This window comes from Megascapheus bottae, chromosome 21, assembly GCF_031878675.1.
Source record: "Megascapheus bottae isolate mThoBot1 chromosome 21, mThoBot2.hap1, whole genome shotgun sequence".
Taxonomy (NCBI): domain Eukaryota; kingdom Metazoa; phylum Chordata; class Mammalia; order Rodentia; family Geomyidae; genus Megascapheus; species Megascapheus bottae.
This window is the reverse complement of record NC_143529.1, coordinates 15,102,425-15,174,513: the sequence shown is the minus strand read 5'-3', so window position 1 is coordinate 15,174,513 and position 72,089 is coordinate 15,102,425. Positions and strand designations below refer to the sequence as shown.

Here is a 72,089-nt window from a genome sequence, read left to right as displayed (position 1 = left end):
GCAGGTTGGTACTGGCACAAAAATAGGCCTGAGGGCCAATAAATCAGAATAAAAGACCCATAAATGAACTGACAGACCAATATTTTTCTAATATTTCATAACAGAGCCAAAAACAAAGGCCTGGGAAAAAGACAGCCTCTTTAACAAATGATGCTGGCAAACGTAGCTTTCCACATATAGAAAACTAAAAACTAGATCCTTAAATATCTCCTTGCACCAGAATCAGTTCAAAATGCATAAAGACCTCAATGTAAGACCAGAAATCCTGAAACTACTACAAGAAGGGGCAGGGAGGATTTCTTTGATGAATATTGATGCGAAACTTCTCAACAAAATACTGGCCAATCGTCTTCAGCAACTCATCAAAAAAAAATTATACACTATGATCAAACAGGATTCATCACAGGGATGTAAAGCTGGTTCAACATAAGCAAATCAATTAATATAATTCAACACATCAACAGGAGCAAGGACAAGAATCACATGATTGTCTCAATAAATGCAGAAAAGGCATTTGACAAGATCCAACATCCCTTTATGCTAAAAGCTCTGGAGAAATTAGGAATCCATGGAACATTCCTTAACATAATAAAGGTTGTATATAACAAACCCACAGCTATCATTTTACTTAATGGCAAAAAGCTGAAGCCATATCCTCTAAAATCAGGAACGAGACAAGGATGCCCACTCTCTCCACTCCTCTTTAACATAATATTAGAATTCCTAGCCAGAGCAATAAGGCAAGAAGCAAGCATAAAGGGGATCCAAATAGGGAAAGAGGAAGTGAAACTTTCCCTCTTTGCAAATGACATGATTCTGTATTTAAAGAACCCTATAGACTCCACTCCCAAGCTGCTTGAGCTGATTCAAAACTTTGGCAAGGTAGCAGGGTATAAAACCCTCAAAAATCAACTGCCTTCCTATATGCCAACAATGAGAGGGACGAGGCAACAATCAGGAAAGCAACTCCTTTTGCAATAGCCTCAAAGAAAATAAAGTACCTAGGAATTAACTCATCTAAGAACGTAAAGAATCTTTTTGATGAAAACCTTAAAACCCTGAAAAAGGAAATTAAAGCAGAATTGAGAAAATGGAAAAACCTCCAATGTTCCTGGATTGGAAGAATTAACATCGTGAAAATGACAATCTTGCCAAGGGCTATCTACAAATTCAGTGTAATACCCATCAATATCCCAATGTCATTCTTTAAAGAAATAGAAGAAGCAATCCAAAATTCCATATGGAATAATAAAAGACCCATATAGCAAAAACAATTCTTAGCAGAAAGAACAGTTCAGGAAGAATTTCAATACCAAACTTTAGACTCTATTACAGAGCTATAGTAACCAAAACAGCTTGGTACTGGCACAGTAACAGGCCTGAAGACCAATGGAATAGAACTGAGGACCCAGATATTAACCCACAGACCTATCGCCACCTAATCTTTGATAAGGGAGCCAAAAAAAATAGAATGGAAGAAAGACAGCCTCTTCAACAAGTTGTGGTGGCAGAACTGGTGAAGCACCTGCAAAAAACTAAAGTTGGCTCATTCTTTGTCACCCTGCACCAGAATTAGCTCCAAATGGATCAAAGACCTGGAGGTAAAAGCTGACACACTGAAAACTTTACAAGAAGGAATAAGAGATACACTAAGCCTTCTTGGCACGGGTCCAAACTTTCTTAATAAGGACCCAGAAACATAACAAATCAGAGAAAGGCTGGATAAGTGGGACTGCATTAAACTGCAAAGCTTCTGTATGGCAAAGGACATAGCTAGCAAACTAACTAGAAAGTCTACAGAGTGAGAGAAGATCTTCACCAGCCATACAACAAAGGCCTCATATGTAAAAAAAACTAAATCTAAAAAAATCTGAATCACTCCAAAACTAATCTCCAAAGAAACAACCATCCCATTAAAAGATGGGCCAAAGACTTAAAGAGAGTCTTCTCTGAAGAAGAAATAAGAATGGCCTATAGACATATGAAGAAATGCTCAACATCTCTGGCCATAAAAGAAATGCAAATCAAAACAACTCTAAGATTCTACCTCACTCCAGTTAGAATGCCCATGATCAAGAAATCTAATAACAACAGATGCTGGAGGGGATGTGGCCAGGAGGGATCACTACTACACTGTTGGTGGGAGTGCAAACTCATTCAACCACTATGGAAAGCAGTATGGCAGTTCCTCAAAAGACTAAACATAGAGCTTCCCTATGACCCAGCAATTCCACTACTTGGCATTTACCCAATCATCCAGAAACAAATTGCAGCACTATTTACCATAGCAAAGATATGGAACCAACCCAGATGCCCCTCAGTTAATGAGTGGATCAACAAGATGTGGTATTTGTACACAATGGAATTCTATGCTGCTGTCAGAAAGAATGACATCGCCCCATTTGTAAGAAAATGGAAAGACTTGGAAAAAATCATATTAAGTGAAGTAAGCCAGACTCAGAGGAATGTAGGCTCAATGGTTTCCCTCATTTGTCATAATCAGTAGAAACCTTGGGCTCTCCTAGCAGAGATTTACAATAGAACAAAACCTACATACATAAGGCCATATAGTATGACACTAAATGAAAGGACCTCCAGGATATAGAAACAAAAGCATATAATGAGTGATTATTGTCCTTAATGTACTATGTTATCTCTCTTTTGCTGTCCCTTGATTATCTCATATTGTTACAGTATTTTACCTGGTTATCTGATATATTGTGCGTATTTGGTTATTTGAAATAGGATAGGGAAGGGGGGAAACAAGATGAGAGGTCGGGGTGGAGGGAGAGAAATGGGGACCAAGACATGAGAAAGGGTATCAATGTTTGTGAAGTAATGCACCTTCTATCTGGTGAATGTAATCTAACCCTTCTATTAATTATTATTAAAAATATATGAAAAAAGAGGCAGGGAGGAACATTAGGACTCCTAAGCACAGCTCTGCAGGTCAAGGTCTGAGTGTTAAGGTCAAGGCATCAGCAGCATCCAGTAAAATGTCTGAGAGCTCTGAGGGCATGGACTGACACCTTCCAAACTGACAGATACTGTCTGGCTGTGGCTGTAGCACTGCTCCCTCTGCCTTGTCCATACATCCTATCTATGTCTCTCTGAGTCTCCTTTTCTCTGCCTCCATCTCTGTCTCCACCTCCCCATCCCCACTCCTCCACTTCCCCACCCCCACTCTGGGCTGTCTCTCTCAAACACTGTGGAGGCATTTTAATAATCTTACCCTGCTTTCTTTAATCATTTCTGAAAAAAAAGACCCATTTTCTAGATAATGCACAGGTTGTAGGAATTCACAGGTGATTATATCCTTGAGGGGATCCAATTACCACAGCCAGGTTTACATATAAATAACTGACATGGTATCTGTGTGCACTCAGCCGTCCCTTCAGAAAAGAACATGACACTCAACATGAAGACGTACAATTAGCTGACAGCTTCAAGCTACAAAACCTTCAGGATATGCTACATCATCGGTGCTGAAGCCACGTGGGCAACCACCAACCAACAGCTGACCATAGCAGGAATGCAAGGAGTTAGTCATTTGCCCAGCCTGGAACCACTCTACAAGCTCCCCAGTGGGGGGCTGAGATTTAGCTACTCCCCCTTCTCCTCCCTTTTTCTCTCTATTTTTCTTCCTTCTCCCTTCTATACAGAGTTACTCCTATGAATCTCTTGCATTACCAAGTTTAGTTTGACATCATTTTCCAGAGGACACAAACTCAATCTGTTGATACTGAGAGTAATTGATGGCAGTAGGTAGCAAGAGAGACTTTGCAAGTTAGGTTACTCACTGGCCAACTAGAAATGACCCAGCGCCCAGTGACATGGAGAGTTTCTGGCACAAGGTAGACGCATACCTGCTAAACTTTTGCAAGTGGTGAGTCGGGAGAGCACTAGGCTACAGACTGCTGCTCTGGCCAGGGGAGAAATTCACCATGGGTATATGAGTAATGGAACTGGCTGTGTATTATTAAACTATATTGCTGCCACACAACAGATTTGGGGGAAAATGAAAGCAGTTAAAGCAAGAGCTAAAGGACCTCTCGGAAAGCATCCCATGCCTTTATCTCTTCCAGTGAGATAACAGATGCTGGGTACTGAAGATCATGCCTATAATCCTAGCCATACAAGAGGCTCAGATCTGAAGATCATGGCTCGAAGCCAGCCCAGGCAGGGAAGTCATGAGACTCTTCTCTCCAAATAAGCACAAAAATTGCTGGAAGTGGAGCTGTGGCTCAAGTGGCAGAGTGCTAGCCCTGAGTAAAAGAAGGTTCAGGCCTGGAGTTCAAACCAGTGCAAAAACAAAGAGAAGAGATAGAGCTGTAGAACACATTCTGGATTGTCAAACTTCAGAAACTATTGGATAAATAGCTAAGACAAGTTTGGTACTTAAAGGACAAGGCACTAGTTAAAAATATAGTATAAAGTGTGGAACTAAGAGGGAACAAACACAACATGTTAAAAATGAACTATACAACTTGTGGGTGGGGAAGGGAGGGAAAAGCTGGGAGAGAGCGAAGGGAAGGATGACATTGTCCAAAAAGAAATGTACTCTACCTGACATATGTAACTGCAACTTCTTTGTACATCACCTTTATAATAACAATAAAAATTAAAAATATATAGATGGAGTCTCAAAGGCCCAGGCTCTCAGAAGCAGAGAGGGACCTTTGGTGATCTGTCGCTTTCAATTAACAGCCTATGAGGCCCTATTATGAGTTAGCACTTCCCCTAAGCAAAAGGATGGTTCAGAGATCTCTCCCCCACAATGATTTCCTCCCTCAGGAGCTATTCCTGCTTCTCATATGGCTCCCAGATCACCAGCAAGGGTTAAATCCCAGCCTGGCACAGCTATGCTTATATGAGGAGGAGCAGGAGATTACATCTAAAGTAGCAGCAAGGATCAACTAGGTTGTACTGGCAGAGGGCTCATAGGATTAGATTTCAAGTATGCTTGATCTACTGCGCAAGCACAAGTTAATGACTTAGAAACACTCTCTTAGACCATAGGATTTAACACCCTGTCAAAGATCCAAACAGATAGGATAAACTCGGTGGTAGGGGGCTTTAAAAACTTGGGGGTAAGTAATAGCCAGTGCTAAGCAAATCAGAAATGTGTGTGTGTGTGTGTGTGTGTGTGTGTGTGTGTGTGTGTGTGTGTGTGTGTTGCCATAGGAAGCAGTGGGGAAAATAACTAAGGATCAGCAGGAATTGGACAGGTAGGACATGGATGCATTTATGAGTCAGAAAGACTAGAGAATTATCATCCACAAGAGAACTTAAGGGGCATTTTACTTGTGAAGACCATCAGAGGTGAAATGGGAAGAGGGCCATCAACATCCCTAGAGGAATTCACTGGTGGGCCTCATCTGCAGGCCAGGTCTACATGAGGAGAGGTAGTCACCGAGAGTGACTCACAAGAGCAATACTGATAACAAGTCATGAAGTCATAGATGTCAGAGAGTGGTTCTTAAGTACCTAGCAGAAGTCCCTCCTACGATGGAGAAAGCACATCTGGACTCAAGTCCATGTGGTGCCAGAAAGCAGCTTTAAACTTCATAAGGAGATCACTCAAAGTTCTATTTCCGCAACCCTCCCCCCTTTAATTTCCCACCTCATGTTTGTACAACATCCTAGATGACCAGCTGAGACAAGTAGAGAAAACCTGACTTTCACTTACAAATTACTTGGCTCTGTATTTGGACAGGTTTGAAAGCTAGGGGAAAAAATGGAGGTGGTACTGTAGTCCCATTTAGAGATAACCTTGAAAGTCACAGATGAGAGAAAATAATTACAATGATAGGAGCTTCAACTGGTACCCTTGATCATTGCCTTTGTGTGGAAGGAGTGGTGCAAAGTGAGGTGTTCTAATAATGACACTATACTTACATAATCATCACAGGCAGTAGTACATGGGCCAGTAGGCTGGGCAAGGGCCTAAGAGGAAAAAATTGGGAGACTGGCATGAAGAATTCTAGAAGAGAGGCAAGTAGATGAATGCATGAGAATGGATACAAAATGTAAATGCTTATATCACATGATAATATGCACCAGAAAGCAGCTACTAAAGAATACACTGTAAACAACTGTGCAGATTAAAGAAAGCTCGCCCAGTGGAAATCAGCAGAGCTTCATAACCAATCATCAGTAAGAGAATCATACAAGTGGAGTACTCACCATGGTAACATATGGACCCACCAGCATGGATTTTTTTTTATTTAACCTGCCAACAGTGGAGGTCAAAGTTGAACCCATGATACGGCACTGTTCCTCAAGAGGACCCACTAGCCATTCAGTGGCAAGTTAACTACACTTGTCATGGAAGGGCCTATTCTCTCAGTAATCTACACTTCTTCTAAGGAAGAGGCTGTCTCTCTTTGCTTACATACTTCCTGCCAACACTACTATTGGGAGGCTAATTTGCAAACATGGCAGCACACAACATAACCTCCAATCCATTTCTCAGAGAAGGAAGTACAATAGTGATCCCAAGACCTGCAGACTCTCTGACCATAGTATAGATAATACCATCCAAAAAACAATCCACTTGGGATGGCTAGCGGGTTGACTGGTAAAAATGCACTGCCAAGCTTCAAGCATCTGAGAAACACTCTGCAATGAGCTCCTCCAAATGAGTTTGGAGATGTGAATGAATTGGCATGGCACAAGGAGAAGACTATGGTAACTATGGAGATGCACCTCTTGGATCTAGCTTCACCAATTTTGTGTTCAGCACCCAGGCGTGTGCTTCACTGACAGTCATCAACTGTGGCAACTTCAGGACTCACTAGTGAGTAAGCTGAGCCCATGATGCTTCCAAGTAGCCTCCATGCAAGGCCTGAGCCAGTGCTACCTATGTGGAACCTTGTATGGCCCCACAGTTCTTTCCCCTCCCCTTAAAGGAGTCAAGTTTGTTCCTGAAGATGTTCTCTGCCTAGTCTCACATTCCTTTTCTCTCTGGAGGTCACAGGCAGTTTTGACATATCTTTCACACTACATCTCCTTTATGTCTAACTCCATCCAGGGCCTGATTCCTACAGGAACTAAACTTATATCTTATACTTCTATATTGTCTTACCAATCCACATAACAAAAGTAACTTATATTTCCTAACAAACCTCCATCTTCGCTGGGTGCCAGTAGCTCATGCCTGTAATCCTAGCTACTCGGGAGGCTGAGATCTGAGGATCATGGTGCAAAGCCAGCTAAAAGACTCTTATCTCCAATTAACTACCAGAAAACCAGAAGTGGCATTGTGGCTCAAGTGGTAGAGCACTACTAGCCTTGAGCTGAAGAGTTCAGGGACAGCACCCAGGCCTGGAGTTCAAGCCCCATGACCGACAAAATGAAACAAAACAAACCTCCATCTTTAGTGTAGATTTTTGCCTATATCATGCAATTAAAGTCCTTAATGATGATCTCAGTAGATAGCAACTAACCCTAAGCAATGCAGAAATGCAAGAGGAATTTAACATGAAGAATGAGATTACAAGGTCTTAGAGAAAACGTTGGCCTTCCTAACTCATGCCTTTTAAGACTGGGCGTAGAGATAGAACTTTCATACAGGCAATCTCAATTTAAATATTTAAACTCCACTAATGCTATTGTTCTCACCATAAAGACAACCTATTTTCAGTGTATTGAAAGTGTATTTGTAACAGTTATTTAAACTCTTTACTGCCATGAATTAACTGAAAGCCTAGTGTCTGTGCCTTCATTTTGTGTTTGTCATTGTTCTCATCTGTTCTCACCACAGCCACTTTATAATCACCTTGGGGTCCAGGAAGACAGAGCTGAATGGTAACATCTTTATGACAAAGAACTAAAACCACCCCCTGAGGAACAGCAAAGCCTTGCAGGATAAATCACCCCCAAATGAGGACAATTACCTTTAATAATCAGGCTGTTTCCTGGAACTGGAGAAATCCTTTCATGGGAACCAGACTGCTCCCCTCCAGTGTGGACAGGAATAGCAAGTTCCCCGGAACCAGGAAGAACCAGAACTGAGATAATTAGTTGCAGGCTACACCTGCAACTAATAACCAGGACTCCTTATATATACACCTTTATCTCCTGCTCCTAATTCTTCCTCTCCTTAAGCCTCATGTCATGACTGCATCCTGAAGATGGCTAAAGATGAACTGAGGTATCTATGTCTTCCCATGATATCACAACACATAATTTCCTTTCTCTTCAATATTTCTTTCTCACTCAAGGCTCTGCACATAAGGACAAGCAAGTGCTGACTGACATGTTTGATCAGAAAGACACAGAGAAATATAAAGAGCTACGATAAGTTCCAGCACCCTGAGGTCTTAATTCATGCAAGCCAAAGGATAACTCAAAGCAAAAAGGGTCCAGTTGATTGCAACTTGATCCATGGGGCATCTCATTGCTGAAGAGTGAATTTATTTTATATTATATTATTTTATTTTACCATACTGTATATGTCAGTCCTGGGGCATGAACTCATGGCCTGAGTGCTCTTCTTTTTAGCTTTTTCCCTCAAAGCTGGTACTCTACCACTGCAGTCACATTTCCTCCACTTCCAGATTTTTACTGGATTGATTAGAGATAAGAGTCTCGAGGATAAGTCTTCCTATGCTGACTTTGAACCTCTGTTTTCAGGTCTCAGGCTCCTGACTAGCTATGATTATGGGCATGAGTCACCATGCCTGACTATATGCTTACTTTCAAAAGGTACAAGAACATTTATTCCACCAACCATATTCAGTAAAGGCAACCAGAGATATCAAGAATTCATGGCCTAATATTGTATATACATTTATTTGATTATTTGAAATAGGAAAGGGAAGGGGGGAAAACAAGATGATTGGGAGGGGGAGGAGGAGGGAAATGGGGACAAAAACATGAGAAGGGGTATCAATGTGTGAGAAGTAATGCACCTACTATCTAGTGAATATAACTGTAACCTCTTTATACATTACAACTAAAAAAATATGAAAAGTAGAAATAGAAAAAAAAGGAATTCATGGCCTAGGGCGGGGGATTTAGCCTAGTGGTAAAGTACTTGCCTAGCATGAATGAAGACCCAGGTTCAATTCCTCGGTACCACATACATAGAAAAGCCCAAAGTGGTGCTATGGCTCAAGTGGGAGAGCCCAAGCCTTGAGAAAGCCCACGGACAGTGATCAGGCCCTGAGTTCAAGCCCCAGGAGTGGCAAAAAAAAGGATTCAAGACCTAAATGATCAATCCATGAATTTCAACCCACAGATAACATGCTAGCCAAACAAATTTAATAGTTTTTCCTGAAAATTAATGTATGGATTATAGGAATAATGATAGCTAGTAGTGTTCTAGAATGAAGGAAGCCTCCCCTACTTTAAGGGGACATGGCAGAGAAATACAAAGGGATGAATAGAATGAAAATTATGAATCAGTTGCACAAAATGGACTGGATGGAATGCAGACATAAAAACTGAACTCAAGCTGGGCACGGTGGCTCACACTTGTATCCTAGCTACTCAGGAGGCTGAGATCTGAGGATCACAGCTCAGAGCCAGCCTGGGCAGGAAAGTCCATGAGACTCTTATCTTCAGTTAATTACCAGAAAACCAGAAGTGGCATTGTGGCTCAATGTGGTAGAGTGGTAGCCACGAGCAAAAGAACTCAGGGACAATGCTCAGGAACTGAGTTCAAGTCCCCCAACCAACAAAACAAAAACCAAAAACTGAACTCACGAAATATTCCCATGTGCACAAAATTCAAACTATGATCCAAGGAGGTAAGATTGAACCAATCAATTATGTTCACAAAAAGGAAGACACTATCAGGCACTGGTGGCTCACACCTACAATCCTTTCGACTTGGGAGTGTAAGATAGATCGATCATGACTTGTGAACTGAAAAGGTTCAAGCCCTCTCAATCAATAGCTGGATGCAGTGGTGTGCACCTGCCATGGGAAGCATAAGTAAATGGATCATGGTCCTGGGCAGGAAATAAGACCCTATCTCATATAAATAATATAAAAAGGGGGCTGGAGGCATGACAGAGTTCTTATCTAGCAAGCATGAGGTCCTGGATTCAAACTCCAGTACCACCAAAAAAGAAAATGGGAAGGGGAGGGAAGGGGAGTTCAACCCACAGTATCAAACCCACCCACAACCCTGTCTGTGCGGAATGCTACTTTGACTAGCTAACAACTGTGTCTCTCTTACAATGGTGTCATAATAAATCTTGGCTTTCTTTTACTTTCTTGTCTCAGTACATTCTTTTACCAACCTATGTTACTAATCCAGCTCCTCCCACCCCCCCCCAAAAAAAAACCCAACATTTTGATGACCTCCTCGTCACCTAAGGACATTAAACTTAATGTCATTGTTTTTGTATCAGAGCCTTTTGTAGGACTGCATGTCTCTAGCCAGGACAACATTCGGGTTGAGACCCAAAGGACCCCTTCTCTTAGATGCATGGAATTCATCTCCCTTGGCAATAAAAGATCCAAACCCAGACTTTTCTGTGGAATGACATACTTCGCCTAAAATTTGTGGTTCTCTGGCGAGGACAACTCTCTGGTGAAAGCAAAATAGAAGGACAGCAAAAATAACTCCTTGCCTATAGGCCATACACGTAAAGAGCCTGCCTGTACTCTCCATGTCAAATACCTGTTTTTTGTTTTGTTTTGTTTTGTTTCATGGGTCATGGCCTGAACGTTGTCCCTGAGCTCTTCAGCTCAATACTACCGCCCTACCCTTGAGTCAAGCCCCATTTCCCATTTTCTAGAGTTTAATTGGAGATAAGAGTGTCAGGTCCTTTTGTGCCCAGGCTGGCTTTGAACCTTGGTCCTCAGATCTCAGCCTCCTGAGTAGCTAGGATTACAGGCATGAGCCATAGCAATGACTGGATTTAAATCCCTGTTTTTTGTTTTGTTTTTTAATAAACTTTGCTACCAATGATGGAAGCTCATCAGAGGATCCCTGTGTGCTGTTGGGGTTTCCACCTCTCTCCTTACACTTTGATTTTCACCTCTCCTGTCAGCCCCTCAAATGACATCTTCTCTAGCCTATGAAAGGATTATTTCTGCCCAGTGTATGGCATCTTGGTGACACGGTTGAGATCCTCTCATCCTTGAGAGTTTCAGGGTCCATCTTATTAAAGGTGATGCCCCATCAGCAGTTGAACCCCAGTTCAGGTCTCCACTATGTGTGGGCCTTGTTTTACCTGATGGGATGCCAAGGAGATATAGGTACTGGAAATCTCCTCCATCCCCTCAGATTCAACCCTGAGCCACATTCTCCAACGCTGGGTGAAATGCGATTCTTAAATGGATAAAAAGAAACCTTTAATTTTTTTTGTGAGGTAGCATAGCTGGCTTACAAACTGCCAGATCAAGACATTTGATCTTAACAGGCCACTTACTTGGAGCGTCATTACACAACTTTATCTTCTCTGCTATAATTCCTCTACATAATCTGAGGTTGTCTAAATCCAGGCTTTCATGTGTGTCTCAGGATTGGGATCTCTGGGGGGAAGGGGGATGTCATGCTAGAGGATCATATTCTCAGAAATAGAAGATTTACATGATATTCTAGATGAGCCTCAGCTTTCCCACCTGCTGCATGACCCAAAACAATTTTGAGCCCTTCTCCTTCCTCCAGTCCCTCAGAGCCATCCAGCCATTCATTTCCTCATGCAGGTAACTACAGCTTCCACCCCTTTTATATACTATGTGGGTACGGACATTTACTACCACGAACAGGCCTAAAAAGGGCCTTTAGCTCTGTGAGATGACAAATGGTGAACTAGGGATGATCCAAGTGCACCTCACTTACTCAGATCTCACCAGAGCTCAGCCAGACTCTGGTCTTTTCAGCTAAGACCTGTCCATCTTTATTAAGGCAATCAAAACCCTGACCATTTCCTTTGATCTTACCTGACATGACAGTTGTTTTAGCATTTGTAGCACCCATGAAGAAAGGCCTAAAATTTGGTTGCCAGCCAAGGCTTGGTCTGATGAAGATTGTATCTCTAGGGCAAGTACCAAAATGGGATTAGCAAGGAAGGGCAGAGGCAAAAACCTAAAAAATCTTACCATCACTTGTCTCTTGGAGGGCCTGCACGAGGCTGTAAGTGAACTTACTAACCAATAAATTAAGAGAAATCACTCGAAGACCCATCTAACTTCTAGCCCTCACTCACTCTAGTCTAGAAGAGGCCAGGAAACACAGAAGGGACCAACTATTCTCATCATACATTTTATTTTATTATTGTAATGTATAAAGGGGTTACAATTATATTCACCAGATAGTAGGTGCGTTACTTCTCACACATTGATACCCTTTCTCATGTTTTTGTTCCCATTTCCCTCCCTCTACCTCCTCGCAATCATCTTGTTTTTCCCCCTTCCCTTTCCTATTTCAAATAAACAAATAAATGTATATCTAATATGACAGGTAACAAAGTCAGATACTGTAACAATATGAGATTAACCAAAGGGCAGCAAAAGAGTACATAGTACATTAAGAACAACAATCACACAAGATAAAGCCCCTGTTTCCGTATCCTGGAGGTCCTTTCATTAAGCCTCCATCCTATATGGCCTTACATATCTAGGCTTTGTGCTATTGTAATCCTCTACTAGGAGAGTCCTAGGTGTGTTCTAATTATTACAAATGAGGGAAACCATTGAGCCTATGTTCCTTTGAGTCTGGCTTACTTCACTTAATATGATTTTTTCCAAGTCTTTCCATTTCCTTACAAATGAGGCAATGTCATTCTTTCTGATGGCAGCATAGAATTCCATTGTGCATAAATACCACATCTTCCTGATCCAATCATCTACTGAAGGGCATCTAGGTTGGTTCCATATCACCATATATTTTATCACTCAATCCTTATGAAATGTTAGAGGAAAAACAAAAATCTAGAAAGGGCTTTCAAACTTTTTCTGTGCCTACTAGAAATGGCATTACAGGTCTTTAGTAATTGTGAAGGAGATGTGGAAGACTGAAAAGTGGTGACAGGTGAAAAGAGGTACAATTGTCCTCTCATTCCAGGCTGACCCCTGGCTTCTATGCCCATCATTCAGGCTAATTGTGGACCATCACAGGCTCTTCATGGTCCTCATCGGCAAGCTGTAATTGTGATCAGCTGGGACATTTCTATGGCAACTGTCAAAACCTACATCCCCCTCCCACCACACACACACACACACACACACACACACACACACACACACACACACATACACACACACTCTGCAGGCAGAAAGGTCACTGGAAAGAGGACTGTCCTTCTCTTGTCCACAGGAGAGGCTATTCCCAAGTCCAAGATTCACATGGACGGTCTATTCCTAATGACCAGGAGATGACACCGACTTGGTTTTTGAACTATGAGGAAGCAAGAGACAGGAGAGATCTCTACATCTCAACTGATAGAGCCCAGAGACTACACAGCTTCCTATATCCTCCACTGAAGAGCCCCAGATAACCCCTGCTTACTTTTCCGATGCCAGGGCTTCATATTCTGCCCTAATTACCTTCTCTGGCACCATATTTTCATATTCTGTTCGCTTCATAGGAATAGATGGACAAACCTAACTGGGTTAGTTGATTCCCCAACTCATCTACTCCACATGAACCCTGTCTTTACTCACCCTTTCAGGCACTGCTACTCCTAAGCTGAGAGATCCAAGCTACGACCCACCTTAGTGGTCAGAGTGAAACTAGTACAGGGTCCAAGCATTCCTTGGCTCTAAAGGCACTTCTAAGGATTGGCCATGCAGTCCCTGCATATTCACTCTCTGTTACTCTGGGGAATTTTTTTTCTAAAAGATCTCAACTTTCCCCCCCAGATTCTCTCAAACCAGAAGCCAAAAGAGGACTCTAAACCTCATTACTTTTATCAGCTGGCCTAATGTGCTCTTGCAATTTTGCCTCAAAAAAACAAACAACAAAAAAACCCTAAAACACTCTATTCTAGTGGAAAACAAAGATAGTCCTTATAAGATGTGCTGGTTCATTTCTAAGAGTAATTCCTATTTGCCCAATTGTTAAGTCAAATCTTTACTGGGGACAAAGATAACGCCTTCACCCCTCTCTCTGTTCCTGCAAGGCCTAGATTTCTCTAAAAGAATTCCAGTTGTTAAGGACAGGTTGATCTTAACTTCAGGGACCACATCTAACTGGGAAGCGCTGGGAATTTATTTTAAACATGGGTGCCCTTGTTTGCCAACAAGCAACACACTGGCTTTGGAGAATGGTGGGGTATTATTGCATCTGGATCCCCCAGTTTGGGCTGATAGTTAAAACCTTCTTTGGGGCTTTGAAGAGTGCCTAAAGAGGAGCCTCTAGAATTCACTCCTAAAATGAGCCTAAACCCCACTGGACTACCAGAAACCTCTTACTAACTGCCTTTGCTCTTGCCTTCCATGTCTTGAGAAAACTTTTCCCCTCTGTATTCTCTGTATTCATGAGAGAAGGGAGGTTGTGTAGTAGTCTTTACTGAACTACCAGAACCCATAAACTGCCAGTAGTATCTGTAGCCAAAAGACTAGACCACACAGTAGTTGTGTGATAGCCCCTATATCTCCAAATTGACCCAGAGGACAAGGTTGATGGCATTCACTCGCTAACAAGTGACAATGTGGAGCTCTCAATGTGGAGCCCTCACCTCCAACTTTGATCTGGTCAAACCCTAAGCCCTGCTACATTATCGTAGGACCCAAACTCTGACCTCCCAAACTCCAAGCACCTTTCTGGTAATTATCTATCTGATCTGCACTGCCAGGGCGCTGTACTCCAAGACATCCCCTACCTTGACCCAGTGCCACCTGGCTCATGGATGGCAACAGGAGTATGACTTTGCCCTTATCGAAATTCTCAGAAGTCACTGGGACTGGCCCCCTTTGTACTAGCTCAAAAGGCTGAGATTATTACAACTCAAACTCTTTAGTGAGGGGCAAATAAAAGCCAGCATATACATTGTCTCTGTCTCTTTCATGCAGTGTGCGCATACAAGGCCATTTAGAAGATAAGGGACAGCCTCAAACACCCCTTACTAGTGACCATCAAACTCCCAGGAAAGAGAGCCAGAATTCATTGTAGAGGCCACCAAAAGGCTACAGACGAGATAGTAATGGCTAAACCAAGCCGACAAGGCAAGGAGTTAACTCAGCTACCCCTTCAGGCAGCCCTACTCCTCACCCCTGATATCCTTTATCCCTGATATACTTCTAAGGAAATTAAGGAGGCTGTGGCTAAAGTTCTCACCTCCGAGGGTGAGTTACAGGGACCAGACCACTGTATCCTTCATTCTTCTGCCTTCTTATCAATCTACCCTATATTGGAGCCAATACCCCACTATGACCACTTTAACCATGCTTTCAAAGGAGAGATGTTCCACACTGTGGTCCAATTGTCAAACCTGTCCCATCTGCTGATACACTAACCCTGGAAGGACACAAAGCCCTCACCCTTCCTCCCACCTATTCAGGGGTGAGCACCCTTACTAGGGGAACACTTAGAACTTCAAATACTTGCTCATTTTTGTGGATACTTTCACAGAGTGGAGCTTTCTCCTATTCACACAGGCAATTCTTGCTCTCATATAACACCTCATTCTGAACTCCACGTATCTCTAAATCTTCATTACTAATGAAGAGGACTTCATTGTGGTAACTCCACACAGTGTACTTTGAACAAGTTCACCCCTTCCATTAAATTACCTGTGTTTTCATCTCATCTTAAATATTCCTTATGGTGAGGATATTTAAAAATAGTCTTAGCTGATTTGTGTGTGTGGTGTGTGTTCATGCATGCATGAATTCTGGCATTGGGATTTCAACTCAGGACCACATCTCCTTCGTTGGCTTCTTCAACTCAACTCAAAGCTGGAACTCTGCTACCTGAGCTACAGCTCCACTTCCAGCATTTTGCTGGTTAATTAGAAGTTCTCACACTTTTCTGCCTGGTTTTGCTTCCAACTTTTGATCCTCAGATCTCAGCTTTCCAGTTATCTAGAGTTCTTGGTATAAGCCAGGCTTAGCTATTTTTACATCTATGCTAACTGCATGACCTTTGGTATAAGACAAGAATTTACCCCTCCTGATTGCACTTTGTACTTGTGGGCCAGTGCCCCCCCCTCCTATTTCCATTCTTCCCAACCAAGCCCCGGTAACCAATTCCACCCTCTGATGAGTTTTAGATTTCTCTTGCAAGTATTTGTCTTCTATGTGCTTGTCTTCTTTCACATCCTCTAAGTTGATCCATGTTGTCACAATGTCTCAAGGTGAGTATTCCATTGTGTAGCTAATGCCATGCTTTTAAAATTCCATTCATCTGATGGACATGTTTCAGTGCTAGAGAATGTTAAATATTTAGTGCAACGTTTTATGTTTTGTTTGTTTTGAGGCTAGGGCAGAAGGGACTCTTAAGGGATTTAGTAGTCTCCCTTTACTAAAGAGTTGTCTCCACTTACCAACATGCACCCACATCTCAAACAAGTGTTTCCTCATTAATTTCCATACAAATTTACTGTGGTTCAGGAGGAAAGGCAATTACTATAACACAAAATGTTAGGCTGAAAATATTAGAGCAAATCTCAGTGAAAGGTTCCATTATTTAAGACTACACCTGAGAAACTTTCCCACTAGACAGGAGTTAGTCATTGTGTAGAGTGAACTCACAGGATCTGTAGTAAAGATATTTTAAGCAGCTGCTGCCATACCAAAACTACATTTATATGTATTTTACTTTATATACTTGTATATATAAACAAAAGAAAATTTAGCTCAGTTTTTCACCTATGGCAAACAAAATTAGCTAATTCATGACTGAAATAGATATAAAAAAAGTACCAATTCCAGCACTGGAAACCCTGAGTTGCATGTCTGTGTGTATCCACCTTCAAAGGCTTCCAAGCCACCAGAACCAGGAATGTGGTTAAGGATGAACTACGACTTGTTAAATGTGAACATACCATTGTGTTATATATTAGAGCTTTCTGTCATTGTTATGAATACATAGTTTGCTTTTGGAGATAGGATCTCACTATGTAGCCTAGGCTGGCCTTGAATTTGAGGTCTTGTTTCTGCGCATGAATGCTGGGATTATGTGTCACTACTTTCAATTTGTGTATAATTAGTTGGGTGATAAATACAAGCTTAAAAAGAAAAACTCACAGGGCCAGGAGTTTGGCCTAGTGCTTGCCTAGCATGCATGAAGACCCAGGATCAATTCCTTGGTACCAAATACAGATAAAAAGCCAGAAGTGGTGCTATGGCTCAAGTGGTAGAGCTCTAGCCTTGAGAAAGCCCAAGGACAGTGCTCAATCCCTGAGTTCAAGACCTAGGACTGGTAATAACAAACAAAACAACAAAAAACAAAACTCAGTTAAAACTGCCGTAAGGGGGCCAGGAGTTTGGCCTAGTGGTAGAGTGCTTGCCTAGCATGCACGAAGACCTGGGTATGATTCCTCGGTACCACATACATAGAAAAAAGCTGGAAGTGATGCTGAGGCTCAAGTGGTAGAGTGCTAAGCCTTGAGAAAGTCCAAAGACAGTGCTCAGGCCCTGAGCCCAAGCCCAGGACTGGCAAAAAAAAAAAAAAAAAAACCTGCCGTAAGGATGTGCCATTGTAGCTCAAGTAGTAGAGGGCTCAGGGACAGCACCCAGGCCCAGAGTTCAAGCCCCATGATGGACAAAAAAAAAAAAAAAAAAAAAAAAAAAAAAAAAAAAAAAAAGCTGCTCTAACTCAATTGTTAAAAAAAAAATGTGCAAAGTACTTGTTGGTGACTTAACTTCTGTAAGCCTCCACCCCCCCCCAAATAAGGACTGACACTAAGTATTTGCTATCACCACATTTATTCAAACTGACATCACATGGCTTCTGTTAATATACACTGAGAAAAACACAGAATTCCCAAAAATGCATAGATTACAAAGAAACATCAGACAAACTCAAACTGAGGAATATTCCACAAAGAAACCAGTTTATCTTCAAAATGCCATGCTATTAAACACAGAGAAGCTGAAGAACTGCTGCTGCTCCACGCTGAAGGAAATAAAACCATCATGAAGTCTATCTTCAATCAAATCCAGGACCCACAGACGACGTTCTGGGACCATCTGTAAAATCTGAGTATGGTCTGTAAATAGTTATCACTGCTGGTTTCCTAATTTTGAGGGTACATATTATGAGCATATAGAAGGGGACTTTTAAAAAAGAGTGACAGAGTGTACACCAAAATCAGAACACCATCAACACTTCCTGGTTCTGAGGGACTTGTGGATTAGAACGGGCAACTTAGTCATAATTCAGTTACCTGTATGTAATTCATCATGAAAGGATTGGGGACAGAGAATAATGTCTTGTGCTACAATGAAATTCTCCGAGCAAAGAAAAAAGACCAAGATGAGCAGTAAATAAAGAGTCAAAGATATAGGCAATATAGAGCCTTCAATAATCAGAAAAAGCACTCAAAAAGGACAATTATCTTGTCTGGGATAAGTTTGGGGCAGTAACCAAGGATAACATAAATGAGGGAAATAAAAGGAAGTGCTATCTTCTAAATGGCCTTTTCATTTCATTTGCCACTTGTTTCACTAAAAAAAAGAACGATAGGGCTGTGGGTGTAGCTCTGTGGGAGAATGCTTGCCTAGCAAGCTCAAGATCTTAGGCTCAATCTCTAACATGACAGAAAGAAAAAAATTAAAAAACAAACCAAAACTAACTCCAAATGCTATCCAGTAAGAAAAAAATGAACAAAATACATACATGCTACAACACAGGTGACCCTCAAAAAACATCCTGGTAGATAAAGTAAGACTTTATAAGACTTCATACTTTATGACTCTGTAAAAATGAAGCCATAAATATAAAATGTCCAGGAAGCCTAAACTACAGACAGAATAGTGACGGTCTATTACTGAGGGCTAAGAAGGGGGTTTAGAACTGTTCTCATCTGAGTTATTAACTAAGTTAACCTTCTCGGACATTTGGAATCTATTTAAATAAATAGGGAAATGAAGAGATTTTTCTCTAGTCTCCTACCTTGTTTCCATTTCTTTACTGAAAAGGAACCTCAGTTTTCTAACCTTTACTGCATTATTTTTATTATTATAAAGAGTAGGATGATATTCTTGACAATATCCAAGACCCAAAGCACCTATCTCACTGATAGCCTCCATTTTCCCACATCATTTTGGCTTTTGTAACATATGCTATGGTAGTGGAAGATATGGAGTGATAGGAATTCACTCTTCCCAGTAGGTGTCAAATAATGATAAAGACATTATCTTCTGAACTCAATCCTTTCAATACAGGTATACAGAGTGAAAAGTTGCTAATCCACCACTCTATCAGACAAATAAATGTTTTTTAATTTTAATTTTTTGAAATAACTACTTCTTTGAATATAACCTGTATATCTTTGGTCAAACTATTTTCTCACCAGCATCACATTTATATTCTTTTACTTATTTTCTCTCAGACCATTTATAAAAAGTACTTCTGTTTTCATCATTCTCTGATTCTTTAAGTATTTCCAGAAAAAGTTTTCACATGAGGAGAGAGTAAACACAAATTCCAATACTTAATAAATTTATCTTGATAACATCAAAAACAAGTTTACACTTTAAATTGCATTATAAAAAATACATCAGTCTTCACATTAGTTTTACATGGAAATATATAATTATTTGAATATTTAAATATAGCTTTTTTAAGCAAAACAAAAAGTGTTACTCAGAGCCCTAGTTACATAAATAATTTAAATGCACAATGCCAAACACACACACACATTTTACACAATATTGTCCACATACTGCATTTAACTCAGGACAATTACAATAAAAATCTATGCAAAATACTCAAAAGGACAAGATCAACAAAATATTCATTATGGTTGTAATTTGACTTTTTACTATTGAAAGAATGCACTCTTGACTACACAAAATCACCAATTGTTTATCTAATCTGCAAAATAAGCCAACATTTATATAGACAAAGGGGCACATTGTGTATCCTACCAAAGTCTGAAAGTAATTCCAATTTAGTTTTAAATTATGTTTGTACAATTTCAAGTTTTCAAGCTTGCCTAAAATAAATGGGTTAAGAATGTGTAAGCCAGTCCAAAATGTCAATTTGGTAATGTAAATTGTAAATTACAACTTCTAATGTGTAAAAGATAATGTGTAAAAGATAATGACTTTTTTAATTTTAAATTTGACCACTTAAACTTTAAATGCTATCCTCTATACATGATATAGTCGTGGGAGATACGATTCCTCACATTTATGTTGTGTTTTACTTTTTCCATGAACCGAAAGAACACAGAATGTACCTTAGATGATGTCATGTCCATGCCAGACATCAGTATCTGTAAACAGAATGTATATATTGACTGCTTGGTTAATTCCTAATCAGTAGGACAGAGCTTTCTTCCTAAATTAAAATCAGAAGATAGTTTGAAACTAGTGGCCCGCAATGGTGTTTTTTAAGAAATGAAATTGAAATAGGTTGGCATATAATGAGGCAAGGTTGAAGGAATGCTATACATGTCGCCTTTGTAACTAAGAACTACACATCTGCCCACTTTTTTTTCCAATATGATCACTGTTTAAATTTAGAAGAAATTACAACATTATCACCATCATAACGTACCCACAAGTTAAATAATGGCCCCTGAAACAAAACCACAATTAAATTTCACTAATTCTAAGGTAACACATTTTTACCTCTGGAAACAAGACACATCTTAACACTGACTCTAATTTCAATAAAATATATAGTACTTACGCAATATTGAGGAAATTCAAGTTTCCCCTTAACATCAATGACAGAAAAAGATCAGGGATCTTGGCTGAACAGGATAACGGGATGTACCTGTACCAGCTCAACTGACATCCCTAAATAAAGAGTTTGAATATGCTCAAGTTCCGTAGGCTTACACTGAATATCTTGCTGCTTTTTATCTGAATGACTGAAATCAATTAGTTTAAGGTAAATTTTCAAATTATTTACTTTAAACTAGTCTCGGATGATCAATCAGATCAAGGTAAATTAACGTACAAGTACTGTTTTTCACTTGTAAGATGGACCTCCACTTAGGTTAGTAGTTTTATTCAATTGTTTGAAATGTTAGGCCATTTACTAATGACCATAACTAATGGCCTGTCCAAATGACATACTACCAAGCCAATAATTTCAGTTCCAGCTATTAACATAATATGATAATGTGTAAGGTATCGAGATAAGGCCATAAAACTACCTGGATTCTCTTAATAAACCTTTACCCTTTCAGTAAAAGGTAAAGATGTTTAAAAAAAAAAGTCTAATCAGATCAGCAAAATTGTTTTCATCTTAAGATCTACTAATGCTAAAGGACGGGGTTTATTAGAAAAGACAAAAAAAGGGGGCGGGGGTGGGGCTTATGTATGCCTATAGCCAAATAAGAAAAAATTCCAGTCTTACAGATCCAATTTCAATGAAGTAGAAAGAATTTTGGTATGTCTATAAAATCACCAGGCACTTTTACAGAACTAGATTAAAGACTGTAGTTTTTCATTCTCTGAAATGATTTTAAAAGAAAAATTACATTTTTCTTCTGATCACGTAAGTCAATTATGCTAAAAAGTCAAGAATTATTTAAGTTCCTTTTTACTACTCATCCAGTTCAAATACTACATTGACAATTCCAACTGGAACTTGTAGATTCTGAAGTATATATGTATTTGTCACAATTCTTAAAGAGATGGCATCAGTGAGTTTGTTATTGTCGTTCTTCCAATGGTATAGCTTGCTGGCAGAAGATTACTAAAAAAAAAGAACAAAACATGATGTAAGGGACAAATTTCAATATACTGAGCTAAATTACAATATGACAAATTAAGATGAAGATCTACAAAAAATGAACATAAGTTGCTTCGTGAATCTAAAAAAAGGACTCTAAACACTAATTTTAAATGAATATAAAATTTCTAATCTATAGAGAAATAGTTTAAGTTCAGTTTTCCCAGTCATGTTAGGAAAACTATGTGCACTAATGTTCAAAATGTGTTTCAATTAAAGTGTTCAATTCTCAACTAGCTGAGACACACACACAAAAATCCTACTTTACCTCATTGCTTCTCAGTTTGCTCGTGAGCCGTGTTACCATTCTCACTCCATTTGGTACAGAACATGAACTTCTCAAAGCATATTCTCTAATAGGGGCAGACTTCTTCTTTCGATGGTATTTTTTCCTATACTTCTTTCTTGCTGGAACACCAGAAGGATGGTGGATGGATTTCTTTGGAGAAAGACGTGAAATAGCTCTTAAGCGTTTTCCAACACCAACTGGTAGAAGTGAGGCGCTCAAAAACAGTTCAGTTGCTTTCTTCATCTCCTTTACCCTGTTAGCAACAAACATTTTCTTCTTAAGATAGGTTCCAAGAACATTGCCCCTTCGTTGGAAACGACGGCGAATGAAAACAGGGTATTTTAAAAAATACTTTCTAATAAGATAATTGGCTTTCATCTGAACTCGCACCGACAGTCTTGCCGAAGCTAGTCTAAACTTTTGTCGGAGAATAACTGCTTCAGAAGCACTCTTGAAAAAGTGTGGCTTATCATCTGTTGTCATCTTTGCTTTTGGAACCTTCTTTTTACTTTTGCTGTCAAAAAGTTCATTTCTCATTGGTTTGGAAGCCATTTTTGCAACATCAGGCCTTAAAGGAGTTGGCTGGCAATTACTATCATTTAGAACTGTGCTAGTGCTGGCAGCTTCTGAATCTTCTACAAGTGTTGAAGATTTAGTGGTCCGATAACGTGACCTTAATTCATATCTTGCTGGTACTGTGGATGAAGCAAGATTTCGTTTACCACCATTCTTTCTTATACTGGCGTTCCAGTTATGCCCATTACGTCCAGCCTTAACCCTCTTACGCCTGCCAGAGTTTGGTACTTTTAGGTTCTGTGGAGAATTAGTTGCAGTTTTCTTAGGCAATGGGTCCTTGGGGCTATTCTGTTTACACCCAGTATTGTAACTATACGGCTTCGTTTTAGGTGAGTTGAAGGATTCATCTTCCATCCGTTTAGTACTTGCAGAAGAGACACAGATTAAGGAATTCGGCTCTACAACTTTAAATTCTAGTGTAGGAAATACAAAAGCTCTGCTTTTGGGCTTTTGTTCTTCAGCACTGTCACTCTGTAAATTCATTCTTTTCGGTGGTTCTTCCTCTGGTCTGTTTATTTTTCTTTTCTTCAGTGGGTAGTTTTTATAATTGATTTCCACTCCACAGCTCACTTTCGCCATTTGGCTCTGAGAAGCCACATTCTCACTTTGCTTAGGAAGTTCCTCTGCTAGAGAATGTTGCTGTGCTTTATTTGAAGCCTCTGAAATGCCATCATTCCCTGCAATCCTACCTTCAATATTTTCACGATCCGACTGAGCCGGAACTGATACAGTGTCTTGATTAAACTCGGGCCAGGTACCATTTTCCTCTTCATTTAAAAAAGCTTCATCAGTCTTAGAATTATCATCAAAATAGCAGCGGAAACGACCTTCCTTAAATTCCTTCACAAGCGTATTAATTTTCATGTCATCTTCCTTCATTATCTGAGACCATGTCTTACCCACAAATGAAGGTGGGACATGAGGCGAGGCTTCAAGAACTGGTTCATTTGGATTTTCTTTTACATTCCTTCCCAGGTCCCTTCCAGAATCAACTCCGGAAGTAGAGCAAGATTGGGTATCATGGATTCTTTCTCTCCGGTAGAAAGCTATTTTCTTCCGCTTCTTTCCAGCATCAATCTGAGGAACATAGCTTGGTTGGCAAGCTATAGGAGCAGAGCCTGGACGGAAATAACGAGTATTTTCTCTCAGGTCAAAAGTTACTTTCTTCCGGCCCCTTCCAGAATCAACCTCACAAGCATAGCTTGGTTGGCAATCAATAGGAATAGAGCCTGGATGGAAATAATGAGTATTTTCTCTCAGGTCAAAAGGTATGTTCTTCTGGCTCTTTCCAGAATCAACCCAAGGAACACAGTGTGACTGGCAATCAATGGGGGCAGAGTTTGCCTGGGAATCACGGTCTCTCGGGTTAAGAGTTATCTTCTTCCGCCTCTTTCCAGAACCAACCTGAGGAACATAGTTTGATTGGTAATCATAAGAGGCAGAGCTTGATTGAGTGTCATGGGTATTTTCTCTCGGGCCAAAAGTTGCCCTTTTCCGTTTCTTTACAGAACTAAGCTTGGGAGCACAGCTTGACTGGGAATCATTATCTTCTTTCTGATCAGAAGTTACTCTCTTGCGACGGCGTGTTTTCTTAACAGATTCTTGATGCTTGCCAGGATTAGACTGAAGAGAGACATCACCTTGAAAATCTTTCTGAGAATCACTCATACTTCCCAGGTCAGCATGTTCTGACGTTGAAGGATCATTACTAGACATAGGTTGACTAGCTGACACAGTAGAGACAGCCCCATCTGGTACAGGATCACTATCTTTCAGGTCAGTTTTCTGCAGTTGATTACTTACTGCCTGAGAAGTATCTTCCGAATTAAAATCTCCTTTAGGATCATCACGGCTCTTGTCTTCTGAGTCAACACGGTTTTGATCAGGTCCTTGTGGCTGGACAGTCACAGACTTGGGGGTAGCAACATTAAAATTTAGTTCATAACCACAAGACTGACATGTAGAGTCTCCCAGAATAATATAGTCATTGTTCCGGTTAATTATTCTGAAACTCTTTTTGGATGGGTTTGTCATTGACTGAAGAAAGGTAGTAGGATCATATTTTATTTCAAAACCACAAAAGTCACACTTCAGACTTCCTACAATAGGAGAATCTGTACTGCTAGTTTCTGTAGAAGTCACCTGAGGTGGTTCATTTACTACCTCAAGAGGGGCATTAGAATCAGAAATTACTTCACGATCATAATCACTGTCACTGGCCGCTACATCTACAATCACCACTTGTGGAGAATCTGTTTCACTATCTGATGTTTGACCTTGATTAACTACTATTTGAAAAGATACATCAGAGTCATATATAATTTCAGAGTCACTAGATTCACTGGACTTTTCTTCCATGCCAAGAAGCTCTTTCTTCTGAAGGCCTGTTTCTTGGCAAACCACTTGAGGTGGGTCAATTTCTGACTCCTGGTGAAGATCAGAATCATACCTTATTTCAGAACAACCAGGATCATAGTTCTCATTTTCTGGATCATTACGATCCTCCCTTTCCAAGCTTATTTCTTTCACAGATTCATCCTCCACAGACTGTTCCACCACAATCTCAACAGGTATATCAGAATCAGAACTTGCCTCAACATCCACTAGTCTATAGCTCTTATCTTCCAGGTAAATATGGTCTTCCTTCAGATTCATTTCATTGGCAGTACTGTGAAACTGTCCACCTTCTGAATGACAAGGATCACTGGAATCAAAACTTATTTCAGGATCACTGCTCTTATCTTCCAAACTGGAATGCTCCACTTGCACAACTGGTGGTGGTTGAACCACTGAGTGAAGAGGGCTATTTGAAACATGAAATACTTCAGAACCATCTGGTTCATAGCCCACATTATCACTCAGGATATTTACTTCTTCAATCGGCTCTTGGATTTCGTTAGTCACAGACAGAAGTTCATCAGAATCAGTATTCATTATGGGGTTACCAGGTTGGACAGTCTTGTCTTCAAAGTCAACATGCTCTTCCCAATGGCTGTCCTCCTGAAATTCTTCAATTTGTTCAGCCACTGAAGGATGAGCATCACTGGAATCATAGCTTACTTCAGGACCACAAGAATCACTGCTCCCAACTTCCAAACTGGAATGGTCCTCTGGCAGTATTTGTGGTGGCTGAATTACTGAGTGAAGCGGGGTATCTAAAGCAAAAATTGCTCCAGAAGTAGAGGGTCTACATTCCTCATCATCCAGATAATTATGTCTCTTTCTTAGGAGCTTTAGATCTTGAATCGGTGCTTGAATCTCACCAGTTACAGAGTGAAGATGTTCATCAGAATCAGAATTTATTTTGGAGTCATTAGGTTTGTCAGTCTTATCTTCTTGGCTTGTCTTCTGAGCTACATCAGTTTCTTCAGCCACTGAATAACAAGGATCATTGGAATCAGAACTTTCTTCAGGACCATAAGGATCACTGCTTCCAACTTCCAAACTGGAATGTTCTTCTTGCAAAATCTGTGGAGGTTGAATAACTGAGCAAAAAGGGATATGTGAAACATGAGTCATTCCAGAACCACCTGGTTCACAGACACTATCATCCAGGGAAGCATATCCCTCTGTGAGATGATCTACTTCTTCAGTAGAAGAAAATTCTTCTGGAACTTTATTAGTCACAGATTGAAGAGGTTTATCAGAATCATTATTTATATCTGAGCCAGCTGGTTCAAGAACCTTATCTTTCAAGTCAATGTGTTCTTGCCAATGACTGGCCTCTGGAACTACTTCGATTTGGCCAGTCACTGAATGACAAGGACGACTGGAATCAAAACTTATTTCAGGACCACGAGGTTCACTGCTCTTATCTTCCAAACTGGAATGCTCCACTTGCACAACTGGTGGTGGTTGAATCACTGAGTGAAGAGAGCTACTTGAAACATGAAACACTTTAGAACCATCTGGTTCATAGCCCATATTATCACTCAGGATATTTACTTCTTCAATCGGCTCTTGGATTTCGTTAGTCACAGACAGAAGTTCATCAGAATCAGTATTCATTATGGGGTCACCAGGTTGGACAGTCTTGTCTTCAAAGTCAACACGGTCTTCCCAGTGGCTGTCCTCCTGAGATTCTTCAATTTGTTCAGCCACTGAAGGACAAGCATCACTGGAATCAGAGCTTACTTCAGGACCACAAGAATCACTGCTCCCAACTTCCAAACTGGAATGGTCTTCTTGCAAAATTCGTGATGGTCGAATCACTGAGCAAAAAGGGGTGCCTGAAACGTAAGTTATTCCAGAAACATGTTGTTTATAGTTCTTATCATCCAAACAAACAGATCTCGCCTTCACAATTCTTTCTTGAATAGGCTCTTGAGTTGAATTAGCTGTAGGCAGAAGAGGTTCATCAGAGTCAGGATTTGCTTTGGAGTCACTGGTTTGGACAGTCTTATCTTTCAAGCCATTACGTTCTTTCCAGTGACTGGTCTCCTCATGTACTTCAGTTTGGCCAGCCATTGAATGACAAGGATCACGGGAACCAGAACTTATTTCAGGACCACAAGGATCACTGCTCTTAACTTCCAAACTGGAATGCTCCTTTTGCAAAATCTGTAGTGGCTGAATCACGGAGCAATAAAGGATTTTTGAGGCATAAATTGCTCCAGAACCATGCGGTTCATAGTCCTTATCATCCAGGCGAGTAGCAGGTCCCTTCTTCAGAAGATTTACTTCTTTAATGGGCTCTTGGATTTGATTAGTCACAGACTGAAGTTCATCAGAATCAGAATTTATTTTGGAGTCACTAGGTTGGACAGTCTTATTTTCCAAGTCAATGCGTTCTTCACAATGGTTGTTGTCCTGAACTACTTCAGCTTGGCTGGTCATTGGATGACAAAGATCACTGGAATCAGAACGTACTTCAGGATTACAAGGATCACTATTTCCCAAACTGGAAGGCTCCTCCCGTAAAATTTGTGGTGGTCGAATCACTGACCAAAAAGGGATGTGTGAAAGATTAATTGCTCCAGAACTACCCGGGTCAAAGCTCTGATCACCCAGGCGAATATGTGTCTCTCTCAGAAGATTTGCTTCTTTAATAGTCTCTTCAATTTTATCTGTCACAGACTGAAGAATTCCATTAGGATCAAAATTTATTTTGCAGTCATTAGGCTGGACAACCTTATCTTCTTCAGCATGCTCTTTACAACAGTTAGTCTCTTGAACTACATCAGTTTGGGAAGCCACTGAACGAAGGACATTAGAATCATACATAATTTTGAAATTCTTAGGTTCATCCTTTTTACCTTCCAAATCAACATCTTCATCCGTCCAAAAATCTGAATCTCTACTCTCTTCACTGTACTGGACAACCATTGACTGAAAAGAGTCATCTGACTCAAAACTTACTTCTGAACCACCAAAAGACTGACTGTCCTCATCTTGTGGCTCAATGTGCTCTGGTACCAAAATAGCTACTTCAGGCTGACCAACTACTGACTGGTTTGGGAAGTCAGAAGCCAAACTAGCTTCTAAGTACATCTGGCCTTTGTTCTCAAAGTTGATTTGTCTAATAGTTATATCAGGTTGACCAGCTACAGGTTGAAAAGAAGCATCAGAATCATGTATTACTTCTGAACCTTCAGGTTCATCAGTCTTATTTTCCAGTCCAATGTCTTCCTTCCACAGTTCTATTTCGGGAGCCATCTTGTGATGTGTTCTGTTTTTGCTTTGCATTTCAACATGGTTTTCCTTTGAAAAGGTATGCTGAGTTTGGTCTAGAACTGAATCAAGACAGGTATCAATATTTGAATGAGCTTCAAAACCTCTGAGTTGAATACTTTCATCTTCTGGATCAACATGACCCTCCTTCAAAACAGCTAGTTGAGGCTTTTTAGTCATTAACTGAGGAAGGACATTAGAATTCAAGGTTAGTTCAGAAGCACCAAGGTTATCACTATCTTCTAGAATATGCTTCGTCTTTTTCTTAGCTTTTTTCCCAGCACCTTGAGATTCTGTCAGTGGATAATGAGGAACATCAGAATCTAAATTTAACTCAGCACTTTTATTTTGTAATTCGGCATGCTGTTGTTTTGGAAAGCAAGTATTTTCAACAATTACTTGAGGTTTGCGAATAACTGATGGTTTAGCGATCTCAGAACCAAATCTTGTTTCAGAAACAAAATCATTACTCTTAGTTCCTAAGTATATGTGTTCGGTCTTCTTCTGAAAGTTTATATCTTTGATAGGATTTCCAGAATGTCCAGGCTTAGAATTTAAAAAATCATAATTCAAATTTAATGCAGAGTCAGCAGACTCATTTTTCTCACGGACTTGTTCTTCTTTAAGAGAATTTAATTTTTTAACATATAATTCTGGAGAATTAATCACTGAATGAAGAGGGGCATGAGAATCTAAATTTATTTCACAATCAATGGATGTATCATTCTTCCTTTCCAAGTATATACATTCTTCATCCTGAATGACTACTTCAACAGCTACTTCAGGTAGATCATTTCCTGAATGAAGAGGAATATCAGAATCAAAAATTATTGCAGAAACACAAGATTCATCGTTTATTTTCTAGATTAATAGGTTCCTCCTCCTCTTCAAATCCGTCAATTACTGAGCAATTAGGGATATCAGAATCAAAAGTTATGCCAGAACTACTTGGCTCACAGCTCTCATCTTCCAGGCTAAAGCCATCTTCTTTTAGTCTTTCAAAATCCAGCTGACTGCTCAATAACTGACAGAAGAGGGGAATCGGAATCAAATGTCAACTCAGAACTGGAGCACCCATAGCTCTTCATTTCCACGTCGACATTTAACTCTAAGATTTGCTTCACCCAAAGCCCCTTCAGGTCGATCATTAGCTGACTGATAAAATCATCAGACTCAGTACTTAGATTAGCAATTCTATATTGAATACGCTTACTCTTTAGGCCAATATTTACATTCTGAGGGTTTACTTCTTTAACTGCTACTTGAGATTGATCAGCCACTAATTGAGCATCAGCATGAAAACCCATTTCAGGACCATGAGACTCACAGTTCATATCCACAAGGCCAGCCTTCTTCTTTTTCAGAAGATTTATCTCTTCATCTCTCTGGGGTTCATCATCCACTGTCTCAAGATGTGCTTTAGCACTAGTGGGTTTGCATTTCTTATTTTTTAATTGGACAGATCTGGCTTTCAGATTTCTTCCTCTGACAGTCATTTGGAGATGGTCCTGAGAAGTATCACTATCAGAACTTTCAGAATTACTAGAACCATAGCTCTCATCAACTAAACTAATTCGAACCTTCTTCTTACGTTTTATTTCTGTGACAACTACCGGGGGTTCTTCAAGTGAGGGATCATTGTTTTCATCAGAGCTGGTAGATCCATAGCTCGGATCAACCAACTGAACTCGTGCCTTATTTACTACTTGTACAGAATTTGGGGAGTGCTCATTAATTGTCTGAAGGGAGTTGCCCCTACAATAAAAATTCATTTCAGAGCCACTGGAATCATAGCTTTCATCAACTAAGCTAATACGCTTTTTATTCTGAGGATTTACTTCTTTAACAGTCACTTGAGACTGACTGGTAACTACCTTAACAGAATTAGTGCAATCATCAACTGAAGCTGTTTTAGGAATGCCGGATTTATTACTCTTATCCTGTAAATTAGCAGTTATTTCCTTTGAAACATTTATGTCTTTAGTAGCCAGATTAGATAGAGTGGTCAGTGAATGACCAGAGGAACCACAATCATTTATTTGAAAACCTCTAGATTCAGAGTTCTCATCTTCTTGGCCAACTACTACTACTACTACTTCTTTTTCTTCCTCTTTTCCTTCTTGTTTTACTTCTTCTTCTTCTTTTTCTTCATCTTCTTCTTCTTCCTCGTTTTCTTCTTCTCCTGCTGCTGCTTCATCATTTTCTTCTTTGCAAGGCTCTAAGCCTTTTTCAGCATCTTGGGATTTGTCAGAAGTTGATTGAAGAAAGACATGATCCAAGTTGTCTTCAGAACTCACAGAGCTCTCTTCTTCCAAAGCATCTGGCTTGTTAAAAGCCAACTGCCTTTCTTCTTGATAATAACTCATCCATTGTGAGGAAAAGGACTCCTCCCAATGCTTTGGAATGACATATTCAGATATTTCTTCATCTAAAGGCATGTTAGGTTTATTCGGCCTTATCACTGAGCTACCTACAAATTCAGCTTCTGTAAAACTCTCATTGTTAGTAGGTTGACGGAATTCATAAACAGGTGTTGAAGTTTCCCCCCTAGCTCTTACACTCATCTGAGAAAGCAATTTATCTATATCTATACACACAGTTTGCTTATTTGTTTCTTTAGGTTTCTCCTGTGTATCTGAAGACAAGGGGCTGCTAGAAGCCCCACCGAGCTCTCTAAAGTATTGGTCAAATTGATGTGTGTCATCATTTTGGCCAAATGACTCTGAAGAGACTTCTAGTGCTAACCTAGTAGTTTTAGCTGAAAGTGGTCTTTCGTAAGAACTGTTAGGTAAATAACTAGCAGACACATTACAAATCACTGGGGGGCGAATTAACTTTTTTTCATTATTTGTAGGTTGACCAATTTCTACTGGATTAATTTTTCTCATACCACTCTCAATTTTATGATCAAACGCCAAGGACTGCTGCTGTCCCATCTCCAGTTTTTGAATAACTGACGGACGAGTCGAAAAGCCGTATGCACATTCCTGTGGCTGACTAGGCCCGCACTGTAGGTCTTCAGCAGGGTCAGACTCATCGGAGTATATCTCTTCACTCTCAGTCTCCTCATCCCTTTCTTCAGGATGAAACTCATCCACAACCACCACATCAGGCGACCCAGGATTTGGGGGGGCCTCATATTGTGCTGGTCTAAAAAGGAAGGGAAGGGGGAATCATAAAAAAAGGTCTAGAATCTATTTTAAATGTTTATTTTTTCCTATCCTATCCCTATTAGAAGGCAAAGAATCAAAGGGATCACATTAAATCATATCCTCTATACTTCAGTATAGAATACACTGCTAGTTCCATCAACTAATAAATGCAATAAACACAAATGCTCCTAAATGTAATAAATTAAAAATTAAACATCTACCACTTTTCAATATATCGTAACAGCAAAAGTTTGTCACAAATTATGTAACTTTGTATACCTCAGATTAATTTCTGAAACAAGACTATTTTCAGTCATAAGATCATTTTGTGGAATAAATTAACCATTGTACATAAAGAACATTTTTTTAAAAAAAGGAAAGCATGGGGCTGGGAGTTTGGCCTAGTAGTAGAGTGCTTGCCTAGCATGTACCAAGACCAAGGTTCGATTCCTTGGTACCACATACATAGAAAAGGCTGGATGGAGGTGGTGCTGTGGCTCAAGTGGTAGAGCTCTAGCCTTGAGAAAGCCCAAGGACAGTTTTGCTCAGGCCCTGAGTTCAGTCCTAGGACTGGCCAAAAAAAAAAAAAAAAAAAAAAAAACAAAGGAAGCATGATGATGATACATTACAAATGTAATCTGGCAAGGCTGATAAGGGCAAAATCACTTTAGTATATCCTTAGTAGGTATACAGATTACTCAACTTCAGATTAATTTTTTGTTGTTGTTGTTAGTCACAGGGCTTGGACTCAGGGCCTGGGTGCTTTACACCTCAAGGGTACCGTTCTTACTCCTCGAGCCACAGCACCACTTCTGGCTTTCTAGTGGTTAATTGGAGATAAGAGTCTCACAGACCTAATGGCTCGGATGGCTTTGAACTTCGATCCTCAGATCTCAGCCTCCATATAGCTAGGATTACAGGCGTGAGCCATTGTGCCTGGCTCAGATTAATCTTTCTTTTCTCCTCTTCTCTTCTCTCTCTCTCTTTCTCCCTCTCTCCTTCTCTCCTTCCCTCCCTCCCTCCCCCCTCTCTTTCCTCCCTCCCTCTCCTTCTCTCCCTCTCTTTCTCTCCCTCCCCCCTTCTCTGTCTCTGTCTCTTTGGTGCCAGGGACTGATTGAACCCAAGACCTAATAAGTTCTCAGCTTTTTTACTCCCAGATGGCATTTCACCACTTATGCCATATTACCAGCCAGCATTTTGCTAGTTACCTGGAGTTAAGAGTTTTGTATCTTTCTGCCTGGGCTACCATGGAACTGTGATTCTTAGGTCTCAGCCTCTTAAGTGGTTATGATTATAAAGGTATGAGCCATCAAATATTTGTGAAATTATTAAACTTCATATAAACTGTCATTTTCTATGAAGAATAATTTGACAATGTCAATTAAAACTTACAATTTATATTCTCTCCAACTTAATAATTCAAATCTTGGTTTCCTGTGTTTAGTAATGAATAAGAATATTCACTCTTGTTTTATTAAACAATTTGCTACTGGTTAAATAATTAAAGGTACTTAGTGAACAGAATGGACTGGAGCAGAAAGACAAAAGTGATCTCTTTTTTCCTGAGTGTGTGGGGGATTAGGGGGAATAGGGATGTGCTGTGTTGCCCAGATTGGCCTTTATTGTCTGGGCTCAAGCCATTGCTTTTGCTTCCTCCTTTCAAATACTTTTAACTACAGGCATTAAGACTCATTTTTAAATGTGCTTTCTAAATTATGCCAATGTATGTTTCCCATTTAAAATTTTAAATGTCATTTTTTTTTTGCCAGTCCTGGGCTTGAGCTCAGGGCCTGAGCACTGTCCTTGGACTTTCTCAAGGCTAGAGCTCTACCTCGTGAGCCTCAGCACCACTTCCAGTTTGTTTTTTATTTCCTATGTATGTGGTATTGAGGAACCGAATCCAGGTCTTCGTGCATGCTAGGCAAGCACTCTACCACTAGGCTAAACTCCTGGTCCTTAAATATCATTTTTTGAATTACTCAAAAGTTCCTATTTAAAAATAGGTAATGTATCTATAATATTGCACTCAAGAAAACATTCTTCACTATATCTTGTAAACAGCTGACCAACAAATCTCATTGTATATTAGGGGAAGAGAAACTTTATAGAAAAGGCTTGGATTTAAACCCCAACATGAGTTGCATCTTCAGTTCTTTTTGCTTTTTTTCACATAAGGTCTCATGTTTTTTGCCTATACTGATCTAGACTCCTTCTATTATGCCTCCAGTATACTGGGGTTACAGACATAAACCATCATGCCTATCTTACTGTATAAGTTGAAATGGGTTCTCATCTTTTCTCTACCTGGCCTCAAACCATGATACTCCTAACCTCTACTTCTTGAGTTGCTGGAATTACAAGTATGAGTCATCACACTGAGTTCTGTGCTCTCAATTCATTAAGAGAGGAAAAAATTCAGCCATATAGAAACTATCTACTAAGAACTTTCTACTATGCAATAGGTCCTATGGTAGGATCGAAGGATGATAATATTCTCAAGAAGTAATCAAGTAGCAGCAGAAGGTAGTACAGAAAATAATTACAATTAAGTTGCTAAGTATTATATCTAAAACTTTAAAAGATTTGAGTGTACCAGCAAAGAATAACCTAAGAAAAGATGACAAGTTAATGTAGGGTAGTATCCAGATAAGATCCTAAAACTTAGAAGATCCACAAAGAAGTCTCTGAATTAAATGACACCATAACCTAAATGGACTTAGCAGACACCTGCAAAGCATTTCACTCAATGACTATAAAATTCACCTCCTTTCCAATAGTCCACATAACATTCTCCAAAACTGATCATACCCTATGACACTCAACGAGCCTGAGCAAATACAAAAGGATAAAGATAAATCCTTGCATCCAATTTCATCACAAGGTGATTAAACTAGGTCTCAAGTACAAAAGATACTATAGGAAACTCTCAAACACAAGTGGCTGTGGGTCATTGAAGAAATAAAAGAAGAAATCAGAAAGTTCTCATCATTTAATGAAAACGAAAATACATCATACCAGAACCTCTGGGATACAGCAAAAACAGTGGTGATAGGTAAGTTCATAGCTCTAAGCACACACATAAAGAAAACAGAAACAGCTCAAGTAAATAACCTCATGATGCAACTAAAGCTGCTAGGAAAACAGGAACAAACCAAACCTAAAGCTACCAGATAGAGATAGAAAAGACGAGAGCAGAAAGCAATAAACTAGACTAAAACAACTATACATAAAATCAAACAGATGGCTGGGTGTGAGAAGTAATGCAAGTACTATCTGGCAAATGTAACTGTAACCCCTCTATACATTACCTCAATAATAAAAAATAAAATAAAAAAAGAAAACAACAACAAAAAGAACAGAAGGCTGGTTCTTTGAGGGGAAAAAAAAAAAACACGTGAATACAATTGGCAGATCACTAGCTAAAGTGATGAAGAAGATTCAAATCAACAAAATTAGAGATGCCAAAGGAAACATTACAACAAACATTCAAGAAATCCAAAAGATCATGAAGGCCTACTTTCAAAGCCTTACTAAGATAGAAAATGTAGTAGACAGAAATGGGTAAATTCCTAGAGATATAAAAACTATCTTAAGCAGAACCAAGAAGATATTAACCACTTGACCAGGCATATAAAACCTTAAATTAAAACTAAGGAAATCTTAATAAACTACAGAGAATTTAATGCACTAACACGAGTTTATTCATTGTAATTAAGGATGAGATGTTAACATTAGAAAAAACAGTGATAAAATACTAAATGAATTCCCTACACAACATCTCAATTTCTCTGTATATGTAAAGATGTTTTTATAAAAAGTCTAAGAGAGACCCTGTCTCAAAAATAACCCAATGATGGAACACATATATAATTCCAGCTACTTGGAAGGCAAAAATAGGAGGAATACAGTCCAAGACTAGCCCCAACAAACCCAGGAGAAACTAAACAAACAAACAAAAAACCAACACTAAAAGCAAAAAGGACTGGGACATGGATAAAAGTGGTAGAATACTGCTCTTACAAAAGTTTGAGCTGGAAAGCAAACCGAAATATCACCCAAAACAATTATTAATGGCCAGGAGCTAGTTTATCACACCTGTAATGCTAACTACTCAGGGGGCTGAGATCTGAGGATCATGGTTAGAAGCCAGTCTGGGCAAGAAACTTCCATCTCTAACTAACCACCAAAATATCTGGAGGTGGAGTTATGGCTCAAGTAGTAACATGCTAGCCTTGAGCAGAAAAGCTCAGGGACAATGTCCAGGCCCTGAGTGCTTTGATGTTTGTAGGACAAACACCAAAAAATAAAGTACTATTGTTATTCCCATTTCCACAGAAAGCTACTATATATACTAGAATTAAGTTAACCTTAACATAAAACACCATGGAAGAGCCAAAAAAATCACAGGCATGGAAGAGCCAAAAAAAAAAAATCACAGGTTTTCATATTTTTGAACCTAACCAATGAGATTCCACTGTAGTAATCATTCTTCAAATTTTTCAGAACCAACTACCTTCATTTGACCTAGGAACTATTATAGGATACCCAAAACAAAAATAATCTTGTAATGAGACAAAACAACAAGTGAAGAAAAAAAAGAAAAGAAAAGAAAGGGGAGATGAAAAGGTGAAACTATATAATTACACCAGTTGATAAAATCCCCTAAAGTGAAAAACTGTCACTTGCTTTTGCTTTTGTGTTTGTGTTTAATATTGAAAATAACTCATAATTCCTATTTTTTGATGTTTAATTTTATTTTATTGTAAAAGTGCTGTACAGAGGTGTTAAGTTATATAAATAAGATAATAAGTATATTTGAGCATATTTCTTTTTTTCTCTTTCTTTCATATATTTTTATTGTAATTAATAGAAGGGTTACATGATATTTGCCAGACAGATGGTGCATTAATTCCCATACATTGATACCCTTTCACATGCCTTGGTCCCCATTTCCCTCCCCCCTCCCCCCACTCCTCATCTTGTTTTCCCCCCTTCCCTATCCAATTTCAAATAACCAAATACAAATATATCCGATATATCAGGTAACAAAGTGAGATCACTGTAACAATATGAGATAACCAAGGGACAGCAAGAGATGAGAGAGAACGTAGTACCTTAAGAACAATAATCATTCATTATATTATGTTTCTATATCCTAGAGATCCTTTCATTTAGCGTCCTACTATATGGCCTTTTGTATCAAGGTTTTGCTCTATTGCAAATCTCTAATAATTTGTAACCTAACTTTACAACTACAAGAAAAACTTTCAAAAATATAACCATTAAAGCTGGGCCAGGAGTTTGGCCTACTGGTAGAGTGCTTGTGAAGCATGTGCGAAGACCCAGATTCGATTCCTCGGTACCACATACATAGAAAAAGCTGGAAGTGGTGCTGTGGCTCAAGAGGTGGAGCGCTAGCCTTGAGGAAAGCCCAAGGACAATGTTCAGGCACTGTGTGCAAGCCCCAGGACTGGCCAAAAATAAATAAATAAATAAAAATGTTGCCATTAAAAGAAGGAAAAAAATTCTTGTTTTACTCCAGAGGCTAGTTCTCAGAAAGTTCTGGGGCTAGTTCTCAGTGAGCCACTGCTCCACTTCCAGCTTTTTTGTTATTATTTTTTGATGATTAATTGGAAATAAGTCTCTTGGGTTTTCTCACTCAGGCTGGCTTGGAACTACAATCCTCAAATCACAGCCTCGTGAGTAGCAAGAATGATAGGCATGAGCCACCTAGACCTGGCTTTAAAAGGGCTTTTAAAGATACACTGTATGTAAATAGGGCATGGGTATATCAAAATCTATGAGATGGTGTCAGGAGCATAGCCTAGTGGTAAAGTGCTCTAATAGCATGTAAGAAACCCTGGGTTCGATTCCTTGGGACAGAAAAAGTCAGTAGTAGTGCTGTGGCTCAAGTGGCAGAGGGCTAGCCTTGAGCAAAAAGTGTCCACAGACAGTACCTATGCTCCAGGACAGGCAAAAAAAAAAAAAAAAAAAAGAAAGAAAAGAAATCCACTAGGTATAGACAAAACTTTCATACTTTTAAATGCTTCCATTAAAAAAGAAGAATTAGGCCAGGTATGAAGCTACATACCTGTAGTACAAACTATTTAGGAAGCAGACATCTGAAAGATTGCAGTTCAAGGATAGCACAAGCAGAAAGTTAGCAAGACTCCTTTTCTCAACAAACAAGCAGGAATAGTGGTATACTCTGTAATATCAACTACGTAGGAGGCATAGGTAAGAAAGATGTAGTCCAAGGCTGACTCTGGACAAAAACATAAGACTCTATCTGAAAAACCACTGAATAAGAGCTATGTAGGCAATGGAGTTCTATGCTACCATGAGAAAGAATAATATTGCCCCATTGGGGAAATGGAAAGACTTGGAAAAAAATCATATTAAGTGAAGTAAGCCAGACCCAAATTAGCATAGTCTCCAGGGCTTCCTTCATCTGTAATAATTTTTAGTACACATCTAGAATTCTCTTAACAGAGGATCACAATACTTCAAAAGCTGTGTACATATGGTCATAAAGGATAAAACTAAATGAAATAATTCTAGGTTATGGAAACAAGAGGTTTACCTTTGTTATTCTTACTTTTAAATGTACTATGTAAAGTTATTTCTTTTCTCTTTTTTTTCCACTTAATCTCATGTGACTTTGTTACCTGGTATATTGTATATATGCTTATTTGTTCATTTGAAGTAGGGAAGGGAAGGGGGGAAAGGGGGATAGAAAAGGTGTGGGGTGAGGGAAAGGGGGACAAAAACATGAGCAGGTGTATCAATGTTGGAGAAGTAATGTACCCATTACCTGAGGAATGTAACTGTAACCCCTCTATACATTATTCCAACAATAAAGTACAATAAAAAAAAGTGTTACAATGTATTTTTTAAAAAAAGAGCTGTGTAGGGTGGGAATGTGGCCCAGCATGCATGAAGCCCTGGGTTCATTTCCTTGGTACTATATAACAGAAGCCGGAAACGGTGCTATGGCTCAAGTGGTAGAGTTCTAGCTTTGAGAAAGACCAATAGCAGTGCCCAGGCTCTGAGTTCAGCTCCAGAACTGACAAAAAAATAAAAAATAAATAAGAGCTTGGGTAGCTCAAGTGATAGAGTACTTGTCTAACAAGTACAAGGTTCAGAACTGAAACCTCAGGACTGGCAAAGAAAAAAAGAAAAAGTTATGGAAAACTCACTGGTTATACAATCAAAGATGTAAAAGTAACCACCAAAAAGTGCCCCAGCTAAAAGGTATAAGAGCTGGAATGTGACTCGAATGACAGTAGCATCTGCCTAGTTCAAACCCTAGTACTGCCAAAAAAAAAAAAAAAAAACCCCACAGGTAATTAAAATAAATAATAAGAAGAAATAAAAATAAGAAGCAAAAACAAGGCAAAACTGATATACAGGAATACAAAAATGCAATGTATAAAAAAGGAGGGCAAAAAAGGTTCTTTTAAAATCATAAAAGCTATAAATTTTAAAACTCTTAAATATGAACTTTTCTTTTTGGTCAGTTGTGGGGCTTGAACTCTGGGCATGGGCACAGTCCCTGAGCAGTTCAGCTCAAAGCTAGTGTTCTATCACTTGAGCCACAGTGTCACTTCCAGTTCTCTGGTGGTTTAATTGGATCTAAGAGTCTCACAGCCTTTTCCTGCTCAGGCTGCCTTTGAACCATGACCCTCACATCTCAGCCTTTTGAGTAGCTAGGATTATAGGCATGAGCCACAGGAGCCTTGGCCCTAGTATGAACTTTTAAAAAATTGAATGAATGGGTCTGGGAGTTTTGCCTAGCGGTAGAGTGCTTGCCTAGCATGCATAAAGCCCTGGGTTCAATTCCACAGTTATTGCATACACAAAAAGGTAGAAATGGCATTGTGGCTCAAGTGGTAGCTCAGGGACAGTTGCCCATGCCCTGAGTTCAAGCTTCAGGACTGGAAAAAAGAAAAAAAAAACCACAAAACCTACTTTGACAACAAAGTTTGTTCAGCAAACATCCTATTAAAATAGGGAAAAACTAAAATCCTTGCCCTAAAATCAAGAACAAAATAAGGATTTCTACTCTCCCCATTCTTATTCAATATAGTACTTGAATTCCTTGCCTGAACAATAAGGCAGAAGAAGAAAACAAAAGGTAGGCAAATAGAGTAAGAAATCAAAATATTCCTACTTGGTAACATTATGGTCCTGTACTAAAAATCAACAATCAAAAATCACAAGTTTGGGCCAGGAGCATGGGCCTAGAGGTAGAGTGCTAGCCAAACATGCACAAAGCCCTGGGTTCCATTCCTTGGTACCACTTGCACAGAAAAGGCCAGAAGTGGTGCTGTGGCTCAAGTGGTAGAGTGCTAGCCTTGAGAAAGTCCAAGGACAATGCCCAGGCCCTGAGTTCAAGCCCTGTACTGCCAAAAAAAAAATATCACTAGTTTTTCAATATACCAAGGAAGTACAGGCTAAGAAACAGGAAAACAATTCCATTCACTATAGTCTCTAAACCAATAAAGTATCTAGGTATTAACCAATGAAGTAAAAGACCTCTACAATGGAAACTATAAAACCTTAAAAGAAAAACTGAAAAGCCAGATGATGCTAGTAGCTCATATCTTACAATCCTAGGTCCTCAGGAGGCTGTGATCTGAGAATCATAGTTTGAAACCACCCTGATCAAGAAAATCCAATTAACTGAGTGCTCAGAAGCAAATTGATAGGTGACTCACACCTATAATCCTAGCTACCCAGGAGGCTGAGATCTGAGGATCAAGATTCAAAGCCAGCCCCACAATACAAGACCAGCCAGCCTAGAGACTCCTATCTCTAATTAATCACTAGAAAATGGGAAGTGGGGCTGTGGCTCAAGGGCAGGGCCTTGAGCTGAAGGGCTCCGGGAAAGTGCTCAGGCAGTTCAAGCCCTATGATCTCTTCCACCGCCCCACCCCAAAAAAAGAAATGGTAGAGCACCAGCCTTGAGGGGAAACACTAAGGTGCCACACCTAAGCTCTGAGTCCAAGCCCTAACACATATACAAACAATTTTTAGAGAGAGAGAGAGAGAGAGAGAGAGAGAGAGAGAGAGAGAGAGAGAGAGAAAGAAAGAAAGAAATCTAAGAAACCAGAAAATAGAATGACTGCTCATGTCCATATATTTGCAGAATTAGTATTGTGAAAATAGCCATACTGTTAAAAGCAGTTTACATATTCAATTCAATCCCCCATTAAAATTTCAATGTTTCACTTCATAGAAATAAATCATTATTTCATATAAAAGCATAAAAGACCCTGAATAGCAAAAGCAATTCTAAATAAAGAGTACAACTCGAGGTATCACCATCCCAGACTTTAATTTTTATTGTACAGAGTCATAGTAATACAAATAGCTTAGTACTGCCACAAAAATAGATCTGAAAGACCAACGAGACAGAACAGAAGACCCAGGAATAAAACTATATGACTACAGCCAACTAATTTTTCACAAAGGAGCCAAAATATATAATGGAAAAATGGTGCAGAAAAGAAAAAGAAACTGGGTAAGCACCATGCAGACTGAAATTCTTTCAGTCTATGCAAAAATCAACTCCACTCAATTTTTTAAAAAGCTCAAAGTAAGAGGCTGGGAGTTTACCCTAGTGGTAGAGTGATTGCTTGCCTTCCCGGGGTTCAGTTCCTCAGTACCACATATATAGAAAAAGCCAGAAATGGCTGTAGAGCTCTAGCCTTGAGAAAGCCTAAGGACAGCCCCCAGGACTGGCAAAAAAGGAAAAAAAAAAAAAAAGAACAAAAGCTCAAAATGAAATCTGAAACTCTACAAGAAAACATACTACAAGAAAAACTCTGGAAGTTATAGGCACAGATACATTTTTTTCTGAATGATTTCCAGAATGCCATTCAATGGGAATAAGAATTGACAAATGGGACTATATAAAATTATAGAGATAAAAGAATATACAAAGAGCTCAGAATAATTAGACAGCAAAAGCACAAACAATTCTCACTTAATAATTGAGCAAGTGAACCTAATAATTCTCAGAAAAAAATACAAATATCTAATAGATACATGAAAAAAGATACATAAAGAAAATGGTAATCAAAACTATTCCATAGCTGAGTGCATGGCTCACGCCTGTAATCCCAGCTACTCAGGAGGCTGAGATGTGAGGATCAAGGTTCAAAGCCAGCCCTGGCACTAAAGAACGTGAGACACCTATCTCCAATTAATCACTAGAAAATGGGAAGTGGGGCTATGGCTCAAGGAGTAGGACCGTAGCCTTGAGCTTCAGAGCTCAGGGACAGCCCCCAAGCCCAGAGTTCAACCCCCATGACCCACAAAAAAAGAAAAAGAAAAAAGAAAACTATTCCATAGCTAGGAGCTGATGGCTCACATCTTTAATCCCAGCCACTAAGGAGGCAGAAATCTTGAACTGCTATTCAAAGGCAGTCTAGGCAGGAAAACACCAAAAACCCAGAAATGGAAATTGGGCTCAAGAGGTAGAGTGCTAGCCTTGAACAAAAATGTTCAAATCCTAGGACAGGAACACAAAAAAGATAATACACGAAAGAAAGAAAAGTAAAGAAAAGAAAGAAAGAAAAGAAGGGAGGGAGGGAGGGGGGAAGGGAGAGGGAGAGGGAGAGAGAAGGGGGGAGGAAGGAAGGAGGGAGGGAGGGAAGGGAAGGGAAGGGAAGGGAGGGAGGGGGGAGAGAGGGAGGGAGGGAGGGAGGGGAAGGAAGGGAGAGAGGAAGGGAGAAAGGGAAGGAGGGAGGAGTAGAGAGAGGGGGGAAGGGAGAGAGGGAGGGAGGGGGAGAGAGGCGGGGAAGGGAGAGAGGGGGAGAGAGGGGGAGAGAGGGAGAGAGAGGGGGAGAGAGGGGGAGAGAGGGGGAGAGAGGGAGAGAGAGGGGGAGAGAGGGGGAGAGAGGGGGAGAGAGGGAGAGAGAGGGGGAGAGAGGGGGAGAGAGGGAGAGAGAGGGGGAGAGAGGGAGAGAGAGGGAGAGAGAGGGAGAGAGAGGGGAAGAGAGGGGGAGAGAGGGGGAGAGAGGGGGAGAGAGGGGGAGAGAGGGGGAGAGAGGGGGAGAGAGGGGGAGAGAGGGGGAGAGAGGGGGAGAGAGGGGGAGAGGGAGGGAGAAAACTTGTATGAAGACTTTTGGCAGGGAAGGAGGATAGGGTTTAAACTCAGAGGTTTACACTTGGCAGGCACTCTATCACTCCATTGCTTAAGTCATGTCTCTAGCCCCTACTAAACATACTTAAATATTGCTCACAGATTTAAAATATACAAATACATCAATGGAAAAGGATAAAATATGAACTATAAATATACAGAAGAACCTCTTCTTTCCCAAAGAAAGGGTAATGAGGAGAGATGCAGACTTTTTGGTCTATCATGCTGAAAGAGGGGAATCTTAGTATTGGCAAGAATGACATGAAATGACAGTCTACAAACACTACTGGTGTCCTCAGAAATTGCTAAAACCTACTAAAAGGTCTGATCCTCTATCAAGGATTTATAAATTTGGGTCACCAAATAAAAAGCAACAGATTAAAACCCAAATTTTTAAAAATCTGTTCTTCAATGATACAAATTATTGACAAAAAAAGAGAACAGTAATATTTTGCTTTATCTTGCACTGGCTGAGGCTGCAAACTCATTGTACTATGAAATCTGATTTTCTAATAGCGTTTTTCTTTACCATAGGATACTAACCCTTAAATGTAACCAAAGTATTCTTTGGGTAGGCTTTGAACAACAACCTTCAGATCTCAGCCTCCTAAGTGCTAGGATTACAGGCGTGAGCCACTGCATGCAGGAACCAAAGTATTCTTATCAAAACAAATTGATTCTTTAAAAATCTGTCCTGACATTCACATATGATAGACATCTGTTTCTGTTTGGCACCTTTTCTACTCAGAGTTCATAAGCAAGCAATTCCATTCATAGGAATTGATTTAGCTTTTTACTTTTTTTGTTGTTTTTTGAAGTCCTGGGGCTTGAAGTGAGGGCCTGGACACTGTCCTTGGCTTTCTCAAGGCTAGTGTTCTACCACTTGAGCCACAGCACCATCTCTGGCTTTTTCTTTGTATGTAGTACTGAGGAATGGAACCCAGGGTTTCGTGCATTCTAGGCAAGCCCTCTACCACTAGTCCACACTCCAGTCCTTTTGACTGCTCTTATTCTGCTACTATCACCTAGATTTCATGTTATGTATCATCTAGATATAGTTTCCCTCCCACCTTTCCACCCCCAACCCCTACTTAGTTCTGTGACACATTTAAGGTGTGTCCTAAAGATACATGACTAGTTAATGGTCTACTTCTTTTTGTCTCTGTGTGCTAGGCCTGGGTCTGGGTGCTATCCTTGAGCTTTCCTGCACAAGCTCAGCATTCTACCACTTGAGCCAGAGTTGCACTTCCAGCCTTTTGACAAACAATTGCAGATAAGAGTCTCAAGGACTTTCTTCATCCAGGCTCGCTCTTGAACTGTGATCCATAGACCTCGGCCTCTTTAGTAGCTAGGATTATAGATGTAAGTCTCCAGCATCAGTGGCCTATAACTTTTATTTGGAAATAAGCATAGCACTTATATCTTCTAATAAAACTTATGATTTGGAGGATAGAAACCAAGCAAGTGTACATATTAGATTACCATTCTACCACTGTATGTATATATGTTCTTATCCTGTAATGAAATGTCTTATTTAAGCTAGAAAAATTAAATGAAATTAGTAGGTAATAGTTCACTTCAGGGAGGGAAGTGCAGCTCAGTGAGAGAGCACTTGCCTAGTAATAAATTTCTATCGTGTGTGTGTGTGTGTGTGTGTGTGTGTGTGTGTGTGTCTCCTAGGGCTTAGAACTCAAAGACCTGATCCTTGAGCTGTTTTGCTCAAGGCCAGCACTCTTATCACTTGAATCACAGCTCTATTTCTGAATTTTCTGGTGGTTAATTGGGAAAAAAAATTCTCAGACTTTTTCTGCTCCAGCTGGCTTCAAACGACAATCCTCAGATCTCAGCCTCCAGAGTAGCTAGGATTACAGGCATAAGCCATCAGCACCCAGCTCTTTTCTCTCTCTCTTTCTCTTTCTTTCTCTCTCTCTCTCTCTCTCTCTCTCTCTCTCTCTCTCTCTCTCTCTCTATATATATATATATATATATATATATATATATATATATATATATATCTGAGACCAGAACTCAAACTTGGTACATGACACTTTCACTCATTGGCTAGCACTTTACCAAATAACCCTGCCTCTAGCCCCTACTTTATATTTCTTAACTCAAAGTCACACTTAGAAAGTCTTTGAAAACATTAATACAAGCACAAATAGTAATTAAGAATTATGTAGTATAATTCCTCTGAGCTATCTTACCTGGTGTCTTGGTAATTGTACGGGTGGTGTCGCAGTACATCCTGCAAGAAACGTTCCATCAAACCACTGGAACATACACGATTTCTACTCTGTCGGGTCGCGTTTCGGTGCTGAGCACTGAACAAATGCTATAAAGGAAAAAGAAAGTGAATATTTTTAAATCAATAATAGTCATTGCTAGTGAGAATTTTGTAAGATGGATTAACTTATATATTCTTGGTAGAAGTATAAATTGGTATCCTTGCCAAACAACAGTTTTAAAATATGTATCTCAAAAAAATTAAAGTACCTTTTTCTTTATGCTACAGTAATTATATTTTCCTAATGGAAGAAAATTACTAATTGATAAACAGATTGCTTATATTAAAAAAACTGAAACTCCCTGTCCAACAATCCTTGGACTATACTATGCCCTAAGATGTTTAATGCTATATAGCTATCTAAGATATACAAGGAAAACTTAGTAACTGGGAAGACATAGTATATATACCAAAAAGAAAAATGGGGGATGAAAAAGAAAAATAACAAAAACCACATGTATGGCTTTATCTCAAACTATAGTTTAAACTGTAAATACAAGTAAAGGAAGAAAATACATCAAAATCCTAAAAACATCTATATGTGTGGTATGGTTATGGATTTTTCTTATAAACTCTTGTATTTTCAATGACTAAATATTTTAATACTAAAAATCTGTGAAAAGAGAGAACAGGGTTGGATCCTTACACTAAAAAAAAAAGCAAACAAACAACAAAAAAAAAACCAATTTACAAACTATTTTCCTTCAAAGAATTCTGCCTTAAGCAGACCATCAGAATGAATACAGTGAATATGTCAGTCTTGCAGCAATTAGAAAAATTCTGCCTTTACTAATTATTTAGTAACTGGCAAAATGGATGGGAAAGAAGCCTAACAGACTGAGACATACAATGTACTAAACAAACACAGTGCAGGTAGTCCATGTGCATAGTGATCTAGTCAAGCATAGAGCCCTTTTCAACAGGAAGCAATTGGGGCACAAAAAATTAAAGAGTCAATTCCCCAAAGTTATATACACCCAGCAAGCAGCGAAGAAGCCAGGATATGAATCTTGAGTCTCATCCTAATGCTCATACTCTTTTCTTTATATTACATTAGCATTAATGACATGTTTCTAACATGTTAATGGTCACTTATTACATGATTTAAGTTTAACAATAACTTGAAACAATTAGCATTTTATGTAGCTCATAGTAAAGGTGATAAAAAAAAAATCAGCTCCTCAGCACTATTACAACTCTTGGAATCATTTCCATCCATGTTTACTTCAAAGGGTTTCTCTATAAGGCTAAATTTGAAGTTCTCAAAACTCCTTTTCTGCAGAACTCCCCACCGCCAGTTCCATCAACAGAGCTAGACTACCAGTAGCTGAAGAGAGGAGTTCACACAGGGGAATCATCAATGAAAATCCAACCTTGTCCTCTCTCTAGGAAGGCCAAAAAGAAAACACTAGCAATGTGAATGGAAAACTGCAATTATGTAAACTGCAGTAACCACCACTCTATATAGCCCTATATATTCCTTTAGAATTTAATTTTTTTTTTGGCAGTACTGGGGTTTGAACTCAGGGTCTTGCATTAGATAAGCAGGTGCTCCATCACTGAGCCATGCCCCAGCTAAAATTTTGAATTGATATGTAATACAAATAAAATCACGAATTATATGCATATAGCTCCAATTATCACCACGTAAACACATCCATAACCATCTGTCCATAAAAATTAGTAAGTACCAAGAAATCCAATGCCCCATTCTAATATTCCTTCCCTCTTCATCAAAGTATAATCCAAATGTTTAACACTGCAGGTCTGAAAGGTTCTGAGAGTCATATAAATGGAATCTTACAACATACATTCTTTTGTATACACTTTCTCATTCAACATTTTATTTGTGATTTTTTTCCATATTAGCTCACTCTAATTCTTGATGGATGTGGGGTTGTTTCCAGCATTTGGTCATTACAAATGATGCTCAAAGAACCTTTTTTAATACATGTCCGCTGATGCAAATACATACATATTCTGGATATATTACTAGGAGTAAAAGCTTCTGGAGTATAAACTGTATCTGCAGCTTTAGTACTCATCAGAGACCAGTCTTCCAAGTGGATGTTTCAATTTTACCTCTATTATAGTCTGTATCGTAGTACTGCTCTTTGGAAGTAGAGCAACACCTAGTATTGTCAAGTCTTTCATTTTAGCTATTATGAATGGTCAATGGTGTATCCATGTTCCCTTAAACTGAAATTTTTGGATAGTTTTCCATACTTATTAGCCAATGGGACAGCCTTTTTATGATTGATCTTTTCACATCCTGGTTTTTGTGTTTCGTTGTTGCTGCTGCTACTGCTGCTGTTACTTTAGACCAGGTCTTGCAGTTGTCTAGGTTGGCCTTGAACTTGATATACTTTTGTGATTATAAGCATGCACTACCAAACCCTGGTGTCTCTTCCTGCTTTTCAAATGGTCTTCTTGTCTATCCACTTGTAGAAATTCCATATTTATTTTGGACATAAACTTTATGTTCAGTTGTATACATTTCAAGGCTCATCTTCCTCTCTTCAGCTTGTCCTTTTATTTTCCACTTTTTCTTAACTGTGATGCCCCCTAGCATATATTTTTCTTCCTGTACTTTTTTTTTGGCAATGCTGAGACTGACCTGAGGACCTTGTACTTGCTACATAGCAATTTTTGAGGCCAGATAACATTCTTCCTTATGTAAGTCATGAAGAGTTTCACCTATTTGCTTCTTTATTATGTCAGTTGAGATTGATTCTTCTCTACAGGGCCATTCAGCAATAAAAGTTTCGTTTTTCCACAAATGAGTATCCAACTGAATTGTCTTCACTGCTCTACAGGGCCACTTTTAAATCCAACCACCACATTGCACTTGAAACTGCTTTGTCTCAGTTGACCACAGGTTAGTAGGTCTGATACCTGGCAGCATATACCCTCTCACACTGATCTTGAAGACTATATTGGTTATCTTTAGGATTTTCATTTTATTTTTGCTTTTTACTGTTCCTGAGGGTTGAACTCTGAGCCTGAGCACTATCTCCGAGCTCCTTTTGGCTCTAGGCTAGCTCTCTACCACTTGAGCCACAGCATCACTGACAGATTTTTCTGTGATTAACTGGAGATAAGTCTTGTGGACTTTCCTTCCCTGGGCTGGCTTCAAATGCTGATCCTCAGATTTCAGCCTCCTGAGTAGCTAGAATTACAAGCATAGGCATGTAGCCCATTGTTTTTTTGATTGACTTTTCATTAAAAAAAAAAAACCTCTTCTGAAATCAATTTCAGTGGATAAAAATAACGTTTGAGGAGGTATTTACAATTCTCCTTCCTCCAATGGAAGTACATGAGAATTTCCTTCAAGGTTCACAGGCCTCCCACTCCCTTGGTGCTGGTGATCAACCCAGGGCCTGGACGATGCTAAGGCAGAACTCTGCCACAGAACTAAATTCCCCAACCCGATGCTTACAGATTGTTTTAATAAAGATTTTAGGCACATTCTGTTATAACTATTCCTTAGGATTCGATAGTCTGGGATATTACTGTAAAAACATTCTTTAACTCTTATTTTCTACATGGCATTTACATATCAAAATCCAATTGCTTTTTCTGTTGGTTCAACAGTTTTGTTAGTTGTGTGTACATATGGTTTGTTGGGTGTTTGTCTTTATAAGCCAAAGTGTCCCATATGTTGCTCAGGCCATCTCAAAATTCCTTTTCTCATGAAATCAGGAATCCTTCTGTTTCAAGTCTCGAAAGTAAGTAGAACTACCAACACACATCACTACATCCAGCTTCAACAGCCTTTTCAATGCCCTTATTTTAATACTTTAATCTATATATCTTTTTGGTTCTCTATGTCCATAATATTATGTATAAACCATAGCCTTTTGCTTATCTAATTTTTATTTTTGTCATTTTATCTTTATTTCTATATACAGAACTTCTGATAAAAATACTAATATTTCAATTTCTTTTTCTGGTACTAGAGATTGCCCCTGTTAGGCAAGCATTCTGCCACTGAGTTATCAGACCCTCCCTGGCCTCAGCACTGAAACTGTCTTTTAATTCAAGCATTAAATCTATTTTTACTTAATGCTTGGATATACATGGATTTAAGCTTTTTGTCGTTTTTTAATCTATTTTCAGTTGCTTTCGCCTACATAATATATAATATATGGCTATATATTATATATTATATTATATTATATAATTGTATATTAATTATATTATATAATATATTAGCTATTTCTAGAATATTATAGTAACAAAATTATAATAACCAACTCTGAACTACTGAAGTCTAAAATTAACTTTTATCTTAATGAACAATGTAAGATCCTTAGACATTAACTCCATTTACTGCCCTCCCAATCTATAATGGTATTGCTATGAATCCCATAAACATAATTTATTTAGATTGCCTACATATTTACCTTTCCATTGTTCTTCATTACTTCCTGTTATCTCTGAGCTTCCATCTGGAATCATTTTCCTTCTGCCTGAAGAACTCCTTTAAGTTTTTCCTTTAGTGAGGGTCTGCTGGTGACAAATTCCCTTAATTTTTGTTTCCTGAAAATATTTTTATTTTACCTTACTTTTACAAGATATACTTAGTGAGTAGAGAATTCTAGGTTGGCAGTTGTTTTCTTTCTTTTGGCTTCCATTGCTTCTACTGGATATTCCCCTAGATCTAAACCCCATACTACTTCACTGCCTTAATAGTTTTCCAAAGCCGTGAAATATGTATTTTTCCCAAGCTTTTACAGTTAATATAGATCATTCTATCTGTCATCAACAGAATATTTTAAATGTCAATTTAGTGCAAGAGTATCCAAATGAATAAAAATTATTTTAAATGTGAGGCAAAAAATGCACTAAATGCTCATTGAGTAGAACCTGAAGTTAAAGAATTAATGTTGTACCACTGTCCGAGGTTCAACAAGTAATCTTCAATTCAGGTAATTAAACAATTTTCCAATCATGAGTGAAATACTAAAGTGAGCCTTGAGATTTATTATCTGCCATGAATAAAAAGTATTTCTTTTAAAAAGAGTAAATGAGGGGAAAAATCACAATAATGAAAACTTTTTCTTAATATGAACTTAAGTGATTACTATTAAATAAAACAAATGCCACCACACAGCAGAATTTTTACATACTATATACTTATTTTAACTATTTAAGATGTAATAGCTTAGCATAGTAGAACTGCAACATCATTTAACTACTTAATCTGAGACATAATTCTACAGTATGGACCATAAAGAAAAACTCTGAGTTAACCACACCTTGGTCAGAAAACTATACCTACAATTACCATAAAAATTTCTGTCCAAATCTCCACGAACAATGTTTAATAAACTCTTAACAGAAAGAGAACAGAACACTACTCTCTTTGTTCTATGAAACTGATAATACCTAATACCAAAATCACACACAGACATCACAGGAAAAGGAAGCTACAGACCAACATTCCTTGTAATACCATAAATAAAATCCTTGACAGAATATTAGCAAACCAAATTCAACAACATATAAAAAAGGATTATACACCATGAACAAGTAGGAGCTAGCCGAATAACAGACGGACCATGTCCCTCCCCAGAGGTCACAGACTGAAATTCTAACAACTAATGACTACATTTAGAGACAAGGTTTTTAGTATAGAGGGTAATTAAGTTAAGGAAATTTTAGGGTAGAGTCCTAACTTGACATGACGAGTGGCTTTATAAGAAGAGGAAGATAAAGCATGTTCTCCCCTGATAAGTGAAGATCCGGTAAGAAGGTTACCATCTATAAGCTAAGAAAGAGGCTTCACCAAAAACTAAATCAGCTAGCACTTGATCTTGGACTTCTTATCTTAGCCTTCAAAACTATTAAGAAATAAATTTAATGTGGTTAAGCCACCAGTCCATTATATTATTATTATGGTAACCTAAGCTACCTAATATGGTAATCCACTATATAAAAACACTAAAGGAAAGACACATACTGATGAAATGCATTTGATAAAGCATAATAAAACTCTAAAATGAGGCATAGAAGGCTACTTTCTCAACCTAATAAACATCATTCTTAATGTGAAAGAAAAAAAAGCTTTCTCCATAAAATTAATAGAGACAAGGTTGTCCATCCTCACTATTTCTACTCAATATTGATTATACTAGAGATCCTAGCAAGGGAAATTAGGCAAGAAAAAGAAATAAAGGTACTTAGATTAGAAAAGAAATAGGAAAATATAACAGGATGTGGTGGCTCACACCTGTAATCCTAGCTACTCAGGAAGCTGAGATCTGAGGATCAAGGTTCAAAGCCAGTCCAGGCACAAAAGGACCTGAGACTCTTATCTCCAACTAACCTCTAGAAAATGGGAAGTGGAGCTTGGCCCAAGGGTAGGGCAGCAGCCTTCAGCTGAAGAGCTCAGGGAAAGCACCCAGACTGAGTTCAAGCCTCATGACTGCCCGCCCCCACACACACAAAAAGGAAAATTTGCAGAGGGCAAGGAATCAAAATTGTAAGGGATCAGCAAAAAATTACTATGCTAGCTCAGCAAGGTTGCATAATATAAAATTATTTTTAAAGTATACTGTAGTTCTGTATATTAGCAATGGACAAGTAAAAACAAATCTAATAAGTCAATTTATTTTTACAATAGAATAAAATTTACAAAAGAATAAAAATACAAATAAGCTTAATGTATATATGCAACTTGTACTCCAAAAACTGTAATACTGTTCCAAGATTTTAAGGACGCTCTATCAAATTAATCTAAGATGGATACTCTCCAATTCATCTGCAGATTCAACACAATCCTGTCAAAATACAGCTGGGCTTCCTGCAGAAATTAGTAAGATGATCTAAAATGCACATGGAAGTACAAGGGACCAAGAGTATCCAACACAATCCTGAAAAAGATTAGAGAACTCAAACAAAATTAGAGGATTCAAACTTTTAGACTGTAAAAATTAATACAAAGATGCAGTGCTCAACAATGTGAGTGGTGGAAAAAGACAGCACAGCAGACGTATACAACAAATCTTTATAAAAAAAAATCACCAAAACAAACACAACTATTTTACTAGAGTGTCTGAGGGAACAGCTACCAAGTTAGGTAGAGATATGGCAGACACATTGCTGAGCACGGACATTCCAGTGACCTTATAAAGAAGGTGCATTAGTCAGCTTTCCATTTCCTGAGATAATCTACTTTAAAGGGGGAAGGGTTTACTACTTTGGCTCACAGTTTTACAAGTTCCAATACATGCCTGGTTTACCCAGTGGCTTTTAGGCCTGTGGCAAGAAACAAATCACAGTAGAAGGAATCATGTAGCAAAATTGTTCTACTAGATACACACACACACACATATATACACACAGAATTAAAGAACAATCTGGGGTCCCACTCTCCCCTTCCACAGTATGTTCCCAATGATCAGATATCTCCCTTATCTCATAAAGTTTCTTTCACATCTTCCAAGATCACCAAACTAGTAGTCAAGTTACCAGCACAAGTCTAAACGATAGCAGGAGAGAACTAAGCATAAAATCTCTATAGCCCCAATCCACAATATCAATCACGAGCTTCACCTCTAGAAGGGATCCTACCCACACCAACGACCTTAAGTATCAGATACAAGAGAAGCTTGCAGCTCTTATAGACCCTGAGCTCAGATGGGGAGCTGTAAAGTTGCCATGCATAGAAAGAACTGACTTCACTCTGTACCATTCCTTAGCTAAGCACCACCTGAAAAATCTAGAAGTATTCACCCAAAATAAATGGTAGTCTTGAACTCTTTCTAGTTCTCTCCACTTTAACCCTGCTATGTTAAAATAAGTCTTGGCTAAAATTAAGAAAGAAAATCAAGTTCAAAGCCACCCTGGACTATTACAAGTCCCTGATTCAAAAACCAAGAAAAAAAGAAGTAACAAAGAAAGCCTATACAAGTCTTAGGAGAGAGGATTATTATTATCAAAGAAGTGTTTGCATCATAGATAATCTAAAAGAGAAAAAAACAAAAAGGATAGGAAAATCTATTCAAAAAAATAACTACTGAAAAATTCCAAAATCTTCAACAAGATATGAACACTCAGTTACAGAAAGCTCAGGGAGTTGCCAAGAGATTAGAACAAAACAAGTCCTCTGTGCATTAGGAGTGTCCTCGAAAGGCCCATGTGTTGAAGGATGCTTTTCTTCCTGGTGTTACCAAGGGAGTTTCACAAGGGAGGCTCTACTGGAAGGCTGTAGGTCATTGGGAGCACTCCCAAAGGGCCCTGTGAGGTCTCTTCCATCCTAACCATGAAGTGAACACCTCTGCTCCATCATACATTCCCTGCCATTATTTGCCACCTCACCAAGGTGCAAAACCATCAAATGGCAGGCAAGCCTGGGCTGAAACCACGAAAACAGAGAGAACACAATGATTACCTCAAGTTGGGCACAAGTGGCTCAACGCCTATAATCCTAGCTACTCAGGAGGCTGAGAGCTGAGGATTGTGGTTCAAAGCCAGCCAGGGCACTAAAGAACTTGAGACTCTTATCTCCAATTAACCTCTAGAAAACCAGAAGTGGTGCTGTGACTCCAGGGGGAGGGCGGTAGCTACAGCCTTGAACTGAAGACCTTAGGTACAGAGCTCAGGCCCAGAGCTCAAGCCCCAAGGCACGCGCACATGCACACATTCACTGTAGGCAAAGAAATCATGACTCATACCTGTAATCTTAGCTACTAAGGAAGCTGAGATCTGAGAATTATGATTTGATGTCAGCCTGAGCAGGTAAATCTGGGAGACTTTTATCTCCAGTTAACCAGCAAAAAGCCGGAGGTGAAGAAATGGCTCAAGTAGTAGAATACCCTCCTTGAACAAAAAAGCCTAATGAGAGCGCAAGACCCTGAGTTCAAGCTCCAATAACAGTAGAAAGACAGACAGAGACAGTCAGCAGTAGCTCAGGTGATAAAAGTGCTGGCCTTGAGCACAAAGAGGCTCAGGACAGCACCCAGGTCCTGAATTCAACTGCCAGGAATGGGGGGGAAAAAACACAGAGAAGAAAAGGAGGGAGAAAGGGAAGGAGGGAAAGAGAAAGATAGGGGGTCACTGTAAAATAATAACAGGATAAATTCAATAAAAAGAAATGAAATAAATATGAGACACTAGTAGAATACACAATCATGTAAATTAAGAGCTCTAAAAAAAGTGGCATCTAATATAATAATAGGAATTCAAAATGCCAATTTCAAGCAAGGCACAAGTGGCTCACACTTGTAATCCTAACTACTCAGGACACTAAAATCTAAGGATTGAGGTCCGAGGCCAGCTCATGCAGAAAAGTCCATGAAACTCTTACCTCTAGTTAGCCATCAAGAAAACTGGGAGTCTGGGTGTGGGTCAACTGGCAGAGCACTACTCTCCAACAGAAAAACATAAAGAACAGTGCCAAGGCACCGAGGTCAAGCCCCAGTACTGCACATACACCCAAATCATTACTCCCAAAAAACAAAAGGAGCCAGGCAATGGTGGCTCACACCTATAATCCTAGCTACTCAGGAGGCAGAGATCTGAGGATCTTGGTTCAAAGCCAGCCCAGACATGAAAAGTTCACGAGACTCACTCTTATCTCAATTAGCCACTAAAAAACCCAAAGTGGCTCTGTAACTCAAGTGGTAGAGCACTAGCTTGGGCTGAATTGCTCAGGGATAGTACCCAGGCCTAGAGTTCATGCCCCACAACCAACAAAAAAATTAAAATAAAATAAATCAAATAATAACAAATAAATAAATAGGGGGCCGGGAGCATGGCCTAGTGGTAGAGTGCTTCCTAGCATGCACGAAGCCCTGGATTCGATTCCTCGGTACCACAAAAAAAAGTTGGAAGTGGTGCTGCTGTGGCTTGAGTAGTAGAGCACTAGCCTTGAGAAAAACACAAGGAGATGTCCATCCCCTGAGTTCAAGCCCCAAGACTGGCAAAAAAAAAAAAAGTAAATAAGGATAAATAAATAAAGGAACAACAAGCACCAGTGGCTCATGCCTGTAACACTAGCTACTCAGGAAGCCGAGATCTGAAACCCAGCCAGGACAGACAAATCGAGAAGACTCTAATCTTAAAACTGACCAGTAAAAAAGCTAGAAGTGGATGCATGGCTCAAGAGGTAGAGCACCATCCATAAGCAAAACAGCTGAGTGAGAGCACAGGCCTTAAATTCAACCCTCAGTATCAGGAAAAAAAAAAAGTGCTAAGAAAGAAATCTCTAATCTTAAAACTGACCAGTAAAAAAGCTAGAAGTGGACGCATGGCTCAAGAGGTAGAGCACCATCCATAAGCAAAACAGCTGAGTGAGAGCACAGGCCTTAAATTCAATCCTCAGTATCAGGAAAAAAAAAAGTGCTAAGAAAGAAATCTCATTCACAATGCTATCTTTTAATTAAAGACATGAATGACCTCTGCAATAATTATGAAACAGAAGAAAATGATTGAAGAGGACACAAAAAATATATCATGTTCACAGATTGAAAAAATATTGCTGAAATTTCCACAGTACCTAAAAATAAATGCAATTCCTATCAAAATACCAGTATTTCAATAGACTAGGAAAAAAATGTAAAATTTATGTGAAACCACACACACAAAAATTAAATAGCCAAAGCAATCTTGAGTAAAAAGAATAAAGACAGGCCAGGACTGTGGCCTAGTAGTAGAGTGCTTGCCTAACATGCATGAAGCCCTGGGTTTGATTTTCCAGTACCACATACACAGAAAAAAACAGAAGTGGTGCTGTGGCTCAAGTGGTAAGAGCACCAGATTTGAGAAAGTCCAAGGATAGTACCCAGGCCCTGAGTTTAAGCCTCAGGCCTGGAAGAATAAAAAGAAAAAGGACAGAAAAATAATTAAAATATAATACAAAGCTATGGTAACCAAAACAGCATGGTATTGGGTTTAAGATGAGACAATAAAGCAAAGAAAATTCATAGAAATCCAGAAATAATCTACAAACTTGTAGGAACCCAACAGCAGAACAAAAACCTACATGGTACTAGGAAAATCAAGTAACTCTATGCAAAAGAGACTTTTGTCTCTTTCTTTTGCTGGCCTATGGTTTGAACTCAAAGCCTAGGCACTGTCCTTAGCTTCTTATGCTCAAGGATAGCACTCTACTACTTGAGCCATAGCTCTAGCTCTGGTTCTTTCTGTCATTAATTGTTGGTAAAAGTCACAGACTTTCCTGCCCAGGCTGGCTTGAACCACAATCTTCAGATCTCAGCCTCCTGAGTAGCTAAGATTAGAGGCACGAGCTACTGGCACCTGGCTGACTTCTGTCTCATTAAACATCAAAATCGAGGCCAGCAGTTTGGCCTAGTGGTAGAGTATTTACCTAGCATGCACAAAGACCCAGGTTCAATTCCTTAGTACCATATACATAGAAAAAAGCTGGAAGTGGTGCTGTGGCTCAAGCGGTAGAGCTCTAGCCTTGAGAAAATCCAAGGACAGTGCTCAAGCCCTGAGTTCAAGCCCAGGACTGGCAAAAACAACAACAAAAAAAAATACCATAAAAATCGACTCAAAAAAAGAATCAAAGAATTAATCTAAGATTCAAAAGTATGAAACTACTAGAAGAAAATACAAGAGAACTGCTTTAGAACATTGGTCTAAGGCAAGAGGTTTTTTTGTTTGTTTTTTGGTTTTGTGAGTTTTTTTAATATGATACCAAAATCATAGGGAACAAAAAGCAAAACCTAGGAGCTGGGAATGTGGCTTACTGGTAGAGTGCTTGCCTAGCAGGCATGAAGCCCTGGATTTGACTCCTCAGTATCACATAAACAGAAAATGCTGGGATGTGGTAGAATGCTAGCCCTGACCAAAAGAAACTCGGGGAGAGTGCCCAGGCCCTGAGTTCAAGCCCAAGACTGGCAAAAAAAAAAAGAAGGAAGGAAGGAAGGAAGGAAGGAAGGAAGGAAGAGAGAGAGAGAGAGAGTGTTCAGGGACAGTGCCCAGGCCTTGAGTTCACATCCAAAAAGCAAATTCAACAAATTAGACTAAATCAAATTAAAATGTTTCTGTACTTGAAATAAAGCAAAAGGGAGAAGAAATACCCTACAGGCCATTGACCGTACTGCCTGTAATCCCAGGTATTCAAAAAGTGAAGATGAGGCCAGGATTGTAGCCTAGAGGTAATGTGCTTGCCTGGCATACATGAAGCCCTGAGTTTGATTCCTTGGTACCACATACACAGACAGAGCCAGAAGTGGCACTAGCCTTGAGCAAAATGTGTCCAAGGCCAGTGTCCAGGCCCTGAGTTCAAGCCCCGAGACTGGCAAAAACAAAAACAAAAACCTAGAGTAGTAGCCTGCCTAATTGTGAGGTCCTAGGTTCAATCCATATTACTGCCTCAAAAAAATTAATTTAATTAATAATTTTAAATACCTAAAGCAAAAAAGACCTAAAAAAGACTTAAAGCAAAGAAGACTTGGCAGGAGCAAGTACAAGCCTTGCATTCAAATCGTAGCAGAGACTGACAGAAACACCCTGTATAGCAAGAGAAAAATTTACAACCTTCAACAAGGGTTAAATTTCCAGAATCTCACAAGGTACTTAAACAACTCAACAGTAAAATCTTCACCACCACCACCACCACCACCGTTTAAAATGAGCAATCATCATCATCACCATCAATGTTTAAAATGAGCAAATGCCCTGAATAAACATTTTCAAAAGAGGATATAAAAATTAACATGGCTGGGGGCTGGGAGTCTGTCCTAGTTTTAGAGTGCTTGCTTAGCATGCATAAAGACCCAGGTTCAATTTCTCAGTCAATACCACATACACAGAAAAAGCTACAAGTGGTACTGTGGCTCAAGTGGTGGAGCTCTAGTCTTGAGAAAGCCCAAAGACAATGCTCAGCCCTGAATTCAAGCCCCAGGACTGGCAAAAAAAAATTAATATGGCTGGCCAGGCATGGTGGCTCATGCCTGAAATCCTAGCTACTCAGGAAGTTGAGATCTGAGGATCCTGGTTCAAAGCCAACTTAGGCATTGAAAAGCCCATGATATGCCTATCTCCAGTTAACTACCAGAAACCCAGAAGTGGCTCAAGGGGCAGAAGAACTCAGGGACAATGCCCAGGCCCAGGTCCTACAACCAACCAAAAAAAAAAAAAATCCGGCCGGGAGTTTGGCCTAGTGGTTAAAGTGCTTGCCTAGCATGCACGAAGACCCGGGTTCAATTCCTTGGTACCACATACATAGAAAAAAGCTGGAAGTGGTGCTGAGGCTCAAGTGGTAGAGCTCTAGCCTTGAGAAAGTCCAAGGACATTGCTCAGGCCCTGAGCTCCAGCCCAGGCCTGGCAAAAAAAAAATTCAATATGGCTATCTGGACAACTGTAAAGGTGGCTCACACCTGTTATCCTGGCTACTAGGAGGCAAAGACCTGAGGACTGCAGTTTGAAGCCAGTTTAGGCAGGAGAGTCTATCAGACTCTGACTACTAAAAAGCTGGAAGTGAAGCTATGCCTCAAACAAAAGAGCACTAGCCTTGACCACAAAAGTGCAAGGCCAGTATTCAGGCCTTCAGTTCAAGCCCCAGGACTGACAAAAAAAAATAAAAAGAATATGGCCAACAAGTATATGAAAAAAAAAATGCTCAACATCTCTAATCACCCTTAATCATCACTAAACATCAGTCATCATCAGGGAAATGTAACTCAAATCCCCAATGAAATATGTTCTCACTCCAGTCAAATGGCTATCATGAAAAATATGACAATGCTATCAAGGACATAGATTAAAAAAAAAACAACCTCTCACCTACTACCAATGGGAATATGTTAGTACAGCCTTAACAGAAAACAATGTACAAAACAAAAAGCTAGAATCAAAAATGAGAACTAGAACTACCATATAATCTAGCAAACTCACTACAAACTCAAGGGAAATGATGTCAGTACATTAAAGACACGTGTATATATTATGTTTATCTGTATCATTTATAACAGCCAAGAAATAGACTTAACTAGGGGCTCACAGATGGATAAAGAAACTATGATATATACATGCTATATGTATGTTATACATATAATATGTATACTGTGTATTATACATATAATATTTATAATACATATAGTATGCACATACCACATGTATATCATATATATCACATATATACCACATATGTTTATAAACACACAGGTGTGTGAGTGTATGTAAATAGATATACCCTCAATGGACTACTATTCGTCCATAAAAAAGAATAAAATCCTGGGGATAGGACTTGGCTTAAGTGGTAGAGTACTTGGCTAGCACTGAGTTCAAATTCTAATACCATCCCCACACACACACCAAAAAAATCAATAGAATCATCATTTGCAGCAACATACATAGAACATAGCTTATTATGTTAAGGGAAGTAAGTCAGGCACAAAAAGACAAATACTACATTCTCTCACATGTAGAAGCTAAAAAGTACATATTGTCAAAAAAAAATAGAATAATCATTACCAGAGCCTGAGGAGGGTGTGGGGTAGAAGGCTAACAGACACAGATCTATACATGGGTAGGCAGAGCAACTTCTAACATTCTATAGCACAACAAGGTAGCTATGATTGACAATTTATTACATGTTTCACGATATACAGTAGAGAGGATTTTGAATGCTCCCAATACAAAAATGGCAAATGAAGCATTAGATATGCCAAGTCCAGTGATCCGACCATTAAACACTGAATACAAGTACTGCACATCCTATACAATTACTATGTCAATTAGATGTATTTTTAAAGATTGTGTAGTTCCAGAATTAAGTTAATACAGAGAGACCAATGGAATAGAAGTGAAAATAAAGACATAAAAATTCCTACATTTTAGGTAGTCAATTGATTTTCAATAGATAAGCAAGACAATCCAATGGAGAACTACCATATGATCTAGCAATGGAAAAAGGATAGTCATTTCATCAAATGGCATGAATATAGCCACAGGCTCAAAAATGAAACTGAAGGCCAGGAGTGTGGCCTAGTGGTAGAGTGCTTGCCTACCATGCACGAAGTCCTGGGTCCAATTCCTTTATACCACATACACAGAAAAAAGCCAGGAGTGGTGCTGTGGCTCAAGTTATAGAGTTCTAGCCTTGAGAAAGCCCAAGGCCAGTGGCAGGCCCTGAGTTCAAGCCCCAGGACTGGCAAAAGAATAAATAAAACTAGACTCCTACCTCTATGCAATCACACACAAAAAAATTAACTCAAAATAGTGAAAAACCTAATTGTAAGAGAAATTATAAAACTTCTTAGAGGAAAGTATAGGCATGTATCTTCATGATTTTACATTGAACAATCCTTTAACATTAAGCGCACAACAAAACAAAACAAAATCGGTACATTCAGCTGGGTGTGGTGACTCATACCTCTCCTTCCCACTAGGATTAAGAGAGGAGGATCAAAAAATTGGAGACTAGCCTGGACTACATAGTAAGACCTCAAAAAAGAAAAAAAGCCCTAAAAATTTTTTTGAAGTCTAACTATGTAGCCCAGGCTAATTTTGAATTATCTTCTTGGTCCCACCTCCCTAAGTGTTGGGATCATAGGCATATAGGCATGTACCACCATACTCAGAAAAACTTTTACATATCAATGCACACTGTCAATAAAGTAGAAAGACAACCCAGAATGGAGAAGAGTTTTGCCAATCCTGTCTCTTCCAAGAGTCCAGTACACAGAATACATAAAAGACTTTCAACTCAACAATTTTTTTAAAAGTGTTTTTAATGGGCACCTGATTTTAATAGGCATTTATCCAAAGAAGATACACAAGTGGCCAATAAGCACATCAAAACAAGCTCAATGACATTAAGAAAATGCAAATCAAAGTCACAATAATGTATCACTTTACATCCACAGAAACAGCTATAATTTAAAAGAAAAAGGTGCTGGCAAGGATCAGGAGAAATTATCCTCATGCATTGCTGGGGGTAACATAATAGAGCTACTTTGGAAAACAGTAAGGCGATTGCTCAAAAAAGTTAAACAGTTACCATATCCCAACAATTCTGTTCCTATATATTTACTCAGGAGAAGTGAAAACATAAATCCACACAAACACTTGTATGCAAATACTCATAACAACATTCATGGTAGCCAAAAAAAGTAAAAACAACCTAAACATCCATTAATTGAATGAATAAACAAAATATGGTACTATTATTATAATGGGATATTATTCAGCCATAAAATAGAATGAAGCAATAATACATGCTATGACATGGATGAACATTTAAAAATCTTATGCTGATTAGAAAAGAAAGCTTTACACAATAGATTTCACAGTATATGATTCCATTAATATAAAATATACATAATAGTTAAATCTATTCAAACAGAAAGTAGATTTGTGTTTACCAGAAATTAAGGATAATACGGAAATACAGAAAATTGCTTAATGCATATAGCGTTTCCTCTTGGGGTGATGATAATGTTCTAGAATTAGTATATTTCTGTGTACTTACTGAACGAGTACCTGGATTTCATATTTAAAAAGGGAAATGTTTATAGCACAAGAATTATATCTCAATAAAAATAAATGTAAAAGAACCATCACACCAATTTTTCTTCCCGATAGTAGCAGCAATGACCCTTTTAAAGCACAAGTTAGAGAATTTCACACCTAGGTTCAGAACACAGACATGTGTTCCCATCTCACTTTGAATAAAGTACAGTCCTTACCTTAACTTATACAGTTTCAGAGTATCTCACCCTTCTTTCCCTTCCCACTGTTGCGACACTGGTCTCACCTCTTGGTTTTCAGTTAGGGTAACGAACAGTCTTGTGCCTGAGAGTCTCTGTCCTTTTATCTACCTAGAAGGTCTTCTCCCATATACATGCAAACCTGCCACCAGACCTGATTTAAATATTAACTCAAATGTCAAGTTTTGGGTTGGTTTTTGTTTTTTGTAAAAAAAAAAAAAAAAAAGGTCTTACCTGGCCACCTAACTTAAAATAACACCCCTTTTATTTTCTTTTTCCTTGTAAAATTTTTGGCAACCTGACACACTGTGTGCTGAGTTCATATGACTCATTTTCTGTCCTACTGTACTAAGCTGTAAGCACTGAAAAAAAAAGTCAAACTCCATTTTGTTCATGGGTACAGTGCTACAATTTAAGCAGTTTATCTGCAAAGGAGCTAGATTTCCATCTACTCTTCCATGAATGAGCAAATGAATTTAGCAAAGTATAAAAGAAGAGAGGCTCACGACTAAGATCTTCTAAGGTATCATCATATTAGTGGAACCTCTCACCTGTTCCAGGTTACTGTACTGCACACGGCAATAGCTGCAATATCCTTGACTCTTCTGCATCTTGAGTAACCAAAGGCAGGTGGCTACTCTCTTCCAACCCCCAAACTGCAAAAAAAGTGCAACTATTTGAAAGTAGAAAAAAAAAATCAAAATTCCTTACTACTATGAGAAAAATGACTCAAAAGCCCAGTTTTGGGGGGGTTTTGGTTTTGTTGTTTTTCTGAGATAAGGTTTTGCTTGCTATGAAGCCCAGACTAGCCTTAAACCCAAGGTCCTCTGGTCTTGGCTTTCTGAAGGTGAAGATTATAGATCTGCCCCACCACCTATTATTATTTTTCTTTTTATTGTTTCAGTTGTAGGTCTTAACTCAGGACCTGGGTGCTATCCCTGAGCTTCATTTGCTCAAGGCTAGCACTCTACTACCTGAGCCACTGTGCCACTTACAGCTTTCTCTGAGTAGGTTCCTGGACATGAGAGTTTCATGGACTTTCCTGCGCCAGCTGATTTCGCACCGTTGATCCTCTGATCTCAGTCTCCTGAATAGCTAGGATTACAGGCATGAGCACCCAGCCCACCTAGTCCTATTGCTAATAGTAGTCAGACAAGTATACAAAGCAGATTTTTATGTGTGTGTCAGTTGTGGGACTTGAATTCTAGGCCTGGGTGTTGTCCTTGAGCTCTTCAGCTCAAGGCTAACCGCCCTACCACCTGAGCCACAGTGCCACTTATAAAGCAGATATAAGACACTTAATTAATCAGCTTTTTTGCCACTGAAGACTTAAATGACAAAATTTCTTATCAATTTTTGGCAGCTTACTGACATTATTAGGAACTGATTCAGTAACACAGAATACAGTATTTAATTTCTAAAGATAAATCATTTTTTGTGTGCCAGTCCTGGGTCTTGAACTCAGGGCATAGGTACTGTCCCTGAGGTTTTGTGCTCAAGGCTAGTACTCTTTCACTTGAGCAACAGCTCCATGCTTTTTGGTGATACACTGGACATAATAGTTTCATTTCCTGCCAGGATGGCTTTGAATGGTGAACCTCAGATCTCAATCTCCTAAGTAGCTGAGGTTGCAAGCATGAACCTGGCTAAACTATTTTTAATAATTTATTTTTCATAATCCTTAAATATAGAAAGAGGTTTCAATTCAACATGTCACTTTGTGAATACGATGAATCTTAATCAGTGTCACTAAGATAGGATGACAGTATATTTATCCTTCTCTTATGGAGTTAACTTTTCCTATAATGTTTCTATACAAAATTCAAAATTATTTAAATGTCCCATGTCTAATTCTCTATATGACAGTTTAGATGCCTAGGGCAGTTTCTGTTCAGCTCATAAAACAGGCAAATCCAACTAAGTTAATAAAAAACCGCCGCTCAAACGCAAGACCATTCTCTTCTGACAAGTACAAAAATCAAAAACATATTAGAAAAGCTTTCCTGATAGTATATCTCAGCAAATAGTTTTCTCGTTTCCATCTACCTAAAATTATAATTCTATACCACTACATACTGCAGTACTTTCTAATTCATACTAAATGCTAAAGATCACAATTCCTCAATAGCCCTGAACAGGTGCCTATCATTCAGAATTTTAAATTCTCCTCAGGTAACTTTGATAAACAGGTAATATATTTATTGACACATGTATGTGTAATTATGATTATTTCAAGCAAAAACCAGTATACTGTTCTTGCTATTTCGTGTGTGTATGTGTGTGGTCACAGGACTAAAACTCAGGGCCTGGACACTGTCCCTGAGCTCTTTGTTCAAGGGTAGTAGTATTCTATCACGTTAAGTCACACCTCCACTTCCAGTTTTCTGGTGGTTAATTGGAGATAAAGAGACACAGACTTTACTGTCCAGGCTGGATTTGAACTGTGATCCTCAGATCTCAGCCTCCTAAGTAGCTAGGATGACAGGCAAGAGCCACTAGTGTCTGGCTCTTACTGGTTTCTTAAAACTATAGAGCTGGAAATAATTTTTTCAAGGTCTTTTCTTCCTCTAGTACTGAATTCAGGTGCTCCTAATTGCTAGACAGACATCCTACCACTTCAGCCATACCCCTGTCCCTTATTGCTTTTAGTTATTTTTCAGATAGGGTCTTGCTTTTGCCTTGGACTAGTTCACACTATTCTATGATTCTCCCCCACCCCGGACCCCCACCCCCAGCCTATATATCTTCCACATAGCTGAGATTGCAGACAGGTATCACCACACCCTGCTTGTTTGCTGAAACTGGAAAGAGTTCTCTTGGTGACGTTTTGCCAGGTCTAGCTTCAAACCATAATAATCCTGATCTCCCCTCCCAGTTTTTAATTTTATTTTAAACACTCTTGTCTATCATAAAAGCCCTTCCATGTGCTTTGAGTACTTGTTAGATTTTTGAAACAAAAGTCTTCTTATATATCCCAGGCTGACCTCAAAGTTTCTGAAGTTTCCTACCTCAGCCATACAAGCACTAGTATTATAAGTATGTTCCACGCATACTTGTACCAGATCTGCTCTGTTATATGAGGTTTTTGTTGTTGTCTTGTGCTGGTACTAGGGCGTCAACCCTGAGCCTAAGCACTGTCCTTCAGGTGTTTTTGTTTGTTTGTTTGCTAACAGCTGAAGTTGCTCTTCCACTTGAACCACAGCTCCATTTCAGCTTCATTTTGCTGGTTAATCGGAGACAACAATCTCATAGACTTTCCTGCCCGGGCTGGCTTTGAATAGGGATCCTCAGATCTCACTCCTGAGTAGCTTGAATTACAGGCATAAGCCACCGGTGCCTGGCAATAAGTACTTCTAAGTAAGGTTAAAAAGCAGTTAAAAAGCTTCAATTTAACATCAATGTGTGAAAAATGAAATCACAGCCTTAAAAGCAGTAAGATGAGAATACAAAAGCTTCATCAAATCAAAATTCCAACATAACATTCATTTACCTATCAGTCTCAGTTGAGAAGCTTGGTTCTTCCGACTTCTCACACTTACAGGGAAAAGTCAATTAAATCAGCATCTGAAATAACACACGAGATTACTTTAAACTGATATTTTTCCTATTGTTTTTCTATAAATTTAACTCATTTACTTATTTTTTTATTTATTTTTGGTCAGTCGTGGGGCTTGAGCTCTTGGCCTGGACGCTATCCCTGAGCTCTTCAACTCAAGGCTAGCGCTCTACCACTTCGTGCCACAGCACCATTAATTTACTTCATTTATTAATCTGAGAAACGTTAAAATGAAGCAAAACTTCTAAGTTGCATAGATAAGGCTTTTTTTTTGTGGGTCATGGGGCTTGGACTCAGCCTGGGCGCTGTCCCTAAGCTCTTCAGTTCAAGGCTACTGTCCTAACCCTTGGGCCAAGGTCCACTTCCCCTTTTTCTAGAGGTTAACTGGAGATAAGATTCTCAGGCCCTTTTGTGCCTGGGCTGGCTTTGAACCTTCATCCTCAAGATCTCAGCCTCCTGAGTAGCTAGGATTACAGGTATGAGCCACCACACCTGGCTAGATAAGGGAATTTCTAGAAGAAACTTCTAAAAATTAAACCTACTTTTAATCACAATTTTTGCTTGACATATAATTACGTGATGATTATTTCAGTTATTAAAAATATAACAAGCAATGAGTGAAAGGCAAAATAAAAATGAGTCTGCCGTCGGGTATAGTGTACAATTGAAACACTACCTCTCACATCCTTTAAGCATTTTAGCCTTATCACTTGCCAGGTTTATGGTTTCTCCTGCCGTGGCAATGGGTTATCACAAACCAGCAGCATGGGTTGCTATTTTTTAAATTTCACATGCCTGATTTGGGTTGATATTTTTAAAATTTCACATGCCTGATTTCTCCCTAAAACCTACCAAATCAAATCCCTTTCAAGGTCATCGATGGAAGTCAGGCACGTGCACATTACTTTACAGTGAAAATACTCCCAAGTACTTCAAAGTTTATTCAATAAAACAGGTTATCACTTTTTCTATGAGTTAATAAAATTCTTAGTATAAAGATCATTTCTTTGAGATCTGGGGCTATACTACTTGGCACAAAGGTCTTTTTATATAAACTTTGAATTCTGCTAGAACTTGACTTTTTTTTTTTAATAAAATAACAAATGACTTACACGAAGCAGGAAAGTACAGGTATTTCAGTCGATGTATTGAGTCTTGATAAACACCTGTAAATTAAAATTTAAAAATGTTAATGATATTAAATCCCACTAGTGCATGTATATTCAACAGACTAACAGACCAAACAAGTATCCCCAAGTCACACCGAAGTTTGAAAAAAAAAAGTCATGTTTCCAAATAATAGTAAAGAGCATTAACTTTTCAACACACAGTACATTATACCCTGAACGTCCACATAATTTCTTAAGGTGTACCACAATTGGCCTAACTCACCACCAAACATTTCAGACCTCTGGGCCTGGGAACAGTATCTGTAAAAACAAAAATGTAAGGAGCAACTGTGCTCCAAAGTTTAGGTTGTGTAAAAGTGCTGTCACACCTAAAAGTAAGTTCTATGAGAAACCTTTTCCAAGAAATACGTAGGTGAAATTAAATCTAGGTCCCCAACTCAACTGTCGCATTCAATATTCATTTTAGTGAAAAATACTGTCAATTCCTTGATGTCCATCTATCTCAGTGAATGATCTATCTCAGTGAATGATCGAGCAGAAGGATTTTTTAATTTCTCTGCATTGTTGTTGGCAAAGTGTTCATCCTTCCCAGAACCCACTGGTTTAAAAATAATTCCAACATTAACAAGATGCAGTGTAGTCCTAACTTGATTTAGGGAACCAAAACTTCTAGTATACCTATATCATTTAAAAGACTGTGATATCTCTGTTTGATCAAGGATATCTATTAAGCACCTATGCTGTGCAGAATTCTCTGTGCTACGAACTTTGAGGGATAGACAAATATGAGACAAGTTTTGTTACCACAAACTCAAAAAAGGAAATAAAAAATTAATTTAAATATGAAGAAGGGGTTGAAAAATGCCTGCACAAAAATAAGTACAGGAGTAAAGATGTAACTTAGTAGTAGAGCTGTTGCGTAGCATGTAGGAAGTCCTAAATTGGATCTCCCTTTGCCAATAAAGAATAAATATAATAATAAATAATAATACCAGTAATATAATAACAGATTCCATTAAAAAAAAAACTTAGCTTCAGCAGGAGTGATCAGGGAGGTCAAAAGTCAGTAAGTACGGCTTTTAAAGCAAATTTTGGAAAATGGGAAGGAAAGATACTCAAAGGAACAATGTAGGTACAAAATCAAGAACACAGATACATTTGGATATAGTAAATAAGCCAGTTTGGCTAAACCTAAGGTTTCATTTGAGAATTTAAGAGACAAAATAGACCTCTGTTATGGCAAAATTCAAAAACGGACTAAAGAATTTACATGTAATTTTAGGGTGTGATTTTTTTTCTTTATCAAAGAGGTATATTCAATGAGTATTTTAAGACAATTCTAGAACAGTGGCTTCCTACTACTCAAGAAGCTTTTGAAATGGTTAAGAATTTGCTAAAACTACTCAGAACCATTTCCTGAATTACTGGAGAATTAGTTATTACTCAAAATATTCAAATTTAAATAGTCTCATTTAGGCTCCTAAATGGAAAGCAGGGAATTTAACTGTTTACCTTAAAGTGCCTCTTATTAATTTTGATTACAGGATTAAAACGTACTTACAGTAGCACAATTACAACATATATAATCAGTTGTATGAAAAAATAATTTAAAATAAAATCAGCTTTATATCCCACCAGTTGCCAACAACATGCCATATATTCTTTGCTCTAAACCTATTTTTACTGCGTGTTCTTTTCCCATTCTCACTTACTCATGTGACGAGCACCTTTACACATCATCGCATAAAATTCTAAAATGGAACGTTTAACGATCATATTGAATTTCATTTTTGTCGGTGTAAGATGTAATAATATATTATCTGGTAAGATCACTTATCAGTAAGTCAGATAAGGGATTTTTAAAACAAGTGCGTGTGCACATGCAGGCATGTGTGTATGCACACGCGCGCACACTTAATACCTTAAACATATAAATGCACATGTGCTTAAGGCTAGAATGGGTGCTCTTTACACAATAGTTTGGAATATTTTGTCTTATTTTAATAAATAAATTAAATTCCAAGTGATGTTTTTTCGCAAACCATTATCACAAAATCAACAAGTTTCCATATTTACTGCTCTAAAGCAGACCAAGAATCTAAAGACATTTTCAAATTTGAGAGAATTATGATTAATGCTTAAGATATCTTTTCCAACTTCTTATAGCTGTTACACCCAGTTAAAGTCTTTTCAACAAAAATCTTTATTTTTATATTTTAAAAAATTAGAATTCTACTTTAAAAATTACAATGTTCACATTCTTATTTGTTTTTGTAACATTTAAAATTTCATAAACCAATCCAGGACACTGAACAAAGATTATCAGCACTACCAGCCCCTGCCGCCCCCCCTCCCCGCTTTTTTTTTTGGACTATTTCTCGCACATCTGATATCTGTGCAGGGTAAAGAGATTAAAAACAATAAAAATATTGTTGAAATGACTTTGGGGTTTTAGCGTATGGCACTGTAACAAAAGCCAACTAGATCCAGAATTTTCACAGAAAATGTGTTTCAGTCACCCCCCCCAAAAAAAATCAAGTTGAGAGAAAAAAACAACAAAAGAAAACAATCTTATTTTTAAAAAAGAAATGTAAGACAAACGGATCTGATCAGGGCACATGCCTGTAATACAGGCATGTATTCCTGAGGCAGGAGTACCATGAAGATCTTTTTTTTTTTTTCTTTTCCCCAGGAAAAAAAAAATTAAATTACCTGTCTAACAGCAGAAAAACAATTAGGGAACAAATCAAAAAAGGCAGCCAAACAATATTCTTTTCACATCATAATTTGACATCAGTTCATTTACAAACATTATTCACTAATTTTCTCTTTCTGCCTTCCTTTTCTTATTTTTTATTTATTCATGCGATGCAGGCTCTTCCCTGGTGACAACATCCTGGACATCTCTATTCAGTTCTAAATAAAATAATAATAGCTAATCTTGAACACTTAATCAAAGCTGGGCACCTAGACAACAGCTTCACTTAAATTACTTCATTTAAATACCAACAGCCTTAAAGGTAGGAGGCAAGAAAATTTCTAATTAACAAATCGGGGAAACTGAGGTTTGAGATGACAAGGTATATTCTTCTTGGCCCAGTGTAGACAGTCAATCTGACCAGCTTTAAACTCTAAAATTCCATTAAATGTTTATGTATTTTTTTAAAAAAAATGTTAATTCATTGTTTTATTTAGGTGAAAACAACTAGAAACCAAATTCAGTGCAATAAACCGTATCACTATTCGAAAAAGAAAAAAAGTGCAAAACTAACCTTCAGTTTAATTGCATCATCCCCATTGAGTGCTGACAGTATTTTGAATTAGTGACTTCAAAATTTGTTTAGCATGACACCATAGGAACAATGCATTTTATATTAAAAGCTAGTGCGCGTGGGTGTGAACACACAAGAGCACACACACACACACACACACACACACACAGAAATACATGCGCAGTTTAAACAAGGCTTTCAAAACAATACCTTCAAAAAATGAATTCTGGCATTTCCCGTGCTATCTCACTTCATAGTTAATAAATGCAAGCCGTGAGCCACTAAATTAATTTCACAATTCACTAACTGGTTGCAAATTGCAGCGTTAACAACAACAACAAAAAAAACACACACTGCCTCAATTTATTAAGCAGCATAAACAATATTTTACAGAAACCGGTTGCTACCCTGAATTTAGTTTTCCAGCCAATAGGCTGGCCACTGCAATGATACGTAATCAAATCTTTAACGAGTTTCTCTCTGCCCTGTTATGCTTGGATTTCAAACAAAATAGGAAAAAAAAAAAGTCACCGATATATTAGTTAAAAAAAAAACCAACCTCACACACAATGCGGAAAATAAATACTCCACGTTCGTGTGAAACACGTATAAAAATTTTGACGTGGGGGGGGGAGTGAATTTGATCAAAGCACATTATATGCACGTACAGAAGAAATATCACCACGTAACCTCTTTGTGCAATTAATTCACACACTAATGAGGATACGATTTTGAAAACAATAAAAAGCACTTACAAAAATGTGTCTTCTCTTAAAAAAAAAAAAAGAAAAAGGAAAAAGAAAAACGATGCGTAGCCACCCCCCCCCCCACCCCCCGAAACAGTTACTCAACGGGCCTTCCTCTGCTGAGGTTTCCACGGGCTTTTTCGTGCCCCGTGCGGGTAACAACCGCAGTAAATAAATTGCATAAATAAGCCGTGCTCACACTTGCATCCGGGGACGAACGCCGAGTTGGCGCCTCGGGAGCCGCGTTTGTCCTCCGCGCTACCTAGAATCACCAAGTCCGAAAAGCTGGAAAAGGGCCTTAAAAACCCAAGTCATGACAACGGCGAGATTCAACCGGATTTGCACAACTGTTGCACGCCGATCGTAAAAAAAAAAAAAAAAAAAGATCACACACGCACTCTCCCAAACCCCCCCAAACCGAGCCAACACGCACGCACGCACGCACTCGCGCGCGCACTCACCAATTCCACACTTCGAACGTTGCCAAAATGCAACTCCGGGCCGCGGCTGGAGAGAAGGCCTCGCCCGGGACCCCCGCTCCCGACGCGGGCGAGGGGGGTGTGGACGGCGACCCGCCGGCTCGGCCGCGCAGGTGCCCCGACGAGCGCCGAGAGTGGGCGCAGAACCCTTCCCGGGGCCCCCCGCGGCCACCCCGCTCCCTCCACGCGGACCCCGGGCCCACCCCGTCCCCTCAAGCCCGCCGCAGCCCGGCCCGCCTCGGCCCGGCCCGGGACCGCCCGCCCAGCTCTCGCCAAGCCCCGGGGAGGGAGGAAGGGACGCGGAGGGGCGGGGAGCCTGAGACCTGCGAGCCGGAGTTCCGCGAGGGGATCGCGGAGCCCCGAGAGTGGGGAGGAGGCCGCCTCGCGCCTCGGGACGCCCGGCGAGGACGGAGCAGGCCCCGCCTGCGGGCGTCGTCCGGGCCCGGGCCGCGCGCCGCCCCGGCCCGCCCCCGCGGCGCGGCGGCCCTTGCTCACCTCACCTCCGCGGAGGCCAACGGGATGTCTTCCTCCGTCCGGGCCCCCGAAGGGAAGACCGAAGTCTGGACCTGGACGCGCGCTCTCCCGCTCGCTCCGGTTCCGCGGCGGACGCTGGGGTCCCCGGGAGTCGTGAGCCGTCCCGAGCCGGACGCAGTTAGAGGCTGCAGCCCCCAGCCACGCCTGCCCCGGAGCGGAGAGCGGAGCTCGAGTCTGAAGACGCGGGCTCCGAGTCACGACTGAGCTCGCGCTCGCACCGGCGGGCCACGGCGTCGCAGCTCCGCTGCAGCTTTGACGTCAGCCAAGGTGCGAAAACCGGGCCCCTTCTGACGCACGGGGCTCGGCGCCGCCCCCCGCCCACCGCCGCCCGCCCGCCCGCTCGCTCCCGCTCCCGCTCCCGCCCGCCCCGCCGGAGCCCCTGCCTCCCCCTCTCTTAAAGCGGACACTTCCTCCCCTGTCGGGGCCCCACTCCTCAGCCCTGGAAAAGCAATCTGGGGCTCTCGAGGCGCGGGATGGAGACCAAGGCTTTGGAGCCGAGATACATAAAACAAAAATGGCCATATGAATGCTTAGAAAGAAGCGGGGGGCGGGGCGGGGGGATTCAAAGCAACACGTGAAAAGAAGAACAAAGCTGAAGGGGTTAATGTGGTGCCCGACTCCCCCGAGTCTCCGCAGTGAGGTACAGGGGCACAAAAGCTGCTTTTTAATGGACGCGGCTGGCTCGGCGGCGCTGCCCGAGAGGTGGTTCCACGGCCTGGCCTTGGGAGTCTAGGGTCG

The 72,089-nt window shown here is 39.4% G+C and overlaps 1 protein-coding gene across 4 annotated transcripts; it reads right to left on the bottom strand.

Annotated features, from left to right (window-relative positions):
* Positions 1-17,815: 17,815 nt before the first annotated feature.
* Positions 17,816-71,400, bottom strand: Zdbf2 (zinc finger DBF-type containing 2). Of its 4 annotated transcripts, XM_090354680.1 has the most exons (8): positions 71,313-71,400; positions 66,303-66,356; positions 65,125-65,198; positions 62,186-62,290; positions 44,867-44,994; positions 31,246-31,505; positions 22,089-29,152; positions 17,816-21,784 (listed from the first exon to the last, which is right to left on the bottom strand). In XM_090354680.1, the coding sequence occupies exons 4-8, from the start codon at positions 62,243-62,245 to the stop codon at positions 21,782-21,784; spliced, it is 7,515 nt and encodes a 2,504-aa protein (XP_090210806.1). In that variant the 5' UTR covers positions 62,246-62,290; positions 65,125-65,198; positions 66,303-66,356; positions 71,313-71,400; the 3' UTR covers positions 17,816-21,781. The 4 variants fall into 4 exon arrangements, with proteins under 4 accessions (XP_090210806.1, XP_090210804.1, XP_090210805.1 ...); XM_090354678.1 differs by lacking the exon at positions 17,816-21,784 and having other exon boundaries at positions 22,080-29,152; XM_090354679.1 differs by lacking the exons at positions 17,816-21,784; positions 71,313-71,400 and adding an exon at positions 70,800-70,873 and having other exon boundaries at positions 22,080-29,152.
* Between the last annotated feature and the right edge of the window lie 689 nt (positions 71,401-72,089).

What these genes read in the sequence shown, in the direction of transcription:
- Zdbf2 (XM_090354678.1), bottom strand. Translation starts at nt 62,245, where the DNA reads ATGCAGAAGAGTCAAGGATATTGCAGCTATTGCCGTGTGCAGTACAGT. An exon ending in AGTACAGTAACCTGGAACAG is followed by an intron (nt 44,995 to 62,185) that starts GTGAGAGGTTCC and finishes TTTCCTTTATAG; the next exon opens with CATTTGTTCAGTGCTCAGCA. An exon ending in TGATCATAAAATTGAGAGTG is followed by an intron (nt 29,153 to 31,245) that starts GTATGAGAAAAA and finishes CTCTTCATTCAG; the next exon opens with GAAATGATCTACCTGAAGTA.